The sequence below is a fragment of the Nilaparvata lugens genome, chromosome 1 (genome assembly GCF_014356525.2).
Source record: "Nilaparvata lugens isolate BPH chromosome 1, ASM1435652v1, whole genome shotgun sequence".
Taxonomy (NCBI): Eukaryota; Metazoa; Arthropoda; class Insecta; order Hemiptera; family Delphacidae; genus Nilaparvata; species Nilaparvata lugens.
This window is the reverse complement of record NC_052504.1, coordinates 40873184-40945272: the sequence shown is the minus strand read 5'-3', so window position 1 is coordinate 40945272 and position 72089 is coordinate 40873184. Positions and strand designations below refer to the sequence as shown.

Sequence of the window (72089 nt, the reverse complement as noted above, 5' to 3'; positions counted from 1 at the left end):
AGAGAATGACCTCCAACTATCAGTTGGATCAGCCAACCATGGGGGACCATGCCACCAGAGTTTGTTGTTTGCTAATTCACTAGGAGTCATGCCACGAGAAATTAAATCAGCTGGATTGTGAGATGATTTCACATAGTTCCAGACATACTGTGAGGTAGATTCTTGGAATTCACCTACTCTCAATGGAACAAAAATTAACTTTCTGTCAGGAGGAGACTGCAACCACTTGCAGACAATTTGAGAATCTGACCAGAGAAAAACACCTGAAATAGTCAAATCAAGAGAATTCAAAGCACTTACAACTTTGTTAATGAGTCGTGATAATACTAAGGCACCACAAAGTTCCAAATTTGGAATGGAGACAGGCTTGAGAGGTGCAACACGTGATTTTCCACAAAGAAGATGAGTTTGAACAACATTATTTTGGATGGTGCGTACATACACACAAGCTCCATAAGCAGTAGTGCTAGAATCAGAAAAACCATGAAGTTCAACTATGGAACATTGATCTTTTGATACTACACAACGTGGTATTGAAATGCTTGAAATTTTGGATAGTTCTTGTATGATCTGCAACCACTTCAGTAGCATGTCATTGGGCAGACTATCATCCCAATCAATTTTTGCAAGCCATAAATTTTGAAATAAGATTTTTGGAAGGATTATGATGGGACTAATGATTCCAAGTGGATCAAAATTGAAGCAATAACTGACAGAAACTCACGCTTTGTGAATGAAGTCTTTTCAGAAATTTTATCAATGTTAGAACAGATGGATAGACTATCAGAATTGGAATTCCACAGTAAACCTAGAGCTTTGGTTATTCCATTATCAGGATCTGAAATTGGTTTAACAATGGAAGTTTCTAGCAAATTGGATGGTAGTGAATTCAGTAACTCAGGGGAATTGGACATCCACTTCCTTAATTCAGAACATCCTTTATTCAAAGTGGTGAGCAATTGATGTGACAATTCCATGGCTTGTTCCAATGTAGATGCACCAGAGATTAGGTCATCAACATAAAAATTTTGATGAATGAATGATACAATGGAGAATCAGGTGTTGATTCAAGTTCAGCAAGTAAATTAAAGGTTCTAGTGCTGAGATAAGATGCACAAGCTGTCCCATAAGTAATTGTGGCCAATTGGTATTCTTGAAGAGGTTTTGAAGTATCATCTCTCCAAAAAATACGATGCAAATTACGATCAGAAGGATCTAAAAGAATTTGGCGGTACATTTTAGTTATGTCTGCGATGAAAGCAAATGGTCGCATACGAAATCGTAGGACAATGTCAAAAAGGTCTGACTGAACAACAGGACCCTTGAAGATAACATCATTGAGAGAAATTCCAGTTGATGTTTTGGCGCTAGCATCAAACACAACTCTTGTTTTGGTTGTAGTGGAGTCGGGCTTGAAGACAGCATGATGTGGAATATAATAGACTTGTTCCTCAGGGGCTGGTGGCGGTACAGGGTGCATGTGACCTAAATCTTCATATTCCTGCATAAATCCAACATATTGAGGTTTGAGCTCAGGTTCTTTAAGAAATCTTTTTTCCAATGAATGGAAACGTTTCATAGCTTGAGTCCTTGAATGACCAAGGGTGGCAAATGAATCCTTGCGAGGTAAGGACACTTGGAAACGACCATCTTCATGCCTGATGGTATTTTCTTTGTAGTGTGCTTCAACCCTAGCACACTCAGGAGAGACAGGAATAACTGAAGAGACTTCTTCCAGCTTCCAGAAGGTTTCCAACTGATTGGAGACTTCAGCTGTGGAGACAAAATTGGTAACAAATTGATTAGATGTTTTTTGAGTGACACTGATTTAGGTAATTGACAAGAGCCAAAAACAATCCAGCCAAGTTTTGTATTTTGTAGGATTGGAACATCAGGTGACACAATAATTTGATTGCCAGTCATGATTGCGGCATAAACGTCAATACCCAATAGGATATCAATTTTCTTAGATTTATGAAAATTTGGATCTGCAAGTCGAATATTGCTTGGAATCTTGTAATAGTTAAGATCAATTGTGACACGAGGAATACATGAGGCAAATTTCTCAACAACGATACATTCTTGTTGCGTTGACCAAGTATGATCAGATGATTTTATTAATACTGAGTGAACAACTGTAGATTTGGCTTGCATACTGGACACTCCATTAATCAGATTAGTTACATGACGAGAAGGAAGAGCTAATCTATCAGCCAACTCTTGAGTGATGAGTGAACAATCACTTCCTGTGTCCATTAAAGCATACATGCAATTAATTCACCATTTGTACTAACAACCAGAACCTCTGCGGTAGGTAATACTTGAACTGATGACTTATTATCAGAAATGATGGATGAAGCAGCATGTGAAACAACTGTTGTTTCTGAATTATCAGATTGTGAACTAACTGAATTTGACGCTGAAGATGAATGGGCACTAGAAACGGTGCACTCATTCTGAGACTGAATCACATTAGAAACAACATTCTTACCTCCTGAATTGCTAGTAAAGGAATCATGTAGAACAGTGTGATGTCGCTTATCACATTTTTGGCATCTCTTTGAAGAGCAGTTGTGATTGTCAGTGTAAGGATTAAGGCAATTGAAACACAACCCTTTCCTTTTGATTGCATCATAACGTTGATTGATGGGAATCTTTGAAAAATTGACACATTTGAAAATCCCATGAGATCGATCATTGCAAAATTGACAGGATACTGATGGCTGAAAATTATTCAGAGTATTATTTTGAGCAAAAGGACGAGTATTTTGCCTAACATTGGTGCATTTGAAGTAGCTTGAGTAAAAACCTTTTGATTAGTTGGTGGATTTGAGGGGCTATGAGATGAAATAGCATCCATTACCTTACATTGATTTTCAAGAAATTCCCACAGTTTATCCATAGTAGGGATTTCATTTATTTCAATGCATTTTTCCCATTCGCGCAAGATATTAGAGTCAAGTTGAGAAGTGATTTTTTGCATGTAAAGTAAATCTTTAAGTTGAACATCCAATTTGAGCGCTTCTAAAGCATTAATGTGACATTTACAGTGATCAATGAAAGCTCTAAGAGATTTGGAACAATTTTTCTTGAGTGCTGGGGGTGATTCAATACCTTTAATGTGGGTACTTGCAATTAATCTGGGGTTATTGTACCTCTGTGTAAGCAGATTCCATGCAAGCTCAAAGTTTCTATTCCCTGGAGGAATATTCTGAATGCGTGCAAGGGCTTCACCACTGAGAGCTTTGCACAAATAATACAGCTTTGTAGCTGGAGCCAAAGTTTGGTTTTCAATAACCATATTGGAAAAGGTATCACGGAATTCAAGCCATGAATCAAAGGAACCTGAAAATTCTGGTAACGGTACCATTGGTAATTGTAGACCTTGATAAATAGGCATAGTGGGTTGCAAAGGCAGAGAATTGACATTATTAGCAGTCACTGAAGCACATGGCGATTGATTTGTGTTGATTACACTATTATGATCTACAGACCCCGGTGATTTGGGAACTGGAGAGGAGTTTGGTGACTGATGTTCCATTGCTGGTGCTTGAAATGTAGCAACTTGCTGCTGTGAATCATAATTTTTCAAAATTGTATTTACATTAGCAATTAACATTAAAAATTTTTCTGTGACAATTTGATGTTCATTGTCATCAATGTCATCTGAATCAAATTCCAGGCTTATCTTTTCATAATGCTGCTCAAAGTTGAGCAATTTAGTTTTGACTGCTAGTAGTTTTTGAAAATCATTTTCATCATTGATTTTAAAATTGAAATATTCAGTATAAAGCCAAGATAGATTTTTAATGATGTCACTTCTCACAGTGAGAAGGCTGTTTCGTTTGCCTTTAGGAGGCATATTGAAAATTGGAACGATACCTCAATTGAAAATGTTCGACCTCCTCTTACACTGGATGGCTACTGGTGTTGTATCCAATTGTTGGGAACAATGACATAAGTGCTTGGTTGAATGTATCAGTATGAGCAACTCCATACAAATATTACCCTTGAACATACAGAAATAAACACTATGAATAAAAGTATAAGACAATAATCATTACACAATCGATGTAAAATAATGAATAAGAATAAATGTATTTTCTAAGCATATGTCAATATGAAATATCCGGACCGGAGACGGCCAAACTTATAATGATAAATATGCGCCTGATATCTATCAAAATAACTTTTCTGGTAGCAAAATTAATAGAGGACCAGGTAGGCTGAGTCCTGAATACAACTCGTCCTACCAAAACAATAGGTAATGCGAATAATTGCAAAATCAAGTAGTGAATAATTGTTATTTTTATTGTTGAATTAATTGTGATGTAAGTTTCAAAATACATAAGTTGAATGTGATGCCAATTTTAAGAAACAAATTGTAAAGAAACAAGATTCAAAAAAATAAAATGATTTTGTATTCAAAATTTTGAATACTATTCAATGTCCTGAAATGACAAACTCTTTGATTGCCTTTGTAGGCACAGCTCATAAGTAAGATAAATCTATATAAGTAAATGAACAATAGCAGTAAGAATGATAATGAATGAATGAAAATAGACAGATGAATGAATAAGAATGGATGATATTACAAATTTATGATGAATATACAATTACTCAACCTGAGTATCTTGAGGATGTTGAAAGCTGTCAAAGATTGTAGGCATTTGTAAGAAATGCTCCGGCAATGGAAATCATTATCACCATACCGGCCAGAGAGTGGGAGGGTATACGTAACCCTAAAGTGGAATGCTAAATTGCACAGTCGACCAAGTGAGTGGGAGGGTATATGGAACCCCAAAGTGGATGCAATTTCAACTGTCAATAGAGACTGTAGGTAGATTGTAGGTAGAATTGTAGAACAGATTCGGTAGCAGATTGATTCGAGAGATGTAGAGAGATTGATTGAGTTTCCCAAAATCCAAACTGTGGACAGAGGAAAAGAAAATACCCTACGGTAAGAAAATATGTTGACTGTAGCAACAGCACTCTGAACTACACAGAGTTCAGAGTACAAAGAGTTTGAAAACAAGAATATGAAATAAGATTTGTAGAAACATCAAGCAATCTTGATGATCTTGGATTTTTGCAGAAATGCAAATAATTGAATGCTCTTGAAACGTAATGTCTGAACAAAGACAAAATCGGAATAGCAACTTGACAAGTAGATCACTGAGAATTCAATGGGATCAAAATGCTAAATTGACATTTTTTAAAAAAGATTGAAATAGATGAACAATGTAAAATTGGAAAGAGCTTTAACTAAATTCTAAAAATTGAGTTCAGAAAAGCGTGTTCAAATGGAAAGTGAGGTTACACCTACCAGAAGTTTGAGATTCAAACACAATCCGTGAAGACATACAAGTTGTTTGATTGAATTAGGCCAATATTTATCGCAAATATGCCAATGAAACATGAAAATATTGAATATTCAGCTGGAATAAATTCAAATTCGAAAATTGAAAACAAGAGTTGGCCAATTTTTACATTTTGGAATCGAGTTGCAACAAAGAAGCAGCACACCAGCGCCACGGCAAGCCGAATGGAGCAAAACCTACCTACAACGATTTCCGCAAGTGAGAAATGCAAGAATAAAGATACAAAACACAAATATTATTCAAAAGCAAGTGAAAAAGGACAAATTTGAAATTAATCAAATAATACTAGACAACAAATTGAAATTATTACAAAGATACAAATATTGAAAACAATGCAGACTAAATCTGCCAAACGTTGGCTATACTGGCAATGCGCTAAGTTCAAAAATCAAGGATGATGCAAATTGAGTTTTAACATAGACTGTCAACTCTATCAATGTGGACAAGGAATATCAAATGTCTTCCAGGACTTCAAAAAGAAGTTCTCACATTCATGACAGCAAAATTGAAAGCTATGGAGACAATCGAGAAATTGACTATCTTGAGCTTTGGTGAGATGAGTAGATTACATTAACATGTAGTGTATGACCAAAGAGAAGACCAAATTCTTGGACCACACTCAAAAGTTCAGGTTGTGATGGCTTGGAGTCTATGTAGGAAATGGAAGCAAATAATATATTATGCATTTGATCAAAAAATGACAAAAGTTATTCTTTTTGAAGTTATTTCTGAACTGCAAAAATTGGACTTCAAAGTTGTTGGTGTAGTGAGTGACATGGGCGGAGGGAACTAAAGTCAATGGAATTCATTGAATGTGACAATTGCAAAATCATTCTTCAATCACCCATCAATCACCTCTCATCATATTTGGGTATTTAATGATATGCCACATCTTCTGAAATTGCTTGGGAAAAGCTTCCTTGATCATGGAATGAATTTTCCCAAAGGTCAAGTGTTGGAGAAAAAGAATATCAAGAGCATCATAAAAGGAGATAAACTGAAGTTAGCTCCAAAATTGACGAATTTACATTTGGAAGTTTGTGGAAATGAGACAGAAGGTCAGCTTTGCGGTTCAATTATTTACACACCATTCAGCAACTCTCCTCAAATTGAAACATCCAAATAATCCTGAATAAAGTGATTTTTTTGAATTGGTTGAGTTTAGTTTTTCAATGTGAAGAACTCTAGATTTATGAATGATCGAATAAAACCATGGCATAGTGTATATGGTGTTGAGTTGACTTATTAAGACTCAGTTACATGAACGAGAGACTGAAAATTGCTAGTGAGGAGCGAAGAAATAAGAAGAAATACATTCAGTTTGTACATTCATGCAAGTGAATACAAAATTCAAGGAACCAAAGAGCATGATATTTGATTGTAAGGTCAAGGTTAGTCTTGGAGAAAAAATGACAAATTGAATTTTGAATTTGTCTTATCATCTCGAACTTTCTCGCTAACAAAACTTGCCTACCCAAAAAATTAAGAATTTTTTAGCTTATTAACTTCTTCATATCACGTTTTTGAAATTTTGAAAAACTTCCAACTTTATTTTATTCATACAATTTGAATTAAATTCAAATTCATGTATTAAACTACATCATTAGAATCGGTGATTCATTCGCTATGAGTACAGAAAATTTCAAAGTTCTATCTCAATTGTAAGGGTGTTAAACGACGATGTATTTGAAGCTACAATGAATAAACTGTATGCTCAGTGTAGTTACTAATCACTTCTTTACTACACGTGACGTCACGCTGGCTTTCCCCCCACCACTTTGAATCTCACACCTGTGAGTGATCAACCTTCTGTCTACTCACAGTAAATAGAAGATCTAAATACCGTGTGTCTACTAAGGGCACGCCACACCAAGCTCGCTACCGCGGCGGTAGCGAAGTTTTAAAAATCGCTAGCCATGTATTCAGGTTGAGCGCGCCACACCGAGCTCGCTACCGCGGCGGTAGTACGGCGCACTACCACCTACGACCGCCTGCTAGGCGATTCAACAAAACTTCGCTGAGAGGTAGTACGGTGGACAAAGCGAGCTCAGTGTGGCGCGCTCAACCTGAATACATGGCAGGCGATTCGAAGAGGTAGCGCATGCGCACCTCTCCTCCTTGCAACACAACGCAACTAGTACGTCTCACCCCCCACTACTAGACTCACTACTCGGAGACTACCGCTAGCGGACGTTTTTCGGTGTGGCGTGCTCAGCCGAGAAAACTACCACCAGCGGTACTACCTCGGCGGTACTGGCGAGCTTGGTGTGGCGAGTCCTTTAACGTTGGGTCTAACCTATACGGGTAGACTAACTCAAAGACCTTGAAGAGATAAAGATGCATCTTTAAGGTCTTTGGGCTAACTGAAGCATGGATGAAGTCTAGGATGGTTAGTTATATACTTTTAAAATGTCAATTAAAGTATTTCAATTATTTGTGTTTCTCATATGCTAATGTTTAGAAATTATTTCATTGTTTCAAAAATACATTTTAAATCAATTATACGACTTGTGTACTCAAGTATTTTGATAGAATGAAGAAAAAAATGGCGGCTGAGAATTGTTTGGTCAGTTTTGTACAGTCACTGTCAAAAGTGAATATAAAATATTCTGGCAAATAGACAACATTGCAAAGTTAGAGAGAGATAGTGCTATCTGTTTTGTTGTATGATAGAAAAGGACAGCAACAGTATTGTCAATTGTACACTGCCATTATAATGTGGACCTCACTATATAGGTTGAACCAAGTTATTTAGATGAAAAAATTTCATCTAAATTTTCATCTAAATTTCACGGTAAATTTCTATTTACTGTGGGTTGAACCACAGAGTAGAGAACAAGGAGGATAAAGTAAAGGATAAGTATGGTAGAGAAGCACTACTGGTATATTTATTCCGAGGTTGAACAAACCACAAAGTAGAAGACTCAGAGAGAACATTCTTACCGGTTATTGTTTCGCCTAATGTGCAGTATCAATGTATACCGGTAGAAAGCGCTTGCATATGCAAATGATGATTTCTGTCTGAACTGGATTAGTGCTGTTGTAGGGGCACGTGGTGAGGAGTCATTGGCATCTTAAGCTGCGTACACATATTCGCGCTTCCAACCCACACCGAGCACGTTCCTCCCTCATACCACCCTCGTACCGCCCTCGTACCACCATCAAACCACAGTCGCTTCGCCCACGCACCCATCATGAACATTACGGAAGATGTTAGATCTTCTCGCATTCCCTGGTCGAACCACTCTTGCTCACCGGTCAATCATCAATCGCTCTGCTGGAGTGACGTTCAGTTGCAGAGCAGAGCGAAAGTCTGTACGCACCTCTACACTTCCCTCTCCAACAAACCAGTTCACACCACTCTCTCTCCCACCAGCAAAACAACTGCTGGCAGCATCTTGAGGCATGTCATTGTTTTACTAATAATACATAGACTGGACATGATTTTTTCTTATTCTAATCACCTGCTACTCTCAACTCTCCAGATCGCATGAGCACTGCGTTTCCAATGACAAACTGGATTAATTACTTTTCTTGCCCTATTACCATAGGTAAGGAAAGTATTGCTTTCCAAAAATAATTGAGGTACCCCAATTTCAAGTTTTTTCAGGCCCCCTGAGTCCAAAAACATGATTTTTGGGTGTTGGTCTGTGTGTGTGTATTTGTGTGTGTGTGTGTGTGTGTGTGTGTGTGTGTGTGTGTGTGGTGTGTGTGTGTGTGTGTGTGTGTGTGTGTGTGTGTGTGTGTGTGTGTGTGTGTGTGTGTGTGTATGTCTGTGAACATGATAACTCCATTCCTAATCAACCGATTGACTTGAAATTTTAAACTTAAGGTCCTTATACCATGAGGATCCGACAATAAGAAATTCAATAAAATTGTATGTGTGTGTGTGTGTGTGTGCGTGTGTGTGTGTGTGTATGTCTGTGAACATGATAACTCCATTCCTAATCAACCGATTGACTTGAAATTTTAAACTTAAGGTCCTTATACCATGAGGATCTGACAATAAGAAATTCAATAAAATTCAATTCAAGATGGCGGATAATTACTAAAAAACCATGTTTTTCTCGAAAACAGCTCTAACTATTTTCTTCAAATTTATACCATGGGTAGCTAGCTATTTATAAGCCCTAACAACTGGCATGAGTCTCATTTCTGGGAAAATTGCAGGAGCTCCATAATATTCTTGAGAAAAATGGAGGATAATGACTGAAAAACCATGTTTCTCATGGTTTTCTCGAAAATGATTTTATTCAAATTTATACCATGGATAGCTATTTATAAGCCCTATCAACTAACATGAGTCTCATTTCTGGGAAAATTGCTGGAGCTCTGTAATATTCTTGAGAAAAATGGTGAATAATCACTAAAAACCATGTTATTCACGGTTTTCTCAAAAACGGCTGTAACGATTTTCTTCAAATTCATACCATGGATAGCTATTTATAAGCCCTATCAACTGACATGAGTCTCATTTCTGGGAAAATTGCAGGAGCTCCATAATATTCTTGAGAAAAATGGCAGATAAAAACCATGTTATTCACAATTTTCTCAAAAATGACTTGACCGATATTTTTAAAATTCATACCCTGTATAATTATTTATCAGTTCTATCAACTGGCATGAGTCTTTCTCCTGAGAAACTAATGGGGGTACACTCCATCCTTGAGAAATGGACTTTGTAACCTCCTTCTCATGCATGAGGTAGGTAGGTAGAGCAGTTCATGAAAATAACACAGTCATAGTCAAGATATTTCATCTGTAGAACCGCTGTTTTGACAAATTTTAAAAAAATCATCAAATTTCACAATTTACACAAAGGAAAAGGTATTCTGAAAACAATTATATACACATATTGTAATGTTATTTTCCTTATAACGTGTGTCCTGCTTGGCCACAGTCGGTAGAGCAAAGATTTTGAATATATAAAGTATTTTTTATGATTCCTGAAAGAGCAATAGTCCCAATTTCTTACCAGCTCTCCTAGGAGCTCAAACAGTTCTCTGCTTTCACTGGCTGCAAACGTCGGCTGCTTCAACAGTTCACAGCTCTTGTGACTGATTTGGTGTACTCCACAAATATAGATGCATTAGAGATAGATAGATATAAGGGCTCTGATTATTGTACTAGACAATGCAGCACCGCCACTAATGCCACCCACCACCATTCGCCAAAGTGGTCAGCAATGAAAAATGATACCGAGTGGAATCAAAGGCGATACTCTATCAGAATACCTTATAGATTCTATTAATTTATGTTGCTGCAACTTAATACTATGACCTTTGAGTTTCTTCAAATCAGATGTGATGGTCCTAGATAATTTAAATAAATCTCGGGAACATATTATTTCCAAAGATTTGATAATCAATGCTGTATATCGCTGGTTTATCCAACTTATTCGGTGAAGGATACAGTTGGTTGATAATTATAATAATAGGTCAATAATAATAATAAAGTAGAATATAACAAGATTGGTCATGCATGGAGATATGATAATAAATAAAAGGTACATCATTCAATAAACACTAAAATATAATCACATGAAATATCAACGAGCAATAATAAAAAATAGAGCAACAAATATAAAAATAATATGAGAATAAATATATATTGAAAAAATATCACAGACTGCTCACTACTGATTGACTTTGCTTTTCAGCATTAAATATTACCATGTGCTTCATTAATCAGCAAACTTATACTTTCAAATTATACAGCTCAGTTATCGACTTGCTACTGCTTGTCAAATAAAATTTATAAATCTTACTTCCAAAAATATGAAAAATATAGATATTAAAAAAAATACCTCAGGGCTAGGTTTTGGCCTCTGGTGGGAATCAGATAAATCAATTTATCTTATGAACATGAGCTTCACAAAAATCTAATAAATTACTGATAAAAGATATATGAGTGAGCATATGATTACAATAAATCAAATATCAATGAATATTCCCTCTGTACATATTTGATAGTGAGTCTCATAAATGTTTCTTAAAATTATTCCCTTTACATTTAATACTTGTGCAAGTTTTTTGATATTACTTTTAATATTTAAATAACCCTTTGACGAGCTAGCTTTATTTGATTGTGATTTACTCATAGCACTGAGGGCTCCCTTAATAACTTTTCAATTGAACTCACCTGTCAATTTTCACAATTATGATGGCATTCGTTTTGATGTCCTAGACCTTTCTGGTGGGCTGCTGTTGTCCCAATGGGAATATTTAAATTTAATGACTCATGTCATACTACAACCTCACTGAGTCTTATGAAATTTATTTGTTCATTATTCAAACAAACTTTAACATTTAATGCAAAATTATTTAAAAAAAGGATCTGGTGCTCTATAAATTGGTGGCTGTTCCCGGTGACCTCTGGTAAGCAAGTGGGCTTAGTTCTACCCCTATTCTTTTCATGACTATACTTCCGTATTTTTGAATTTGCATATAATTTAAATATCCACTCTGATTGGTGCTGTCCCTAGCCTCACTACTACACAATAATATGATTCAATATAGTCCATGCTAATCTGCTAGGTTACCGCATAAAGATCAAATATTATAGTTTTAATTATTCATTTTTCATCTGTTACATGAATCTGGGTACTGTATAGTTTACAAATTCTTATAATTTATATAATAAATAATGTATATTTTTCAATTAACTTACTTTTACCGCCAGTCAGTCACTATATTTTGATTGGCATATTCTAAACTCACAAATGTATTCATGCGCTGAGTAAGATATATCCAATTTCCTTAATATTTTTTTTTATTTTATAAATTTTGTCCATGATCATATGACATAATAAATATTTTTGTATTTTCTAAAATGCTTTTTCTTTTACATTGACATGCCATTCTTGTTACTAACCTTCTGGTCACAGTTTAAGTGAATGCTATTTGTATGCAACTAAATATGCCACAGGTGTCTGGCTAATTCTCAATTTATATGGCTTGACCAATTATTTATGTTGCTGACTAATAAGTACCAAAGAGCCCAACCTCAAAAATTATTATTTTATCTTATTAAATAAATAGCAATAATATTTTCCTTTTCATTTGGCTGTTCAAAACTGTAGCCTGGATACCCATTATTATCTATTCTTGAGTTTGTTGACATCGTATCTAGTGATAGCAATACAGCTGTTTGCTTGAGACCTATAAATTCTTTCCATTTAGTGATTTTGATAACTATTCAAAAAATCTTCTTACAATATACAGTAGTCTGATTGTAGTTTCAAATATGCTGCCACCAATCGTCATTATGTTATTCCCCTAAATTATTCTCATTTGAGAATGAGGCTTACAGTACAATGAGCAAGGAAAGTTGTGTGAGTGTACCACACCAGATTTTTTATTTGTAATGTAATATTACATTTTTTCTCAATTAAAATCGAATCTTCAATTCGAGATCTATAAAACTTGATAGTAAATATCAGAGTAATCGATATGCGGACAACTTTTTAACTGAGAATTTATCATAAATAATTGTGTTGCACATTCCATGGTATCATCAAAACAGAGAAACAGAATTAACAGATCATTATAAATATAGAGGATATATATAAATTTAAAATAACAGTTTCGAAATAAAGTTTTATTGAGAACAAATGTAAAATGTAAATTCTAAACTTGTAATTTATAATTTTTTGGAATTTAATATCGGTGACGTGTTCATGACGTCAACACTGGTTTTGAGGTGGGGCTTTACTCTGTACTTGTTAGGCTCTCTCTAAAAAATGGTGGCTGGCTATGTGTTCTCTGAATATTTTTCTGTTTGAGTGAATTTTTAATGTTTTAAATTGAGTTTTGAACAGTTTTATGGTGTTCTAATTTTGTCTAAAATTGTTTTGTGTGTTTACAAGCCTATAGCCATTGTTTTTCAACTATATAAATGGATAAGTATTCAGCTTGTAATGATTTAGATGCTTAAGTGTGTAGGTATTGTTTTGTGGATTTGTGTTGTATATTGCCAAAATTCTTCTGAAGATTATAAGTTGGTTTGCTCTGAAAACTGGATTCTCATTCATAGGCGATAGATCCATTCATAGTTTATCAAGAATCTACCATTTTGGAGCCGATAACTTCCTGTAGGTAATAGGTGTGAAATGCTATCCAACCTATTTAGGAGAAATTGGTAGCATGGCAGTAATCAACAAGAACAAGGAACAATAGGAAGTGAATCAGTGGTCAGATAAACTATTATTGTCCTTTATAAAAATGTAGCATATTCCAAACTTTATTACATTATGTACTTCAATTATTTAATAGGTACATAATTGAAAAAAAATTAAATATATCTAATTTAATCCACAGTTGCGATTTTGAAGTTGATAATTGAGAAAGAGCATGGAATAATTTTAATTATGACATGTTCTTGAGGTGCTGTGTAATGCAGTTATTCTTCTATTATTGTTCTAAAATGATTACTTCAGAACTATAGCCCATCAATAAAGGTTTTTTCGATCCGAAAATTAAATAAAAGCTGAATCTTTTACCATCGATAGAACCCTCCCAGAGGGTCATTCTCCCAAAAGTCCCAAGAAATCCCCTTGGAGCTTTCCCCCCTAGCCCCCTCAAAGTTGAAAAATGCAGGTAATCACGGAAAATCAATTATCTCTGTACCCATTGATCGGAAACAGTTCTATTATATGCCATTCGATTCGTTACATTATGGACTACAATATTAGTTATATTCATTTTTTCAATAAAATTAACAGTTTTCTTGATAAAATAATATATATGTAAAAATTTAGGGGGTTTGCGATTTGATTTTTTTGTTTTCTTCGATTAACTTCAAAGCAAGTAGTTTTAAAGAAAAATGAGCCGAATAATTAATGTAGCCACTCTCATTGCAAATCCATTGATGTATATTGTTATGTATTTGCGATTCGATTTGACGCCGTGGAAGGGGAAACAGTCGACGCGGAACGGCGCGGCTGACTCTCTTAGCCATAGTAAACAGCAAACTGGAAATCAATTATCTCTGTAACCATTAATCGGAAAAAAATCTATCATATGTCATTCGATTCGTTAAATTAAGGACTACAATATTAGTCGGATTCATTTCCTCAATAAATCGAACAGTTTCCTTGATAAAATAATATAATGTAAAAATTTAGGGGTTTTTCGATTTGATTTTTTTGTTTTCTCCGATTAACTTCGAAGCAAGTAATTTTAAAGAACAATGTGACGAATAATTATTGTAGCCACATTCATTGCGAATCCATTGATGTATATTGTTATGTATTTGCGATTCAAGTTGACGCTGTGGAAGGGGAAACAGCCGACGCGGCTGACTCCCTTCACCATAGTAAACAGAATAATACTGCTGTCTACATTGCATCTCATTTACACTATGGCGCTCGAAACAATTAATTTTGTCTATTGTTTTGACATGCGCTGTATATAGATTTTCACTTTTCAATACTCTAAAAAATATTACAATTTTCTTGATTTAACCATGCTCATGATAAAAATCAGGATTTCGTTGTTTGCTCACAGAATTTATTATATTAATTTGAAGTGTGCCTTCTCCATACGAGTCAGAGGTAACACAATTTGATAACTCTAGTTTCAGATATTGATGTTTTTCAACGAAGTTTCATGATATATTATGTGTCCGACTCCTTCATCTTATCCTTATTTTGTGAAAAATGAAGATTCAAAATTTCTTTTCATAGCTTTTCTTGTGTTTTATCTTGTTTCATCACTCTTTATAATTTAAACACTTGATAATGGAATGAATATCATCAGATCACGTGAACAAAAAAAATAAAAGGGTGGGCCTACCTGAGATACTATATGATAACACTGTACTCCTGATAAGTTGAAAATTTTCAAGCTGAAAGTAGATTAATTTGTTGCACATTCGGTTCAAATATTAACAAATGTTACCAAATATTACCAATATTATCACATATAGTGAGAACGAATTACTCTGAAGCTTTCTATTCTCACTGAACATGAAGAGGCAATACCAAGCCAGAATCGCAGTTCCGTTCAAATCATTATTATCAGAGCTTTCAAATTGATGCTATGTAACTATGGATGTTATCCCCATCTCACAATTTCCCTATTTATCCTTATCCTGATTCAGAATAAAGTAGTTGATCTCTATAATCACAAAAATCAATGTACAGTACCTATAATAAATAGTAAAAATAACAAAATTTCTAGTAATAATGCAACTTTTTCTAGGTACGAATTTCAAGGCTCATAAAATGACTTTTTCTCAATCACAGGCAGAAATTCCAATGATCATCATAATAGTAATTAATGAAAATTGTTTGTATTGTACATTGTTCGACGTAAGATAAGCTACATCTTTAAGGTAATCAACGTATTTAGGATTATCATGTTTATGAATGAAAGCGAGACTGTGATAGAAGATTAGTCAAACTGAAATATAAACATTATATACAATGCATATTTCTGATCAACTATAATTACAAATGATAGTATCAAGCCGAAATGAATTGAGCAACTGAATTTCAAAGTTACTATCCACTGTTCAAATCGCACTGTGATTTCCTTTTACTTCCAAATGGATTGAATTGCCTCACTCTTCAACGTAACAATTATTGTAAAAAAACCAGTGGAATGTGAACGTCATCCAAATAGCATTTGAATTTCAATTTTCAGATCATGAAATTCATAAAAAACTAATTCTTGAGAGAATAGTGATGAATTGCAAACAGTGCAAGTAACATTGATACAAAGCGATACAATGAAAATCAACATCGATTAATTTAATACTGGACTTATCAAATTTATATTACCGTTAATTTATATTATTTATAAAGCTTATAAAATGTAAAACCAACATTTTAAATTTTCTCTACTGGAGCAAAACATCGATAGAAAATAAAGAAGAGCCCATTATAAGCACAATATACTTGTGTACTAGAATTCACTTGAACTAACTCATCACTTCAACCCTTCAATGATCACAATGAACTAGAATGGTATAAAAACCATGAAATTGATAATCAGGTACATTTTTCAAATAGCTTCACCCAACTAAATCTGTGAATGCTAAGTCATAAGAAATCATGTTCAATAGATTTAATTGAATGCTTCAAATAGAAAATGATCTATTCTTTTGGTGCCCTAATCAAAATCAATTTCAATCAACATTAATCGACATAAAGAAAAGCTTCTGCCAACCTTGTGTAATGAATGACAAGATGCGAGTGGAGGTGAAAAATCGATATGTTAACAAAAATAATAGAAGATGATGAATCATCTTTCAATTAATCTTATACGGTAGGGTACTTTGTGGTTAAATGTGAAACACTTTCATGATTTTCCTACCTTTTATGCATGCTTACTCTTCCTTAATTTGTATGTTTGCATGGCTTTCATTTTTAGAATCTACTGAATTTTAATATTGGACTGTCTGAATAATGTAGATTCAACTAGTAAGAACGGAAGATAAGCTACTTTACAGAGAGAATCATAGAAAGTTTCAACTCAATAAGCCCAATGTATAAATTTTTTTATGCCTCAGCCGTCATATATATTATATTTGGCTCAACTGAAGGTATATAATCAACCCGGCTTGGAGAATATTAACTGTAGAAAACAGCAAACACTGCACGCTATGATTTTTCAGGAAATTGCCGCTGTTAACACTATTGTAGACTAATCTATGATTTATCTCAGTTTTTGACATTCATAACTTATGATAAATTTTAGCATAGAATTATGATCATACACACATATTTTAAATATGTATTATATCATGTAATAGTATGAATATTTTATCGGTTGCAAACAATATCTTTGTCTGTCATAGAATGCATGATTTAGCACATATATAACAACAAAATGATTTTAGAGAATTAAAATGTAAAAAAATAGTTTCATCGCATGTCAAAACAATAGACAAAATTGATTGTTTCGAGTGCCATAGTGTGAATAAGATGCAACTTAGAAAGCAGTAGGCCTACTACTGTATTTTACTGTTTACTATGGTGAAGAGAGTCAGCCACGCCGTACCGCGTCAACTGTTTCCCTTTCCACAGCGTCAAATCGAATCGCAAATAAATAACAATATACATCAATGGATTCGCAATGAATGTGGCTACATTAATTATTTGTCTAATTTTCTTTAGATTATTTGCTTCGCAGTTAATCGGAGAAAACAAAAATCAAATCGAAAAACCCCTAAATTTTTACATATATATTATTTTATCAAGGAAACTGTTTGATTTATTGAGGAAATGAATACGACTAATATTTTAGTCCATAATGTAACGAATCGAATGACATATGATAGATTTTTTTCCGATTAATGGTTACAGAGATAATTGATTTCCAGTTTGCTGTTTACTATGGCTAAGAGAGTCAGCCGCGCCGTTCCGCGTCGACTGTTTCCCCTTCCACGGCGTCAAATCGAATCGCAAATACATAACAATATACATCAATGGATTTGCAATGACAGTGGCTACATTAATTATTTGGCTCATTTTCCTTTAAAACTACTTGTTTCGAAGTTAATCGAAGAAAACAAAAAAATCAAATCACAAACCCCCTAAATTTTTACATATATATTATTTTATCAAGAAAACTGTTAATTTTATTGGAAAAATGAATATAACTAATATTGTAGTCCATAATGTAACGAATCGAATGGCATATAATAGAACTGTTTCCGATCAATGGTTACAGAGATAATTGATTTCCCGTGTTTACCTGCATTTTTCATGTTTTGGGGGGGTTGGGGCGGAAAGCTCCAAGGGGATTTCTTGGGACTTTTGGGAGAATGACCCTCTGGGAGGGTTCTATCGATGGTGGGAAATTCAGCTTTTATTTAATTTTCGGATCGAAACTGCTTTTTTGGACCTTCATTGACTGGGCTATAAACTAACTCTGCTCATACACATGACAAAACAAGATTCTCCAAAAGATTAGCTTCAAGATTTACCTTTAAGGAAATACTAGTTCAAAGTTTGAATAAATCTCTCTATAGATAGCCTAGCTATCTAAAACGTATATCATATTGAAGATTACAATTTTAATTAACAACTCTGATTGATAACATGAAACAAACACAAGATGATTTGATAACCACAGTAAAATAATATTTGAGCTATACTTTCTTGTAGGAACCCTGTAGAGAAGCTTTTTTCACTTAAATTATGTAGTTCTAAATTTGTTAATCATGATACAAATTATATACTCCATGCATGTTTCTATTTAAATATTTTACAATCCACATATCCTACAAAATTACAAAAATCCTACAATTTACAATTAGCTATTGGATCACAATTTGATTTGTCATTTATTAGTGATTTATCACTTGTGATTTATCCAATGAATTAGGTTATGACGCCTTCAATGTTTATGTTTTGCCTCACCCATTGTAGTGTGGTATATTTGATATATACAGGAGCAGTTGTTAAGATCCCTATTTTGCAAATAAATTTGCAATATGTTAAGTCTGTTCGGCTCGCAAATATGCTGGGTTCAGACCACAGCTCTAGCTCAGTAGTAGATGCATGAATATTCCAAATATAATGAATCACCATAGGGTTCAATAACTGGTGATCAATAATTCTTACCGCTGTTTTCGTGAAGATATTGAAGAATACCAAAAAGATAGTTGGTGACTGATTATCAGTAACCATATATTCAATCGAGAATAATGAAGATCAACTATGGTTTTTCTAGTTGATTTTTAAAACACTTGTCATGAATATAGGTATGCACCAATTTACCCTTTTGAAATTCCTTGAAACTTACAATGGCTGAATAGTATTACTATCACCAAAGGATGATAAGTAGTAAATGCTCTGAATAAGATCAATATTAATCAATTCCTTAATTATATATGCTGCGGAATGAAAATGCTTGATACCAAGACAGCTCAAACTGTATATCACGAGATGAATTAGGAAATAATAAAAACTTCTAAGATCTTGTATGCTGACATAAAACATAAAATATATTCCCATAAAGTAATATATATATAAAATATTTCTTGATAATTACGATTTTCTTTGAATAAATAAATTCTCTAATATTCTAATAATTCTCACAGGATTTGTTAGCATTCACAGTGTTGTGAGCAGTAAAAATATATATATTAGTAATACTGATATGTAGACTTCAAGTCGGTTCAGAACTTAACAACTTGGAACCTGTTCAGTCTATAGATTTAAAAGAACATACTTCGAACAATGAATAATAATTAATGAAAATAATCATTTAAAATCTCAGGGTTTGTGTGTTTGTGCCATGCATGGAAATAAGCTTCCCACATAGGCTATATCAAATAAATCCATAAAAGAGTTCTTATAACTTATATGATAGTGGTTGACACATTGCGAATTTCTTAAATTTGAATAAAAAATTTATATAGCACTTTAATCAATTCCCCAATTCACTGACAAAGGCCTTATTATTAAATGAGCTCATTTAAGACAATTTGCACACTCACTATAATGATGTTCTTGTAGTTCTCGTAGAATAATTAATTATCTCCAATAATTAATTAGCCAGGTCCTTTCGTCTCTGCAGGGCTCGTGTATGGTCCAGATTTCTTACAAGTTTCTATCAGTATTAAAGATATATTTACGGGAATAAATTACATTTAAGAACTCTTTAACAGCACTGAGTTCACAAATAATCAAACATTAATTACATATACTTGACATTTAAAAAGGGGATTGGCTTGATGCTTTTGAAAAATTAATTGGAAAGAAGAACCCTATTCTCCATGTGCTCCTCATAGGTCGAGATCACAAGCCAGAGAGAGCAATTCTCAGAAAAATTTCATCTCTTCCTTTAACGATTTATAAGCTTTCCTCTGATTGGCTTTCTAATCCTAGTAAGACGTGATGTAATTGGTTACTTAAGATTCAGGGTTTCTCCAACTTTGTTATACAAAGATAAATAAAAGTTTATGAATAAATAAATTAAGTAATAGTCTGAGAGTATTCCAATAAATAAATCTTGATATGTGAAGCTATAATACGATATACATTTAATTTTTTATGTGAGCTTTGTGTACTCTTGGTTTTCATACTTTTTTGGATTTCAATAAATATTCGAGTAACAATAATAGTCGTTCTTATCTATTTACATAAACCTTCCCTAGTATATATAATATATATTTTGTGAGTAAAAATTATAATTCAATTCATATCAGTTGATTGAGCAATCAGCTGATTTGTTAGATATCGATTCAATAAGTTGTTGATTGATCTAAGATCGATTGATGTATTAAATCAAAACAAAGGATTCTAACCTCAAATTGTACATGCTATCTTTTTTTTTTATAATCTGCCAATAATAAACAAGCCGCTATATAATTTTATTTCTGCCAGAGAATTCTCATTACTGTTTAATTACAATTTTGCATGGTTTTCTTATCGCTTAATAGATAACATGATTACTTTTTATCATAAATTAATAATATTCGATTTTATTTGAGTGGTACCTTGACTAGGCTATCTATTCTTTCAATTTTACAATTCTACTAAAGCTCAGTTATTTACTTCAAAATTATTTCATGGTGCTAAAACACAACGTCATACCGTATGGCAAAATCGCGTCCACACGTACATTCAATGCTCGCCCGAGGCGCCTTTGAGCACGCCAAAATACCGACAGGGTTCCGGTTCGCCCACATGCCTCAGCGAACGCAAGCCCATACATGTATGCTCACCCGAGGCAAACGTGCGTGTGTACACCGTTTAAAGTTATTGCTTCCCTCATGATGGCATCATTTGTTTGGATAACTAGTTGAATTGGATTCAGTATATTAACAAAATAATCTACTTCCATATTGCCAAATCGTGACGTCATCATCGGATAGAAAACTTCCAGATTGTGTCTATTTCAGAAAGATGTAAATTATTATTCATTAGAATGGTAAACTCCCGCTTCGCTCCTGCTGAAATACACACAATCAGCTATGTAAAACAATGTAAACAAACTCCACAGAAAAGTTTTCTATCTGATGCTGACATCACGATTTGGAGATGTGGCAGTAGATGTTGGCTTCATCGACTTTCAGTATGAATATACAATGGGCCGTGTCTATTCTATAACTGGTCCAAGCTTCGAACATATTTCGAACCTCTAGCGCTCCCTTGCGTAACATCTGGCGTAACATTCATGATTTGAGCAAGTGCGGAGCGTGTTCCAGGTGCTTATATTAGTACGCACCTTAAAGGTTCGAACCCACTAGAACGTATAAGACACGGACCGTGTCAGACCATGCCAGGCACGTAAAATAACAACTATGCCCACTACACCGGATCAACAGCGGTCTATGCCAGTACATTACGCGTATGGTACGCGTATGATACGGGTATGATACGCGTATGATACGCGTATGATGCCCGGTCAGAAGTTGTTGGGAACGCGTCAGTTAGCAAGAGAATGTAGCGGTGAACTGATTACCAACGCGGTGCATACGCGGTTACAACGGGGTTTGCAGGCGTCACGTGCCATGCAAGGAGCGTTCCGTCACAGACAAAATATACTGGCTGACAAATGTTGACCTGGACGTGCATGGCCGGTGACGGAACGGTCTAATGGGTGCATTACATATCAAATGATGCAAAGAATATTTTTTTGCATGTGTCGGTACGGGCACGGTCATGGTATGATACGTTCTAGTGGGTTCGAACCTTAATACGTGAGCAGTTATCGAGCAGCCTCTAAACCGTCAAATCTCATCTCAAGCAATTTTTAATTGTATATTCTGAGACTGTCAAGATAATTGCTTTGAGAAGTGGTCCAAATAAATTTGATAGAACATTTTATGAATAGAAAAATTTTGAAACAAAATAATTTCACTCTATATAAATATTTGAATGAAATTTATGTTAAATTCACAGAGTGAGAAGTCTATTATTTTTTGACTCCCAAACAGAAAGTGACATTCCACTCTACACTTGCTGATTTGAGTTCGTTGTGTTTGCAAATCAAATCAAATGATCAACATTCAATCAACACAGACACGGAATACGGAAAAGTGCATTTTGTAATAATAATTAGGCTATTATTTTTTTATATTTAAATGAGTGATGAGAAGGATAATTTAAATATCTTCTAAGTAGAAAGAGTGTTTGCAGGACTGCGTATCGTGCTGACTTCAACATTCTTGTTGATTAAAAAGTAAAATGCCAAACATTCATTATTTATGACTTCAAAATCAAGACTGTTGAATAATACTGCATCACCGGAGTGTGTTGCAGTTCTAAGGGTAGGCTAATTATTTAAATATAATTTGTTTTTTTATTTACTATAGCTTATGCTTTATTACCTCAAGTTAAGTTGAAAGCATTATTATTAGTCATACTCATACTAGCTTAATGTGCTATAATACTGTAATTAGAGACTAGAAAGTAGGCCGTATGAAGGAAGTTTATTAAAAATGGGTCTATGTTAATAAGTTGTAGAATAATGATCACCTAGAACGTACATAAGAATGTAATCATTGACTGCGTAGGCTATGTGCAAGTGCATTTTGCAAGTCAAATCATGCGTGAGCCAAAAACAAAATTTGGAAATTGCCATTAAAACACGTTACTTCCATGTTGGTGCTCCCACTGAATGCAACTAGCAAGTGCAAAGCTTCAGTGTGTTAGTGCTTCTATTGCTCTTTCCTAGTCTTGTTTCCTATCTGCACACTTGGTCATGCATAGCCAAGCTTGCACATGCATATATATACGCGTTTGTTTAATGTAATCACACCATTAAAGTCATTCAATTTGTTTTTTTTTTTAATTTCAGTAATTTCTAAATAAATCTATAGGCCTATAGGCTACTTATGTAAAAATATACTGTACGCTCCTCCCCTCCTTCCTTTATGAGAGTGTAGTAACGTATTCATTGAATTTTGATTTGAAAATGCCTAGGCTAATTTTGATTCTAAACCTAGCTTTACCATGTTTAGCTAAATATTAGGCTATTGCCATAAGCTAATTCAATGCGCTACATCCGAGCTTGTATGTTTCATTATCTATTGAGCCCATAGCTAGCCTTTATATTCACTTTTTACTTTCGATGTCTTTACTACGGTCCGAAGATCGTGGATTTGTGTATTTTTTTGTCGATCTCCCAATCAGGGTCTTCAATAGTCGAGTAGACAGGTTGGCAGTGGGTGCAACGTGCACCGCTATCTTCTAAGGTGGTAGTATTTCTGATCTTCAATGGATTCTGTCACTAAATAGTATTGTCTTGCAGTGAGATACTTTTTCAGTTCCTTGTGGAACGTTGATCGTGAGTTTCTCAAATTGTTTAGGCTATCTGACAGAATATTGAAGAAGTATGAAACTGCTTGTATTTGTACGCGTTAAAATTTGTTGAGCCTGTGCTGCGAAAGGTCAATTTTTAGCTTAGTCCTCCTATTGTACCCATGTTGACTATTTCTCAAATTTGGGTCTGAATTTATTGCAAGGACTACAGATTCAAGTATGTAGATTGAAATCACCGTACGCAACTTTTATTCAATCAATAGTGGTCCATCTTCAATCTTCTTTCGTAGGACCATTAGCCAGCCAGATGAGCTGGTTAGGTCATCACGTCAATAAACAATTTCACACAAAAGTTTTTGACAAAAAATAAAACATAATGGCATAGATGGCCAAACACGGTGATGGCCGCTAAATGTCAACTATAGATTCCTGAAAAAATTCACTCAAGGAGTAGTATGGTCTGGCACGCAGCCAGGACTTGAGTCTTCTCTTAAACTCACTGTCACTCAAAAGACGCACAGATGGAGGTAGCATATTAAACATTTTAATAGCGATATTCGGATAACAGTTTTGAGCGTTACTTAGCCTACATCGAGGAAAATTGACTTCGAGAGCATTTCGAAGTGAGTAGGCACTCTGCAACCCCCTCAGATTCACTGTCAGATTGGTATTCCTAATACCAACGAGGGAAGCAAAGATAAACTGGCTAAAAAATGTGAGAATCCCGAGTCTGGCGAAGAGTGGCCCACAGTGCTCCAGATGACCACGGGATGACAATATCCGAACTGCCTTCTTCTGCAGCAGAAGAATACTCTCACAGTGTGAAGAGTGTCCCCACAGCAGTATTCCATAGATAATGTGGCTATGGAACAGTGAATAATAGGCCATAATCAAATATGCTCATCAATCAGCAAGCACTTCATTCTTCTCAACATGTAGATCACACGAGACATCATTATATCAAGAAACTTGGTGTAGTGCTTTGTGTTTGTTGTTTTATCAGTTATGCCGTAAACAAAGAGGATTTGCCTCTTTGGTGTAAAGTTTATATTTACCGTCTTGTTTTTGTTAATTTTTAAGTTCAGCTTCTTGAACATTTTTGTAGTTGCCTCAAGTATTTAGTTTCATGTATATGAAGCTAAATATTAAATATAAAAGTTCAGTAAAGTAGGGATTCCATTAAACAAGTTTCCTTGAATTCAAGGAAACTTGAAACTACAAAACCCAAAACTTATGTAGGTAGACTTTTGAGATTAAGAAAACTTGAATTGTAAACTTGACTGCAAGTTTGCAAAAGTAGTTCATTTTGCAAAAATCGCTGTTTCAAATGAAGTCAAGTAAACTTCATGGAAAGTTAACTAATGTTAACGACCCTTAACTCACGTTACATATTATGTAAACCAGATTTATCTATCCAGTTTGATAGTCAGCTTTATTCTGAAAAGTTCTGTAGAACAAATTATGATTTCCTCAACATTTACTTATTTATATGCAATATTGTAAAAATCTACAATTTTTTTCTTTCACCATATTTTTCATGATGACAAATATTTTTGAGATTCAAATTCAATTGAAAAAGTTATTTATTCCTCATAAAAAATTGCCCTTATGGATATTCTAATTTTTCTACACACTATTCACAAATACCTGCAAGGGTTCTCTATTGTTCTCTAATTGTAGGTTTGGCATAATGTGCTGGAAAATGCGTGTTTTCCGCTGCGAACTGTACTTTTTTCTCTTTTTCCGACGCTACAGCAGTAGTCATGAAGAAATCGATCTTATATTTTCAACTTGTTTCCTCATATGGAAAAACGCACCAGAAATCATGCATGGTTTTCTTTGGAGGGTGCTGGAAAACATATTTTATTGAAGTACAGCGTGTGAAAACATAAATATATCATTTTGAAGCTCAGAAAATGATCCAAATTCCATAGATTTAATATTTTCTTGCATCTCTTGGACAAAAAAGTTATAATATGAAGACATTTGAGAAAATGAAGAAAAATGTTTTGTTCTAGACTCAGAAAGGTTTTGGAAATTTATTACTAATGAATGTGCGTTTTAGAGAAATCTTTTATACAAGAAGAATTTTAGAGGAAGGTTTTTCAGAAATTTTCGTGCAAAAAACGGTGAGATATGTTGAACCTTTATCAGAATAAAAACGATACAACAAAACCCTGAAAATTTTGGCGGCGATTTTGTTTTCGAGATGTTTGCTTGTGGTTTCGACTTTTCATTGCGTCATCTAATGGAAATTGTGTTATCTTTTACGTTTGTCTACGGAAAATTTCCACAGAGTGCCTTTCTTAGTACATTTGCTCCCGGACTATCTTAATGTTGAAAGTAGTCGGGAAAACGTATTTTGGCCTCAACTTGAATTTGGCCAGAAACAAAGTTGAACAATTTTTTTAACAAAAATTTACGAACATGTTTTTGATAATAAAACCAAATTTTTAGTTAAAAGACAATTTTTGTTCCCAATCTATAGTTTGATTTCAAGCATGAGCTTGATAATTCAAATGCCTAGAGCAATAAATACCAGGGATTTAAATGTTACTTGGAAACACTTTTTAATTTATCTATTTCCAATTAAGTTTAAATTTTTTCTGTATGGAAAAGGATCATGTATCTTGAAAATAACAAGATAGGCTATGTCATAAAATAAAATCACTAAATCAAAAAATATATATCAATAAAGGTCCCTTACAATGATAAAAAACTAGACACAGAGGTCTATTAATTTTTCCTCCCTTATTCCCCCCTCTATTCTATACTATCCAATATGATGATAAATTTCTGTTTGACAACAGTTGATTTATCCTTATCTGTTTTCTACTCAAATTAGAAGCATTTCCCGGTTTTGCAGATTAGATAAATTCATAGAGATCAGATCAGTACTGATCTTGCTACTGTGTTGTGTGTTCAAGAGTTATTTTTACCAGAAGTAAGTTCGCGTATGCAGTTCAATAGTCTAAAGTTCATATTAGTGTTTACAAATATGAACATGGTTGCTTCCGATGATGGTAATTCAAGAAATCTTTAATTTGTAGATATTTTTTTCAATTCATAGGAACATTTCTATTGGGGGGGGGGGGGGTGATTATTATTATCATCAATTTTCATTTAATCTATAACTGCTTATAAAATTGAACTCATCGACACTGGATTTGATTGCTGAACGCGATTCGTCGACGGGAGCAGTCGAATTTCAATCATTTAACCACGACTTGAAAATTGTTCTGGGCCCGCTTTGGTTTTCTTCAAGGTTTAATTTTTATTTTGCTATTCAACTAAATAATCGTGTGAATCGAATCCAACCGTTGTGCAAATTCGGTTCCCTAACAATTTTAGCGTTTGATCAAGTTCAAAGATTTATTTTGTTTGTGCTTAATATAAATAAAGTCTATAGGTACATATTTAGTTGCAACCTATACGAGGAATATGCGGTGTAGATAAATGGTAGGAGATGAGCCAATTACAGTGATGAATAGGGTCATAGAAAGAAGCAAAGTTTCCAATTTGTCGATTAGACTCTTGCTATGACTTAGTCGAACCTTGTTACGACTTTTACTTCCTCTCAATGATCAAGATTTGTCATCTTTCCAACAACATAATTTAGAAATTAAAATAGATAGATGAGCACAGCATGTTTTATTTTGTTATGTGAATTTCATGAAATAAAGATTCAATTTTTATGAGAAATAAAAATGTTTCATCCAATGTACGTTAAAACAAAAATAAACACTTATTCGCAGTATATATTTGTGATTCATGCATTGAGTATTGCTCTTTAATTTTTAATATCACAAAATAGCCTACTTGATTGGTTTTTGATATGATTTATATTTGCAGGATCGGAGCAGACTATGACTGCATTGGATGAGAGCCTACTGAGCCTGGAGAAGCTGGATCGCACATCACCTGAACTGTGGCCTGAGCAGAGTAAGAAAATAATTATTCCTACTTGAATTCTTTATTAAGATAATAATGTAAAATAATATTTTATTATATAGATCTTCAAAGAAAATGAAAGGGGGTACTATAATAGGTAATAACACTCGAGTAACTCTGTAGAAATGAAGAATAAAATAATATATCGCTCCTATCCATCGACCTACCTCCTTGAACGATATAACTTTTATGTATTTTTGTAGATAATTTTTATGTACTTTCTAGGGCTACTCTTTAAATAAAAACATTTATAAATTATATTTCATTGTTGAAATCTGACTGTAACTGTCTAATTCCTAAGCAACGATTGTAGCCGCGCCTTATTAACTCATATAGTTATTGTCTCCATAGTCGACTCATATAGACTGAGTACAGTATAAACTAGTACAGTCGCCGCGCGGCTGGAATCGTACATTTGCCGCTTAGGATTTGGACCTTTAGTAAGTAAGTAATTGTAAGTCAATCAAAGCTCCCAAGAAATCTAAATACAACAAATGGTTTATGTCCTCCCTTATTGTTAATAGAATAGACTATAGCATGTTGTTTTTGAGAAAAAACATCTTCGTTAGCAGAAATGAATAAGGTAATTCAAACAAATAAAGTTTTATTCTCGGTTATCAAAAAGTTTGAATTTTTTGTCTATATTCTCAATCTATTTTTACTAATACATTTTGAGTTTCATTTCCGAGTGGTTCAAATTGAGCACGATGAAACCTGTAAGTTTTTAGTTTACTGCTGGGAAGTTGATCTAGGGAAACGGCGATGCGGAACATCTGAGAGGATTCTCTTACCAATGAAAAACATACACAAACATACATTTTCACATCTTTATTAGCTAAATATTAACGTTAGTTATTTCCGCTATGAACAATATGTCTTTGAGCTCATACCTTTTTCAATCTTAAGTTGAGCAATTAAAAAATACATTTGCAAATACAAAGAAATGGAAAATTTCGGGGAGCTCTCTCTCCTCAGTCAATCTTTGCTTGCTGTTGCACTACTCATTCTGATATTTTTTTAATTTGATGAAAAGGAAAATTCATGTTATTTAAATTAATTTCCAGTTCCAGGCGTGTCTGATTATATGCATTTAAATGCATTGTCGACACACCCACTACCAAAACTTTGGAACAAACCATTGGACGAGGAAGATTACGTTCTTATGACTCGTGAGTAAATAAATTAAGAAATTCATTTTTTATTATTAAAATCAAATAAAATTGAGGAATAAGCTCAACAATAACAATTTAAATTGAAAATTAATAAGAATTGAGAGAATATATATTTGTTTGTTCCATTACCAGGCCTAATTTCATTTCAATCAGGTATGATGAGTGTTATCATAAGCATTCTAGTTTGTAAGTAATGGAAAAATAATAATTAATATGCACATTATAATAGACTATCGAAAAAATCTTCAATTATTATAAAAAATGGATCAAGTAGGCCTGATAAAATTGAAATTATGAATGATAGAAGTTATTGGAAAACCTTACTGTAATCAAATTCAATCAATGTTCACTAGAGTCTGAGTCATCATCTACTACAAGCCCAGTATCTTCTACTGCTGTTGACGTTTTGATGGATGAGTAGAAAGGATGATGAACTGGAGGTACATAAGGCAGAAGGGACTGTAGATCATTGTACTTTGCGGTGTCATTGCCCTCCATTTGGATATAGCGGCTGGAGATCTGTAACTTCATTTCTCTTCCTCTTGGATAGATTGACGGAAGAAAATTGGACGTCATCACTATTTGAGTATTTGTAGAACATTACATATGGATGCCCCCTACTGATGTGAATCCACTGCATTTTCAGCCACTCAACTTTGCTCTTTTCTGCATTCACCTTACGATTGGTCACATTGTCGAGAATTGTTTTTGGAGACTTCATCATTTGTTGCTTCATCACTGTCACAGAGAAAGGATTTTTCTTTCTTGCCTGGCTGATTACTTTTACCCAATCACTTGGTACAAAGATCTCATTGAAAAAACGCTTCTGCTTTTCTATGATGCCGAAATCCTGATCACACGGTAGGTATGAATGACCAGAGACCAAGAATTTATGATGAATTTCATTGACACAGTACTGTACTGAATCAGTAATATGAGTGCAAAATGCCACCATTTTAATATTTCTATTCTGACCTCCGCACTGGTCACTGTACATTATCAGTTTGCTAGTAGACACATTATTTTTTATAAAATGCATAATACAAGAACCTATTTCTGCTGGTCCCCTGGAAGCAATAGTTTCATCCCATACATACATATGAGCATCATTAGTGGACAAATTGTGCACTCCTAGACAATAGGTCCATAATTGTCTCTTGTAGTAGGCTGTTCCTACAGAAAGTAAAGGTGTAGGTAAAGTTTTCATCAAATCAAATGCAATTACAGTCAAATCAGGATCAGTTTTTCCAGCTTCAGTATCAGCTTTCATGCCAGCTCTAGCAGACTCAGCTTTTCGCAAGTGAAGTTGTTTTTCCATTTCAATTGATGCAATATCACCATCTGCTCCTGCTGATTTCAATTTGATATCAAAGGCATCACATTTTTTGCATGTATCTGACAACGGTGAATGGAATGAAAGATTGAAATCTCTATTAAAAATCTTTTTGAAAATGAATGGACGAACTGGATTGGGGCATTCTTCTTTGTAGAGGCTGTATAATTTGGAGAGATTCAAATTTGGAGGAAGATATTTTCTAGATGGATTTTTATTGCGTGAATAATGGGATGAATAAGTGGGGAATTTTGAGATGAATTGCTTTATCTGATTTATTTTCTCTTCACTTGTTTTGAATTGACAGGGTTGTTTACCTCTCCTATCAATGGGAGGTGTACTTCCGTGAGGTTTTCCACTTAGAGCTCTTGTTAGACGACCGTCTGAGATGGCAAATGTTGCCTTGAACAAAGTCTTACAAACTTTTATTTCTATACCATTCTGGTTGGGCAGGTAATACATTCTAGTGTAATTTCTCTTATTAGAATCATTCTTAGTATAAGTTCGTTGCTTAGGGCTTACTTTGATCAAAGAGCAAATATATGACGTTTGCATGTCAAAATTTCCCATAGAATAGAATGATTTGAACAATTTTCTCCTATGTTCTGTGTCAATCAAAGTGCTGCACTCAACTTTACATGTACAGTCCATATTCTCGTTGAATTGCTTCTCAGGAATTAATTTTTTTGAAACATTATGGTACTGTTTTCCAGAATTTCTCAGTCTTTTTCTTTCATTCCGCTTCCATTTGCTTTCATCTTTGTACCTTCTTTTCCCACGTTTAGCTAATCTTACCTCATCAACCGGTTGATTATTATTCAATTCACCAGCTCCTGTTGAGTTGTCATTGTTTTGTCCGTCTCTGGATGAAGATGCTCTGTTAGTTTCCACAGCAACATTGTTCATGCAGTCATCATCGGTAGAAGATTCATCACCTGAGTTGGATGGCAAGAGGATGAGTCATAGATGTCTTCTTCCAGCTCAGACATTGAATCATCTGTAACAAGTTCAAAATAAAAAATTATTAGTTATTATCATAGGAAAAGTGGAACTCCTTTTGAGAAAAGTAAAAATCGTGGACGCGTTTCAAGCTACTCACCTTTGCATACGCGACACATAGAAATCGTGAGTGAGCTGCAAAGCAAGTATAAGTTTATTCATCATTATTTAACTTAATACTGCAGTTTCAAGAAGCATGGATAACCTCAACAATTAGAAAAGTAAAAATGCTCAAAAGTATAAAATTAATGAGTAATATGCTGCTTTGATTGAAGGTAGATGCATGACTCAACCATTTGATATACTTACCCAAGGTAGGCCTAATGTGTGTGTAATTAAAATTTTATTAAAAAACTGTACAAGCTTGTACATTAAAATAATTCATTTCTATAGAATAAAAAACTATTTTGAATTAATTTCGAAATAGTTCCAAGTTCTATGAACTTGAAATGAATACTAATATTGTAGAATGGTAGTAGAGAAAATCTAGCCAAAATATTTAGAGGTTATCTTGTTTGGAAAAATGATTCATCAATATTATGATGGAATCAATTAGTTTTCAGTCAAAATATGAAGAATAAACAAATATTTGATTATGTCAAGAAATAAAAGCACTCACCTTCAAACATTGTGATGAAATTCGAAGCAATATTATCGAAGACACAAAGCGCTGTTCAACATGACTTCTGCAATACTGGCCTATCCCACGAGCATGTGGCTTGGGCCAGTATTGCCATCATTTTCTAACGACTAAACAGTAGAGCAAAAACAAACTTGTGCTGCCATCTACGGGAAGAATGAGAAAGGTTGCTTAGGCCACTTTTACGTTTACATTTCATGTTATAGGGAATCTTTACAGCTGACTACTTGAATTTGATAATTTTGTGGGTTGGGCCACTATTGCGCTGAACGCCTCAATTTTATCTGTGGTGAGCGAAAATAGCTTAATTCTTTCTAGCAAATAACATAGATCATCTAAATTTTTACTTGACATTTATGACAGGTTTAAACTATGCCAATTGGCAAAACAATAATAATTGTCAATTAGTTTTTCTTTAGCTATGCCTAGATGATGGTTCTAGAATAAAAAGATTCAATTGATACTTTACACCAGCTATAAGTTTCAGAAGACAATATTATTGTCTTGTCAATTGGCATCGTATGAACCCGCCTACATTTTAGTTTTCAGGTATGATGATAGTTTGTGATTTATGCAATAGAGAAACAAATATTTTATTACAGTGTTTCAATAGAAAGGGACTTTCAAAATACTTTCCACTTTCATTTCATAATACTTTTTAATTACCGACGAAATTAGATTGTTTTTTTCTCCACTGAAAATACTCTGACTGTTGCATATTTTAGCCAATCCTTAATAGCGTCTTCAATTTGGGTCTCAATGCCCACAGTCGACCCACAAGATTTTTTGATAGAATCTGAAACATAAGGTAATATAAATTTTAATAAGAAATTCCATAATATGAAGGCAGATGAATTTTGCCACCACATAGGAGTTATTATTTGATACAGATGTTGCATGGTTAAAAGGGAATTGCTTTTAACAACAAGTACAGAAATTTTTCTCAAGTGCACATCTAATAATGTTATACATTTGATATTTGTTATACACATTGATATTTTGAATCACAAGGCGAGGTGATGACTGTTTTTTAGATAAAAATAGTCCATTACTATACAATAGTCAGACGAGAAAGTCACGCCAGCTGTTCGTTCAAACATTCAAAAGAACTAAGAATAAAGTAAGAATATTGAGTTTCCAAATTTTGTAGCATAGACGAATTTTAACTTGAAATACTCCTCTTTCATTAGGCCTATAGAAGTAAACAAATAAGGCTCTATATAAAAAAACGGTAGAAAATTTATTTTTTAGATTTATGAGTAAAATTCAATAGTTACTGTAGGTACATACTTAGTTTTATGAAAAAAAAACAGTTGTATCCCGATATTTCAACCATTTTTATTGGCCTACTAAATTTTGTAAACCTAGACCAAAAGGTTAAAATTATAATGAAATAATCAAAAATATCCTTGACATATATGGGTTGTAAACATGCATAAATTAATTGAAAATTTAATTTAAAATGAACAAGTTTAAGCTAAATTTCGTCACCATGGAATGACGATATTGGAAAATGTAATATTTATGAGCTGAACTCCGGACACCCGTTTTCAATTTTTGGATCACCGAGTTAATTACTGAACTTGTTAAAAGCAATCACTTTGATGTTAAGTGATTTATATTATATTAAGTTCAGTGTTATTATATTAAGTTCGATGGAATTTCTCAACACAAGCACTACCAAAACTTTGGAACAAACCATTGGACGAGGAAGATTACGTTCTTATGACTCGTGAGTAAATAAATTCAAAGTTATCTATCACCAACATATATTTTAAAATATTGTAAGTAATCATTTCTCTACATTATAACTAGTAATAAAACGTTAACAATGGGTACTTTTCGTATTGAACAGGATAAACATACCTCTTATATTTCACGTTTCAAATGGGTTATATTTAGTTGATACGGACACATATTTTTTGCTTAACTCAAAGTTCGGTTCACGCATACAAACTTACCGTCATTCTTGCATTATAATGCCAGATATGACAAATAATACTATGTGGACACACAAACTGTAAGTACTGTAAGACTCATTTGGATAGAAGATTTGACGTTTGGCGTGACTGAAACTGAAATTTTATTCACAACATGTTTTTACAATGTAATAATTAGAGAAAACAGTATCATGATGGTAAAAAGAGAAAATAACTTCAATAGCATAACAGCTGTGGTTGAAGTTCAACACTATAAATATTGTATATAATAATATGAACGAGACAGTCACTCAATTTTGATAACTAAAGAAAAAAAGAAACAAGTCTTTGCCAATTTCACACAAACAGAAATAGAGTAATAGTGAAAAAATAAAACCGGAAAAACAAACAAAATATAAAATTCCTCGAAGTACCTAACCAATTATACAGCAAATATATAACATAAAACGAATAAATAAAAAATAAATACATAAACCTCTGCCACCAGTAAAATTTTTAACAATTTAGTCAAAAACAGTCAAATTGAGCATCAGTATAGTGACAAATAAAGACAAAAGTTGAATTTAGTAATAAAATACTACATTTGGTGCAATTGAAGAAAAAATAATATTCAATAAAACCAATTGACGCGGGGAAAAAATGAAGAAAGTCCAAGCAAAATCAAAAACAGTGAAAAGTGTCTTGAAATGATGGGAAAAGAGCAACGAGAAATGTATGATAGTCTAAAGGATTAGTTGGCCTCTAGAATATTTCCTCCCCAATGTCAATCGTACATATCCACTCCTCAATTTCATTCCTGAGTTTTCCTGCTACCGCTCTTATTTTCTATTAACCTTCGGGGACGCGCGCATATTTTTGTAATACGAGGACGCGCGCGTTGTACTTTATACAACACTTGTTTCCTTCATTAAAATAGCTACTATATCAATTTATATGTGCAACTTTTACCATTATTTTCATTACAAGACTATTTTTGAATGTTAGTATGATATTTTTAGTATGTTTTGGATTTTTAATATTAGAGGGAACTAAAAAAATAATGGTTTTGTTAGAAAACTTTTAATACACATGGTAAAAACTCCGTACAGAAACATACCTTTCATTCAATGCTTGAAGTTATTTTTTATTTCTCAATTTTTGTTTGTTCAGGCCACTTCAGTTCTATTCGATTGTAAACAATCTCTCTCTTTTTTGAATTGAGGTGCTAAAGATACAATATGCTGGTTAGTGCAATATAAAATCTCATCAATCATATCAAGGCTGATAACTGATAAAAATGCTTCAACTTCATCTTTTGCATTCTTAGCCACCTTCTTTGTACCAGTGAGAATTTTTATAATATTTTTATTCTTAGTCTTGCTGGTTGTTGCTACTTCAGACGTACATCAGATTGTTTCACCATTCTTCCCAAGAAAAAACTCAATATCATCATGTTCGGGAGAATTTTCATCAACGAAATTACTGGTTTCTCATTCACTTCCATTGTCACCTTCTACTTCACTATCATCCGAAAATTCATTGTATTCTATCACTTCCTCACTGTCATCTGAAAAGTCAATGTTTTGCTCATCTTCTGAACTACTTTCATTGAGGAGTCGGTCTATTTCACTTGTTCTTAGAACATCTGACATCACGAAAATTGTCAAAACTGTTTATTATTAACAAAATTAATAATAACTCATCTGAGGCTATCGGTAAAATCACACTCACTTTCGAAAAATGGACCACTAGACTTCAAACTTTACACTAAGCTAGGACGTGCGTCATGTAAAAAGTACAACATTTCTGACACCGGTCTCTTCAACACTGAATAGGGTATGACCAGTGATTGATAGTAATGCAATATTTTGTCTATGGGCGGAGCTAGATGTCGCGGAGGAATACTTAAAGGTTACCAACCTCACGGATGTGAACTTCTCAATTAAAACGAAAAACTTTCTGACTGTTGTACTTTTTACAACGGCGCGCGTCCCGGAAGGTTAACTTAGTCGGGAGTAAATTTATCAGTCTCTGAGAGACCTAAATAAATTGTCTTCTACTCACATTTATAGCCCAGTCAATGAAGGTCCAAAAAAGCAGTTTCGATCCGAAAATTAAATAAAAGCTGAATTTCCCACCATCAATAGAACCCTCCCAGAGGGTCATTCTCCCAAAAGTCCCAAGAAATCCCCTTGGAGCTTTCCGCCCCAGCCCCCTAAAACATGAAAAATGCAGGTAAACACGGGAAATCAATTATCTCTGTAACCATTGATCGGAAACAGTTCTATTATATGCCATTCGATTCGTTACATTATGGACTACAATATTAGTTATATTCATTCTTCCAATAAAATTAACAGTTTTCTTGATAAAATAATATATATGTAAAAATTTAGGGGGTTTGTGATTTGATTTTTTTGTTTTCTTCGATTAACTTCGAAACAAGTAGTTTTAAAGGAAAATGAGCCAAATAATTCATGTAGCCACTGTCATTGCAAATCCATTGATGTATATTGTTATGTATTTGCTATTCGATTTGACGCTGTGGAAGGGGAAACAGTCGACGCGGAACGGCGCGGCTGACTCTCTTAGCCATAGTAAACAGCAAACTGGAAATCAATTATCTCTGCAACCATTAATCGGAAAAAATCTATCATATGTCATTCGATTCGTTACATTATGGACAAAAATATTAGTCGGATTCATTTCCTGAATAAATCAAACAGTTTCCTTGATAAAATAATATATATGTAAAAATTTAGGGTTTTTTCGATTTGATTTTTGTTTTCTCGGATTAACTTCGAAGCAAATAATCTAAAGAAAATTAGACAAATAATTAATGTAACATTCATTGCGAATCCATTGATGTATATTGTTATTTATTTGCGATTCGATTTGACGCTGTGGAAGGGGAAACAGTCGACGCGGTACGGCGTGGCTGACTCTCTTCACCTTAGTAAACAGTAAAATACAGTAGTAGGCCTACTGCTTTCTAAGTTGCATCTTATTCACACTATGGCGCTCGAAACAATTAATTTTGTCTATTGTTTTGACATGCGATGAAACTAATTTTTCACATTTTAATTCTCTAAATTCTCTAAAATCATTTCGTTGTTATATATGTATGTGCTAAATCATGCATTCTATGACAGACAAAGATATTGTTTGCAACCGATAAAATATTCATACTATTACATAATATAATACATATTTAAAATACAGTATGTGTGTATGATCATAATTCTATGCTAAAATTTATCATAAGTTATGAATGTCAAAAACTGAGATGAATCATAGATTACAATAGTGTTAACAGTGGCAATTTCCTGAAAAATCATAGCGTGCAGTGTTTGCTGTTTTCTACAGTTAATATTCTCCAAGCCAGGTTGATTATATACCTTCAGTTGAGCCAAATATATATGACGGCTGAGGCATAAAAAAATTTATACATTGGGCTTGTTGAGTTGAAACTTTCTATGATTCTCTCTGTAAAGTAGCTTATCTTCCGTTCTTACTAGTTGAATCTACATTATTTAGACAGTCCAATATGAAAATTCAGTAGATTCTAAAGATGAAAGCCATGCAAACATACAAATTAAGGAAGAGTAAGCATGCATAAAAGGTAGGAAAATCATGAAAGTGTTTCACATTTAACCACAAAGTACTCTACCGTATAAGATTAATTGGAAGATGATTCATTATCTTCTATTATTTTTGTTAACATATCGATTTTTCACCTCCACTCGCATCTTGTCATTCATTCATTACACAAGATTGGCAGAAGGTTTTCTTTATGTCGATTAATGTTGATTGAAATTGATTTTGATTAGGGTACCAAAAGAATAGATCATTCAAATTAAATCTGTTGAACATGATTTCTTATGACTTAGCATTCACAGATTTAGTTGGGTGAAGCTATTTGAAAAATGTACCTGATTATCAATTTTATGGTTTTTATACCATTCTAGTTCATTGTGATCATTGAAGGGTTGAAGTGATGAGTTAGTTCAAGTGAATTCTAGTACACAAGTATATTGTGCTTATAATGGGCTCTTCTTTATTTCCTATCGATGTTTTGCTCCAGTAGAGAAAATTTAAAATGTTGATTTTACATTTTATAAGCTTTATGAATAATATAAATTAACGGTAATATAAATTTGATAAGTCCAGTATTAAATTAATCGATGTTGATTTTCATTGTATCGCTTTGTATCAATGTTACTTGCACTGTTTGCAATTCATCACTATTCTCTCAAGAATTAGTTTTTTATGAATTTCATGATCTGAAAATTGAAATTCAAATGCTATTTGGATGACGTTCACATTCCACTGGAATTTTTTTACAATAATTTTTACGTTGAAGAGTGAGGCAATTCAATCAATTTGGAAGTAAAAGGAAATCACAGTGCGATTTGAACAGTGGATAGTAACATTGAAATTCAGTTGCTCAATTCATTTCGGCTTGATACTATCATTTGTAATTATAGTTGATCAGAAATATGCATTGTATATAATGTTTATATTTCAGTTTGACTAATCTTCTATCACAGTCTCGCTTTCATTCATTAACATGATAATCCTAAATACGTTGATTACCTTAAAGATGTAGCTTATCTTACGTCGAACAATGTACAATACAAACAATTTTCATTAAATTATTATTATGATGATCATTGGAATTTCTGCCTGTGATTGAGAAAAGTCATTTCATGAGCCTTGAAATTCGTACCTAGAAAAAGTTGCATTATTACAAGAATTTTTTTTATTTTTACTATTTATTATAGGTACTGTACATTGATTTTTGTGATTATAGAGATCAACTACTTTATTCTGAATCAGGATAAGGATAAATAGGGAAATTGTGAGATGGGGATAACATCCATAGTTACATAGCATCAATTTGAAAGCTCTGATAATAATGATTTGAACGGAACGGAACTGCGATTCTCGCTTGGTATTGCCTCTTCATGTTCAGTGAGAATAGAAAGCTTCAGAGTAATTCGTTCTCACTATATGTGATAATATTGGTAATATTTGATAACATTTGTTAATATTTGAACCGAATGTGCAACAAATTAATCTACTTTCAGCTTGAAAATTTTCAACTTATCAGGAGTACAGTGTACTCCTATATAGTATCTCAGGTAGGCCCACCTTTTTATTTTTTTTTGTTTACGTGATCTGATGATATTCATTCCATTATCAAGTGTTTAAATTATAAAGAGTGATGAAACAAGATGAAACACAAGAAAAGCTATGAAAAGAAATTTTGAATCTTCATTTTTCACAAAATAAGGATAAGATGAAGGAGTCGGACACATAATATATCATGAAACTTCGTTGAAAAACATCAATATCTGAAACTAGAGTTATCAAATTGTGTTACCTCTGACTCGTATGGAGAAGGCACACTTCAAATTAATATAATAAATTCTGTGAGCAAACAACGAAATCCTGATTTTTATCATGAGCATGGTTAAATCAAAAAAATTGTAATATTTTTTAGAGTATTGAAAAGTGAAAATCTATATACAGCGCAAGTCAAAACAATATACAAAATTAATTGTTTCGAGCGCCATAGTGTAAATGAGATGCAATGTATACAGCAGTATTATTCTGTTTACTATGGTGAAGGGAGTCAGCCGCGTCGGCTGTTTCCCCTTCCACAGCGTCAACTTGAATCGCAAATACATAACAATATACATCAATGGATTCGCAATGAATGTGGCTACAATAATTATTCGTCAGATTGTTCTTTAAAATTACTTGCTTCGATGTTAATCGGAGAAAAAAAATCAAGTCGAAAAACCCCTAAACTTTTACATTATATTATTTTATCAAGGGAACTGTTCGATTTATTGAGGAAATGAATCCGACTAATATTGTAGTCCTTAATTTAACGAATCGAATGACATATGATAGATTTTTTTCCGATTAATGGTTACAGAGATAATTGATTTCCAGTTTGCTGTTTACTATGGCTAAGAGAGTCAGCCGCGCCGTTCCGCGTCGACTGTTTCCCCTTCCACGGCGTCAAATCGAATCGCAAATACATAACAATATACATCAATGGATTTGCAATGACAGTGGCTACATTAATTATTCGGCTCATTTTTCTTTAAAACTACTTGCTTTGAAGTTAATCGAAGAAAACAAAAAAATCAAATCACAAACCCCCTAAATTTTTACATATACAGGGTGTTTCAGAAGTAGTGTCGAGAATTTTAGGGTATTGTACCTGGATGCTAGGAGACTACAAATGTCATATTTGAAGTGTCCAAAATCATCGGTTATCCTTATAGCTGCCATTTTGTTTTTTTTCACTTAAAAATTTTTATCTCAGAACGAAATGTTGTATTGATCTGAAATTTGGCATGAATATTTATGCCATAAAGACTCAACTATAAAAAATGAAAAAAAAATTTTCGTTGAAATTTTTCAAAATGGCGGCCATTTTATTTTTGATGGCGAATATCTCGAAAACCGTTCCATTTTACAGAAAATTTACAAGAGACAAAAAAGTAGCAAATGTTTTCACGATTCCCCATGATACCTAATTTATTAAGATTGGTCGAAGAATAACAGAGAATTAATTTTTTTCGTACTGCATGCATGACCACTTTCACCATTTAACGATCAATATTAATTTTTTAATTCCAGATGTATTAAGATGAAGCTTTGAAACTCGGTATGGCTCCATATGGCAAACAGATGATTTTACAATGGTTTTCAGATGATAATGTTTGTCTTGTAAAAGTATTGTTTGTTTTCATTAAAAGTAAAGAACCAGATGTAGTGCTTCATATTTCTTAGTCTCACGTTTCCTAGGTCTTATTTCTATCTTAAATTTCCAGTTTCAATATTTTCTTACGTTGCTTCTACACAAATATTTAATTATTGTAATGGAATTTAGTTCGCTGGAGTACACCGATATTCACTTCATGTATGGAGCAGCTCTTGGCAATGCGACCGAAGCAAGAAGAATGTATGCAGCTGCATTTCCAAACCGCCGTCTCCCCTCCCTTCCGACAAGGTGTTCACAAGAACTCACAATCGGCTGAGAGAGTTGGTTCATTTGAACGGAACAGGGTAATTGCTGGTAGGCCTCGAGCAGTTCGAAATGTTGCTTTTGAAGAGGAAGTATTGCAGAAATTCGATTTCAATCATAGAACGAGTACGAGAGCAGTTGCAAGCAAATCAATTCAAGTGCTTCTTCTGTGTGGCGTGTACTAAACAAGGAAAGACTTCACCCCTTCCGCTTTCAAAAAGTTCACTCATTGTTGAACGCGACTATGAGCCAAGAGTAAACTGGCCCGTTGGTTTCTTCAGCAAGACATTATCCAACCAAATTTTCTAGAAAATGTGTTATTTACCGATGAGTCCAGCTTTACAAGAGAAGGAATCTTCAACTCTCGCAACAGTCACGTCTGGGCCTTAGACAATCCTCATGAGGTCAAAGTGCGTGGTTATCAGCATAGATTTTCGCTGAATGTTTGGACGGGTATCTTAGGTATCGCGTGATTGGACCATACATTCTTCCTAATCGTCTGAATTCTCACACGTACATTACTTTTTTAAGAGACATACTACCAGAACTTTTGGAAGATGTGCCTCTTGCAAACAGATATAATATTTGGTTTCAACATGATGGTGCCCCTGCTCATTCGGAAATGTTGTTACGGACTTTCTGAACATGACCTATCGTCAGCGGTGGATTGGGCGGGGTGGACCAGTACCGTGGCCCGCACGTTCACCTGACCTCAACCCTTTAGATTTTTTTTTCTGGGGCCATATGAAAGACCTTGTTTACAGCACGCCAGTAGAAAACGAAGACCTTGTGGCAAGTGTGGTTGCTGCAGCAGGTGCCATTCAAGATGATGAAAATGCTTTTATAGCAGTTCGACGGTCCATGATTGAAAGGTGCAGACTGTGTAATCAAGTTGAAGGACGGCATTTTGAGCAATTGCTGCATTAGTATCAGTGAACCGATTTGAGTGAAATTAATATTTTTCTCTGTTATTCTTCGACCAATCTTAATAAATTAGGTATCATTGGAATTGTGAAAAAATTTGCTAACTTTTTTGTCTCTTGTAAATTTTCTGTAAAATGGACGGTTTTCGAGATATTCGCCATCAAAAATTTAAAATGGCCGCCATTTTGAAAAATTTCAACGAAAAATTTTTTTTTTATTTTTTATAGTTGAGTCTTTATAGCATAAATATTCATGCCAAATTTCAGATCAATACAACATTCGTTCTGAGATAAAAATTTTTAAGTGAAAAAAACAAAATGGCAGCTATATGATAACCGCTGAGTTTTGGACACTTCAAATATGACATTTGTAGTCTCCTAGCATCCAGGTACAATACCCTAAAATTCTCGACACTACTTCTGAAACACCCTGTATATTATTTTATCAAGAAAACTGTTAGTTTTATAGTTTTATTGGAAGAATGAATATAACTAATATTGTAGTCCATAATGTAACGAATCGATTGGTATATAATAGAACTGTTTCCGATCAATGGTTACAGAGATAATTGATTTTCCGTGATTACCTGCATTTTTCAACTTTGAGGGTGGCTAGGGGGGAAAGTTCCAAGGGGATTTCTTGGGACTTTTGGGAGAATAACCCTCTGGGAGGGTTCTATCGATGGTAAAAGATTCAGCTTTTATTTAATTTTCGGATCGAAAAAACCTTTATTGACTGGGCTATTAAGTCCATTCTATCTTGCTGAAATATGTCTCTAGTAGGACGTAATTTCAAGTTGGAACCGGTTACACGCCTATTAAATTTATGCTTATTGTTTTTTATGTAAAATATCAGGTTTTTTATGTAGAGCTGTCGAACGGTCAACACTTTAAAATCATTGAATAGATCACATACATGTGGGATAACGTCTGGGTTTGCCTAGCATAGTTTTAATTATATATTTTTGAATTATGATTAGATTTTTGAAATGTGTATTCAACGCCCCACCCCAAGCCCGTATAACATATTGTATAACCGATAGTGCATATTAGAAGTAAATTTGTTTTGTAATTTCCAAGCTATCCAGTTGTCTAATTTGACAAAATTTATATATTAGGTATTTCAGTTTCTGACTAAAATCAGTTTTGACAAACCAGGAAAGACTGATGGACTTTTCCATTGTGGCCATGCAAGACTGATCTAAGTTTGTACATGTGGAGAAATCGATCAAACTTTTCCATCGCTTCTAGTTTAGGCGGTGAATACTCAAAAAAAGGAGGTGTACATGACATGAAATATGTAACAATTCTTGACTTGGGGGACAGAAGTAGTTCAGAGTAGTTAGGAGGTAAACATACTGTAAGTCCACCAACCTGTGGGCGAGTAAACGGTGGAAGAGGGGTAGAAGGTATCACTTTTTTGTTTCCCCTCTGTGTCTTGAGAATTGTTTCTCATAGAAACAATTCTATGCTCCAAATACAAATAAACATGCTCCAAATACAAAATTGAAACTCATTAAATCAAATACAAATAAACATGCTCCAAATACAAAATTGAAACTCATTAAATCTACAACTGTGACCCCTTACAGATTTTTCATAGGTTAGATGGTTCCCGAGATAAAGCCGCTAAAAACTGACAAGTTCCAACCCCCCCCACCACATTTTTTCTCTGTAAAAAAGAAAGCTGTAGACCAATGAATTATTTTATAACTAATAACTTTTGCTGGCCAGGTTAGCCGAGCCGACTATGGCGTTGCACCATTCAATCTGCTAGTGCTACCAGGTCGTGGGTTCGAATCGAATCTCGCCGGTAGGCATGGAAGTTTGATGTCATCAAATCAGCCACATACTTTCCATTACCCATGCACAAGCTAAAAGCTGATGTGAGCATCATCCTCAATTAAAAAACAAATAATTCTTTCCTTGATTAATAATTCTTTTATAATTTTAGTAATTTATCCCGTGGGGGGTCTTGCAGATATAGGCTACAACATTTCTAAGTTTTTAAAGAGATGTGTTGGCAACAGCCATTGTATAGAAGATTAAAAGAATCAAAGATAATTTACATTAATCTGAAGACATTGACGTAAGTTCTAAGAAGTTGAATTACTAAAAATATTATATTACAATAATATCATAATAGTCGAGTCACCAGGTACTTTTTGCTGGCAAAAACTCAGAACATGCTAATTTTTTCGTGCAATAATTCTGGTCTATTGGAAATCGTAAATACAAAAGTTGACCCTCAAGCCCTGGAACTTTTTACAGTGTACCCCAAAAACCTCGGATTTACGGTGTTTTCCTGTTTTCTCATCTAGAAAAAATATAGAGAGCGAATGTTTCTTTCTGGATACTGGACTATATGAGTTTCTCGTGAAACTGGCTATTATGGTTCCCAATCTCATTTATTTTCAAAAAGTATTTTATTTTCCCAATTTCATTTATTTTCAAAAAGTAAAAGTAAAAGTATTCCTAAAAAGTATTTTCCATTACCGATTGGTTATCATTCTCCGGACGAGCTGAATTTATTTTATTTTTCTATTGCTTTAAAGCACCTGTGTGCTTTTGATAAACGACCCTCACCACCTTTTCCTTGCTCTGAAAAGTGATAACACGCACAGTCTCAAATCACTCGGGCTCGGGCCAGTTGAGTTGTTGAGTATCAAGTGCAAGTGCAGAATCAAGTAATAAGATAAATTAAGTGAAGATGTCGTAAAATGTGTGTTTGTGTTGCAGAACTGTCCACCCTTTCACATGGTGCTCTAATAGCCGAGGTAAAAAAGTTGCACGATGCTGCTTATAAGTTGGGTCTGGAAGAAGCGAAGGAGATGACAAAAGGCAAATATTTGAACGTTCTTTCTAAAAAAAAGTATAATAGTAATCTAAACTGAGTTTCGTATTTAATCACTTGAAACTGACTGTCTTGTACTATGTATCAGTGTAAATAGTTTATTAAATAGAAACAAATACTTAAGTCAAGAGTTTCATTTCAAATGTCTCTTTCAAACCTTCACTTAGTATATGAATAAACACATTTGGTATCAAAGAGATACAGTAATGAATAATTTCTAAATCAAACAACTTTTTTCCATGTAACGTAACGTAATGTGATCGTCTATGATCTATACCGCTTATGTCAGTTTTTCTTGAAATGTTTCTCTTCATTTCAGTATTGAAAATTGTGTTATTCGACTGTCAATATTTTAAAAACTACTCCTCTATAGTGAGGTCCACGTTATAATGGCAGTGTAGGATTGACAGTACTGTTGCTGTACTTTTCTATCATACAACAAAACAGATAGCACTATCTCTAGCTTCGCGATGTTGTCTGTTTTCCAGAATTTTTTTCTTTACTTTTGACAGTGACTGTACAAAAGTAGACAAAGAATTCTCAGCCGCCATCTTTTTTCTTCATTCTATCAAAATACTTTAGTACACAAGTCGTATAATTGATTTTAAAATGTATTTTTGAATCAATTAAATCATTTTTAGACATTACCGTATGAGAAACACAAATTAAAATACCTGAAATGACATTTTAAAAGTAGATAACTAACCATCCTAGACTTCATCCTTGCTTCAGTTAGCCTACACATATAGGTTAGACCTACTCGTACCGGTATAAATAATATTGAAAGGTTACTTCAGAATTATTTCCATTGAAATTACTCATTTTTAATAGGATTTCTATTTTTCTCATTTTTAAAAGAAATTGGAATAGAATACCCACCAAATAACTTAATTTCTGTTGTTTTGAGATTCAGATTGGTGTATCACAGCTTTTTAGAATAGCCGCCATTTCAGGTTTGTATAAAAATAAAATCTGATCTCAGTTATGGAAGCAAATTTTTGAATCAAATTATGAAAAAATATATATTCTTGATTGATTTGACATTAAATTGATTATTTTATCAAGGAAATTATACTTATTATTAGATCAAATTGAATGGGATGAATTGAGTAACAGCTGTTTACAGTCAGTGGCAAAATGGAGAGACTTGGCAACGTTTTTCTCTTATCTTTCTTCACTGCCATTATAACGTGGACCTCACTAGCTAGAAGATGTGATTGATGCCAGTATAGTCCACCACCACTAAACCTCAGACTGGCTCAATCTGCTAGAATCATGAAAACGGCTACTAGGTAGTCCGCACCAAACACACCACAACTACAGTTACTGGGTAGAAGGTTCTTGGAGGTGAACGGTTGACGCCGACAACTTGTCTCCTCTCTAAGGAGGTGACATGCTGACAGGGGGACTAGTTGACGCGAGCGAGCAGGTGATACTCTGTTGTGCATGGCATCGACAGGATGTCACTTAAGATTCCAGTGGGAGCCATGCAAAAGAGAAAAAACATGCAATACAAGAAAAAACATGCAATTAGACTAGAATTGTACGGAATTCTATTCTCTTCAAGCTTCTTTGTCTGAAATTCAAATTCAATCATTCCGTTTGATTGGAGAGTGGCTTGAACTATGTAAAGAGGATGGATTTGTTGAAATCTTCAGCTTCTCAAAACCCATGTAACTAAATACAAGACAAATCATTCCAAAAAAAGCAATAAACTGTACAATATACAATGCAATAATGAAATTCTTTTACACAATGGAACATTAGGAGCAGCTTCCCCAAAAGAGTAAGCTCAAGCTTGGGAGACGAGATTAGCTGGACAGTTAAGATTATATTACATTGATAAAGTATGACCTAAAATAAACCATTATGAATGTTTTAAATGAAATTGAGCTACAACTTTTATATAGAACCTCTTTTTTCGAAAAACGAAAACAAGATATAAAATTATGAGGCGAAAATTCTCTGCCTTTTTATGGGAATGACTTCCTAATCGATGGATATATGATAAAATTTGATAGGACATTAATTATAATAGGATATCACCTGCTATTTAAAGGGCCCTACACACCTACGGATTTGGCTCGGCTCGGGAGAAATCCGTGAGTGTGCAGGCGATTTTATTGCGAGCCGAGCCAAATCCGTCCAGGGCTACTGGCGCGGCTCGGCTCGGGCGAAATCCGTGCGTGTGTAGGCTCTCCCGGCCGGGCGCGTGTAGTTACCAAAAATCGAGATAGCAAAATTTTGATTTCAGATTCGGATTCAGCGCCCTTGAATGAGTAGAATGGTTCGCGGGAACTCTAAAATAGTCGAAAATAAAAACTCTGTGAGCACTTTAATGTTATTAATGAAGAATTCTATTTCTATGAAGAATTTGGTTGAACTTGTAGCAAGAAAGTACTAGTACTGTAAAATAATAATACCAGTGTTTCCCAAAAATTTTTATAAGCTTTAGAATAAACATATTTCAATTATTTATTCAATATAAATGTACTTATTTTTATATTATTTTTGTCTACTTGTGTGAAATTTTAATGAGGAAGCTGAAATTGAATCACTATTTTTTGTCTCTATTTTTACAGGATAATATCGAGTATGACAACCTTTTTCAATCAATGAACTATCATAGTATTTTGAATACTATATTACACAAGATGTAAAAAGTTTTATACTGTACTTATTGGGAGCTGGTTGAGGCTTTACAGTATTGAGTATAAAGGTTCAATTCTCTATCTACTGCTACGCTGTGTGAATTAAGAGTTGGTGTGTGTCTGTGTGAGAAATAGAGAGTGATTGATTTTATTGATAGTGTGTTAGGTCTCGAACGACCCATTGCACAAAAACAGCATTACAAAATATAAATCCAGATAATTAAACAAAATAGACAATTGTATCATGAACAAAATAGTATTAATGCAATTATATATAAGTCCCCTTATTTTTCTCTATTATATATATATATATATATATATATATACATAAACAATGAACTAAAGTAAGAGAAAACAATAACTTAGAAAATTTACAAGAAAATATATATAATATAATAACTATATTTAATTTTTTATTATATTATAATTATTTATAATTATATATAAATATAACAAAAATAAAAAAAGAGAAAACTCGAACTCCTTTCGAATTTGAGTACGTAAAGGTGGTTATGCAGAAAGGAAGAAGAGAAAAGTGAATACAGTTGAGAATTTTCAGTCCAAATCCATAGATTATTCCGGTAGAAGAAAGGGAAGAAGGGAGAAGAAAGAAAAGAAAAGGAAGAGAGAAAGAAGGAAGAAAGAGAGGAATCACACATACACACACACACACATATATACACTATATAGACTTGAATTACGGGTTAGGGAGCATTCCAGCCGAGTCCACCACCTCTGATCCACCGCAAGACAGCCGCGCCGAACCGGCGACGTCCCTCAACTAGCTTCAGCTCAGCAGGCATGGAATTCCATAAACTACAGGCTGTCACAAGGAACGACTTATTGAACATAACAGTCCTATGTGTTGGGACAGCCAGTAGATGGGATCCATGCCGCGTTCCTCCACGGCCAAAATCACCCAAGTAACGGTACTCCACTGCCAGATACTTAGGTGTTTTGGTTTTCAATATCTTATGCAGGAAGCACAAAGCATGATGTGATCTACTCTCACGCAGCTTCATGAGTTCAAGTCTGTTAAAGTATTCGGTCACATGGTCGTCACGTCTCAGGTTGAAGATAAAGCGAACACAATAATTATGTGCACGCTGCATCCTCTGCAAAAGTTGAACTGTCATGTCAAGAGTCACAATGTCACAGTAGTTGAAGATTGGGAAATCAGAGTCTTGACCAGCATAACCTTTGTAGGAAAGGGAATGAAGTCAGAGATCCTCTTCAATGTCATGATCCCCCCAATGACCCTGTTACAAGTCTGAGTCACATGGCTGGTCCAGTCAAGAGTCCTTGTCATTGTCAGTCCCAAATTTTTCACGTCAGAACTGTATTCCAATTGTATGTTATTCAATGTTATGTATGGTCCGTTAGATATGTCAATTGTGTTTAAAAGAGAGAGAGAGAGAGAAAGAGAGAGTGTGTGTGTAGAGAGACAGATAACATAACAATAAGGAGGAAATGGAAGTGAAAATGATCAGAGTTAATCCATATTCAACTCTTTTCATATTCATAGTTGATTTTCTGATTTCATATTTGGATTCATCTTTTCAAAGTTCAAAATTAAAATAAAAGTTTTAAAAATGTTCATGTTTAGACCTAAACTCTTGAGTGTTCAAACACTTCTAGAAACCTTTCCCTTTGTGAGCAAAAAATTATTATCTTATTAACCTAGTATGTTTATACTATGATAATAGAAAGCTATATTAAAAACAGCCATAACTCCCTTGTTTTCGGGTATTTTCGAAAATGGGACTTACGCACTATTGAATTTGGGGTCGCTGAATTCAAATCTGAAATCAAAATTCCTCTATTTCCATTATTGGACGATTTAGATTTTGGTGGTTTGGATAGCGTTTTGTTAGTAGGGCAGGCCGGGCTCGCGTTGCTTACTACTAGTGTGTAGTGATTTTGCTCCGAGTCGTTCAAGGACACGAGCCAACACAGGCCAAATCCGTAGGTGTATAGGGCCCTTTAGAAGGTGATATGCTGACGGGGTGACCACTTGACGCAAGAGAGCAAGGTGATACTCAATCGTGTACGATCCCGACAGGATGGAACCTACTATTCTAGTAGGTGACATGCTGACGGGTGGACAAGTTGATGGTAGCGATATATATTCTCGCTAGGGGATAACCTGTCGTCTTTGCTCCAAATGTCGAGGTGACAAGTAGACGGGGTGACACCCTGTCACGTACCCCAGTTACTATATAAAATACATCACAACTTTTTTCCCGCCGGCGCCATTAAGATTCCAAATATTCGAATTTTATAATGGAGCTTGTATGGAAGTAAAATCGCTTGCCCTTACTTATTAAAGCATAAATCTTCGTGATTACTAACCTAGATATAATCTCTTTCAAGTTTTGTTATATTCCAAATATAGTTTTGGAAATTGAAATAGAAAATAGTAGATAATTGCGAGTAAAAATGAAAGGTAGGTAAGCAATGTATCCTGAAAGCTCAATCTCCAAAAAAATACTAATAAACTTGGTGGATTCACAGAGATCGGCAGCCTTGATTGTGGGTTGATTTGGTTTGTGCTTTCCTCCCCTTCCCTCTCTCCCAAAGAGGCAAGATAACCTCTCTCCCTCACCCATCCTTCATCCTTCCCGTTTATCTTTCCACCCACCACTTCAAGAAGCGTTGTCGAGAAGTCAACATCTTCGTTCCGTGTCTCCGTTTCCGTGGCGTTCAAGCTAAACGCAATTACCTCGTTTCGTTTCGTGATATATGTGCAATATCATATAGGCCTACGCATAAAGACAGGATATCGTCAGCAGTAACTTCTACACACGAGATACAGTCCACTTCCTCGCCAGTTCCAAGGTTAGTGCAAATTAAAGACTTACTTTTGGGGTTGTCGACGTTTTCGTGAATTAAATCTTAACTGTACCCCAATCCATAGGTTTGGGGACAGGACGGGATTACCACATGGTCCGACCAGGCCTAGGATATGTTCTATTTCCAAGAGATTTATTTTTCAATTTGAATTTCAATTCGTTAATAGTAGAGTTACTTGTTGATACATGCACTGATATCCATGTTAAATCCAGCTACAAAGCTCCTTTACAAATCTTCTTGTTTATCTAATCAGTTACTTAGTTACAATGGCAAGCCCACAAGCCTTGCTTACTATTCGTTTGAAGAAGAAAGAAACTTTGTTTAGCCGTGTTCAACAAGCTTATGACTTGTTGAAGGACATCAATGATCCTAAAATTCAATCTCAATTTTTGATAAGAAGCATATCTATTGAAAATACTGTGAAAGAATATTCTGCACTCTTAGATGAAATCAATGAATTATCTATTCAAGTTGAACCTACTAAAGAACCTGAATATCAATCACTTACCGTTATTGATAATTTATCCTGTGCAATAATAAATGCTCGTGATAAATTGAATCAAATTAAAAATGAGAAACCAAAGGAGAAAAGTGAACCCTCAACTTCAACCTCTCATTCTCCCCGTTTGAACATGATATTACCTCCAACTGAAATAAAACCGTTTGATGGCTCTGATATTTCAGACTGGCCTAGATTCAAAAATATCTTTTCATCATTGATTGTGGATGATAAATATTATTCTCCTGTTCATAAATCCCATATTTTGCATAATTTGTTGAAAGGCGAAGCAGCCAGAGTAGTAAAATCTTTTCAGATAAGTAGTGATTTTGATTTGGCATGGAAAACTCTATGCAAGCGTTATGAGAGTGATAGGGTGCTAGCTAACTACTACGTAAATGAGATTTTGAAAACTAGTTCTATCCCATTTAAACCTTCGTTACAATCGCTTCAAGATTTTCTTGTTAAAGTAGGTGATAGTATTACCACTCTGAAATCGTTGAAAGTTCCTGATTTGGCTGATTATATCTTGTACTCATTAGCTATTCGTCAATTAGACAAAATATCACGTGAATCGTTTGAGCTCGAGGTAGCTGATAAGAGCTTTCCTTCTTGTCAACAGTTGATTGATTTCGTGAATAAGAGAGTTAGATCTTATCAATTATCTGCATCTGATGTGCCGTCTGTTAATGAACAAAAATCTATCGAAAAGCCGAAAAATAAGTCTTTTCAGAAAAAGGTTGTCTTATCTACTCAGGCTAATAACAGCGTTCGAAATAAAAGCAGCTCAGTTACTTGTGAATTGAATGATAGTGCTGAAACAAAATGCTCATTTTGCAACTCAATGAATCATTCGTTATTCAAATGTCCTGCTTTCTTGAAAAGAGATCCAAAAGCTAGGAATGAATTTATTAAATCATTGAGAGTCTGTTTCAATTGTTTCTCCAAATTTCACGCTGTAAACCAATGCAAGTCTAGATCGTTGTGTTATTGTGGTCGTATGCATAATAAATTACTTCATTATCCTCGTAGTAGTGATAATAGCCGTTCGAATTCTCCTGTTCGTTATCAGAAGTCTACTGATAACATCTTTAAAGTTGCTTTGAAATCGAAATCCGTTGATTCGATCACTCAAACTGATAGCACTATGAATGATGTTGAGAATTCAAATTCTTCTAAGCATTGTGGTATCACTGATAATGTTATTGATATGTCATCAATTGTTAGTTTAATTCCTAAAACGAGTGTTGTTCTAGGTACTGCTCAAGCAGTTATTAAAAATTCATCTGGTTCGTTTATTGGTGTTCGTTTAATGATTGATTCTGGTAGTACTGCTAATTTCATCACAAAAGATCTTGTTATGAAACTTGGTTTATCTGTTCATGATTGTCAACAAAATTTCTCTGGTTTGAATTCCTCGAGTGTAGGGAATTCTTCTGGTGTTGTGAAATGTTTGTTGAAACCTATGGGCTCAAATCACCCTCGTTTAGAAGCTGAGGCTTACGTGATTGATAAAATAGTTGGTTCATTGCCTCCTATTTATCTCAGTTCGAAAGTGCAAAATGAGTTGAAAAAATTCAACCTTGCTGATCCTGTGTTCTATGAACAACGTTCCGTTGATCTTCTATTGGGATGCCAGTCAGGGGTGCCCAGCCCCCCCAAGGGCAATGGCGCAAGCCTCCCCCCAATCCAAGTGTAATGCCCCCCCCCCCCAAAGTACCCCAATTCCCAACCCTTTAGTTTTCAACATTAGTCAGTGTATGACAATAAAATTCACATCTTACATTCTAATCTTCTAAATGAAATTATTTACCTTTGTCTTGTGAGGAGTTCTTTCTGTTTTCATAATATTGTAAAAATATATACCATCGTTCCTTATCTCTTTTAAAATAGAAATAAAGTATCTTTTTGATATCATTTTTGAGACTAGCAGTGCACCCGTTCTTGTTCGGGAGGACTAGAAAGTACTAAATTACATCAGGAAAAACTACATGACAAATATTTTAATAGGATATTGAAAGATAAGTAAGGGAGGCTTTGCTTTTTAAATGTTATGGTTACTTATAAAAAGTTGAATAATAATATAATTGATAATTCTTTATTGCAAAAGAATATTGCATAGCAATTTTGGTACCTACCTAAACATTCATACAAATTTGGAACGATTTTATTCATACAATATATAATGTCGGCAAGCTTAGGTATTCTAAATCCTATAATATAAAACGAGCCAATTCTGTTGAGATGTTTTGATGTTTAAATGTTTAGATGTTTATGTATGTATTTCACCGGATCTCGAAAACGGCTCTAACGATTCTCACGAAATTTAGAACATAGTAGGTTTATAATATAAAAATTCGATTGCACTAGGTTTCATCCCTGGGGAAACTCGCTGAAGGACATTGAAATAATTTATCAATTTCAATCCTGATTAATTCCAGTAGAACCAATCAGATAAGCTATCTTCTTGATATGGTCTTCTGTGATTTGTTTCGTGAAATTAATCAGGATTAATTTAACATGCTTTTGTGAGAGAAATTTTTGCTTTCCTCTGGGAATCAATCTCAATCCACTGTGATTAGATAGAACCTTTCTGTATGAACTATGAATATTTATTATAATTTCTTCTTTCGTAATAATTTTTATATGCTTTTGTAGGTACTCCAGAGCGGAGCTCGGTGCCCCGATATTTATCATAAATTGGAACAGGTTGTCACTGATGTTGTGTTGTTGGTAGTATTTACTTTTTAACATTACAGGAGTAAATAACACAAGTCGAAATCTTTAAATGGTTTGGTTTTTGGAATAAAGATATCATCTGAACAAGTACATTTTGTAAATTCTATTTATTAATGCCAAATATCGGGGCACCGAGCTTTGCTCGTTATTTATTCATTGATAAACAGAACTCAATTCTTTAAATGATTGGGGAAGGACTAACAGGCACAGCCCAAAACTGTTTCTTCCCCGAATTTTGATTTATACACTATAAAATTTATAGTTGGAATATTTAATATAAAAGTAGGATACACTTGAATTCAAGTGAAATTTTTAGTCCAAATATTTGAAAACATAAAACTTCTAATTTGGATTGTTTACATACCAAATAGAATAACAAAATAACACTCACTAATCACTTAGAACTGTAAAATAATGATTAACTTTGAATATTAAGATATATACCATCTCATGTCAAAAAATCAGATTACTGTATTTTGATCGAGTCAATTAAAATTTCTAGATTTCTCGCGAGATACGATAAGCTAATTGATTACACAGCTGATACACAGCGTCTCCCACATAGGCACACGCATCTTCTGTTATCGACAGACGACGAAATCATCATCTATTTTTCCAAGGATGAATTATCCTTTTCATGTCCTTCAGGGAGTTATCTCAGGGATGAGACCTAGTGCAATCGAATTTTGATATCATAAACCTACTATATTCTGAATTTCGTGAAAATCGTTAGAGCCGTTTCCGAGATCCGTTGAACATAAATAACCATATAACCAGATAGCCAGATATAAAAATAGAAAAATATAAACAGATATACAGAAATTGCTCGCTTAGTATAATAGGATAACAACTTATAGTCCAGTCAAATGGTCGTTTTTCAGGAACCAGCCCCGAAAGAATTTTTTTCTATGGTTCTATATGTATTTTGGGGCGCTGAATTCTAATCTGAAATTTGCTGACACGCAAGAGGGCGACTTCACCCCCAAAATTTTGGACTTTTTTAAGTTTTCCATTTAATCTCGAGAACCTTGAATTTTTCGAGAAAAAGCATTCTCTATATAACATTAAAGATAGTTAAATTTCCAATGAATTGAGTGGTAGCGCAGGACTACTTCTTGGATTTTTTATCTGAAGTGTTCCAAAAGATACGCAACTCTAAATGTGCGAGAAATTTGTGATATTTCCCCCATTTTCACAGTCTCGCATATGCAACGGTGCGTATCTTGTGGAACACATCAGATAAAAAATCCAAAAAGTAGTCGATGTTGTGATGAATTTTCTCCTCTTTTCACTCCCGTTAAAAAGTTACAGCCAATTGAATGATTAGGTATTTTTATTTTCTAATTTTTCTTGCGATTTTACTGTTATTAAAGAGTCTCTAAAATGAGTACAATACATGATAGAAACTTGCGATTGGTCTTAAATGAGAGAAAATTTCATGCTCTATAGGCTGAAATTTAAATTTTTTTTGCCTTAAATTGATCTTGAATTATTGTTTATATCGAAAAACTGTCAAGACTGTGAAAATAAGAAAAATATCGCAAATTTCTTGATTTTTGAAACAAACGTATCTTACTTCACGATTATATTTTTACAAAAATCATTCACCTCCCATAAAAGAGGAGATTCTTTTCTTCAAATCAAGACCAAGTATCATTTTGAGTTACCGAGACACACAGTTTTGAATATAGAAATCGGTCATTTTTCTATGCATTGAAATATGGGCTGAAATACACTAAAGGAGGAATTTCCTATTCTTATAACAAATTTTAGTGACATGATACATGATTTTTAACCGCCTTGACGTGCTGATATGAACGAGCTGTAGTACGAGGAGATGTGATCATTCAGTCAAAATTCATAAGTGATTAAAGTTTTGATCCTGGACGTATCCTTATGTGTGCCCCCCACTAGGAAATACTGAAATCTTACGAGTGATTCTCATAGAACATAACCCTCGTAAGGTGATTTCAGCCGAAATGTGTTTCTTTTTTGTTAGGAAGGCCATGAAAAGGTATTATAATGAAAATTTGAATTTTGGCTGTAAGACATGATTTTTTATTTTTGGGTGTATTCCCCCTCCCACCTCTACTAAATTCAAAAATAGGTACCTAAGGAATTCGGTTCAGAATTAATATTGTTAATTCACGTGACGTGTGGATTTCTATCATTATTAGAAAAAGATCCTAGTTGTATAGGGTAGAAGTGGTGGGTTTGCATAATTTTGGAAACCCCTTAAAAAAATACCCCTTTTTTGAAAACTCTTAGCTCCGGAATCAAAAATCGTAGAGTCCTGCGCGACCACTCAATTTATTGAAAATTTTATTATGTTTTATATTTTAAATATAAATTTAATTATCTTCAATGTTATATAGAGAATGCTTTTTCTCGAAAAATTCAAGGTTCTCGAGATTAAATGGAAAACTTAAAAAGTCCAAAATTTTGGGGGTGAAGCCACCCTCTGGCGTGTCAGCAAATTTCAGATTAGAATTCAGAGCCCCAAAATACATATAGAACCGTCGCGAAAAATTCTTTCGGGCTGTTTCCTGAAAAACAACTATTTGACTGGACTATTATACAAAACAGAAAAAAGTAATAAAGCATTACACTAATTACTTGATTACTGTGTGGTAAATAGGGTGTAAATTTGAAAGATTGAAATTTGCTTCATTTGATATTTTTCACAAATTTTTGACAAGAGAAGTTTTTTCTCCTGTCAAATTCACTAGAGTTTGCGATGTTGTTTATAATTGCATTCCCATTCCAGAGACAATAATATCATCATGAAACGCCTTCGAGATTAAAATAATTATTAGATTGAGATGTACATTACAATTTAACTTATCATTGTGCTTTTAAGAAAATTAAGTTGCAACAGCAAGGAAACTCAAAGGACCATTGTAAATTAATTAAGCAAAGGAAATCAGAATAATAGTGGATGTTGAAGTTATAATTTATTTTTGTCAAAGATTTACCTTCAAACTCATAGGCTTAGAATTACTAAAATTCCTGCATACAAAATATTATCAATTGTATTTTTTATGCTGTATATTGAGTTACACTTAGTAAAATATAACATTGTAAAGGTGGGAAAAAGTATTAAAATTAACTACATTAGGATAATATTTCTATTTAATACCTTGATTTTTTAGCCATGATTCAAAATGTTTACATAAAATATAAAAAAATCATGCCCCCCCCAAAAATGTTGATGGCGCAAATTGCGCACCCCATGTGGGCACCCCTGATGCCAGTTATTCAACAAAATATTACGTCATCATAGTCAAGTCTCATCTAGTGAAAAGTGTTCGTTTTGCGTGATTCCTACCGTGTTTGGTAATATTATTTTGGGTGAATTTCCTAATCATTCCGGTCTTCTTAATCAGTCATTGACTGCATTAATGACGTGTCCCACCTCTGAGAACTCGTTGAATAATTTGGTTCATAAGTTTTGGGAAAGTGAAGAAATTCCTAATCATAAATTTCCTAGTCCCGATGATGAGTTTTGTGAGAAACATTTTGCTGAAACTCACATGCATGATACTGAAGGAAGATATGTTGTTCGTCTCCCTTTCAAAGTTGACACTAATCAACTCAAGTTTCATGAATCTCATGATGTTGCTTTAAATCGTTTTCTGTCGTTGGAGCGTCGTATGCTGCGTGATGCTCGTTTGAAATCTGATTGCGTATCATTTATGGAAGAGTATCTTCTTTTGGATCATATGGAAGTTGCTAAAAAACCAGGTAAATATTTTATTCCTTATTTTTGTGTATTCAATCCGTCATCACCTACAACAAAGGTTCGTGTTGTATTTGATGGGTCTGCTAAAAAGAGTCACATTTCGTTGAATCAAGTTCTTCATTCAGGTCCAAAATTGTTAAATGACATATGTGATGTGTTAACTAGATTCAGACTTCACTCATTCGTATTCACGTGTGATGTTACGAAAATGTATCGTGCTATCCTCGTTGATGAAGAAGATCGTTCTTTCCTTCACATATTGTTTCGTAAAGATCCTTCCGATGATATTGTCGTTTATGAGCTCAAAACAATCACATATGGTTTGAAACCGTCTGGTTTTCTTGCTCAACGTGCTCTCATTCAACTGGCGAAAGATGAAGGAGATAAATTTCCGTTGGCAGCAGCAGCTATTCGTGATGATATATATCATGACGATTTTCTCACAGGTGCTAATTCGTTGGAAGAAATCTGTGAAATAAAATCACAACTTTGTAATCTTCTAAACTGTGCTCATATCAAGTTGAATAAATGGAGCAGTAATTCTCCTGAGTTCTTGGATTTGATTCGTTCTGAAAACACTCAAGTACCACTTCATATCAGTGATGAGCCTAATTCAAATGTGAAAGTTCTTGGCGTAATGTGGAACCCAACTACTGATTGTTTTCATATTAAAGTTTCCGTTCCAGAGTTTCAAAAGAAAAACTCTAAGCGCACTGTTCTGTCCGTTATTGCGCGTCTGTATGACCCTCTCGGTTTTATAGCTCCAGTAATATTCAAAATGAAATGTTTTTTACAAGAGTTGTGGAAGTTGGACATCGATTGGGATACGCCGATTCCTGTTGAATACAACGAATGCTGGAACGAGCTGATGAGAGAGCTTCCTGCTCTAAGTTCAATTTCAATTCCTCGATGCGTTTATGGTGATGCTTTTTCTTGTCAAATACTTGGGTTTTCCGACGCATCGCAGAAAGGAATCTGTGCATGTATCTTCTTGAGAGCTGTGTCGTCAGAATCTACGGTGAAATGCTTCCTGTTGATAGCTAAAACTAAAGTTGCGTCGTTGAAAACTCTGTCTATTCCTCGATTAGAGCTTCAAGCTGCGTTGTTGCTTTCGCGATTGTATGTTTCAGTCCTTCCTTCACTGGAAAAAATCAATCTTCAATCTACGTTTCTGTTCAGTGATTCAACTATTGTTTTATCTTGGTTGCATATACCTCCTTACAAGTTGCAAACGTTTGTTGCAAATCGTGTTGTGAGAATATTAGAGTTGACTAATATTTCTGATTGGAATCACATTGCTACTTATTGCTGACGTTGGATCAAGAGGCATTTCTCCCCAAAACTTGTGCAATTTGCAAGATTGGTTCAATGCTCCAACGTGGTGTTCTAATTCGTTGTCATGTTGGCCGTTGTCATCTATGACTTACCCTGCTACTGAAATTCTGCCTGATGTGAAACAAAATAAAGGTGTTGTTTTGAATATCACTGAAGAGACTGCTGTTATTCAGATAACACGTTTCTCCTCATACATGAGATTGTTACGTTCCTGTGCTTATGTTTTACGTTTCGTGAATAACTGTGAAGCATCAATTAGTGGTGTCTGTCGTAAATCAGGCGCACTTAGTGTTCAAGAGTTGAAATGTGCACAAATTTATTGTGTTAAAATTGTTCCAAAGTGTCATTTCAATCGTGAACTCGACCTATTGAAAGAGGGTAAACCCTGTGATAAGAGTTTCCAAAAATTGTCTGTATTCTTGGATTGTGATGGTGTGATTCGTGTTGGTGGCAGATTGGTAAATAGTGCTTTAGGATATGAAGCCAAGCATCCTTGTTTGATACATAAAGATAGTAATCTTACTAAACTCCTCATTGAGTATTATCATATTTCTCATCTTCATGCTGGACCAAGAATAGTGCGTGCTCTTATTCAGCGTTATTTTTGGATTGTTGGAGCACACAGTGTTATCAGAAATGTGATTTTCAATTGTACTCGTTGCCGTTTATTCAATGCAACTCCTGTTGCTCCTGTCATGGGTGATCTTCCCAGCTCTCGTGTTGTTCCCAGTGTTCCCTTTCTGAAGGCTGCGGTCGATCTAGCTGGTCCTTTCACTGTCAAAGAGAGTATTCGGCCCAAAGCTCGTACGTACAAGGCATACTTTGCACTGTTTGTCTGTCTGGCAACAGAAGCTTGTCACATTGAGGTGCTTACAAGTCTTTCATTCGAAGAGTTTATTAACACTTAATATTTAAAATATGTGAAATATGATAAAATTCTCATTCTCTATTATCATAGAGAAAATTACCCCAATAATATTGTTCACTATCAGTGTGAAATTATTACAAGATGCAAGAACATTATGTGTTGTGAGAGGTGGCATATTAATATCCATATTGAAAACTATTATAGTCAGTGCATACCTTATAGATTGCAGCATTGAACTTATGGACATTATACTTATACATTTGTGGATACTCGCCGTCGCCGTCGCCGTCTCACCTTCGCTCCAAGTCAAGTTATCCACATTTAAAAATCATAAAATTCACAAATCACAAAAATAAAAGAAATGAGTGCATTAAATAGCGTATGGAAGATACACAAACACAACACATACAAAGGTCATCAGTCTCAAATGCCTACATATTATCTGTATATTTCCAATGTCTTTGAGATGTGTAGTTTTTGCTAGTCCATTTAGCGCTAACCAACGTGCACCTTTTGGAGGCGAATTAGCGTTACACATATTTATTTGAGTAATTAGTGCATTAAAACAGATCAAACTTTTCTATTCAAACTCTTGAATATGTGAGTAGATCTTACTAGAAGAATATACTAACACTTGAAAACGTGAAATTTGATAGTTTAGAATTCTTACAGATCTTCTTTGTACTCATTTAGCCTACTCCATTTTTGTACGATTTATTGGTATTTTTGAATGTGGATAAATTTGAAACTGATACATCGATGTGCGGTTCTTGCCATTCATTTTATCTTGAAATTATTTTTCGAAATTATGTAAAAAATTGATTTATAAATAAATACAAGGTTGAGCAATGAAGTATGGAGATGATGCTTTTTTTCGGGATCAAAGAGGAAGAAAATTGAATCATTTATTACATACGGAAACTAACTCTTAAAAAATGGTGTCCAGTTTTAGACCTTCTAAAAAATTTGTAGTGGGTTGATACTAAAATGTAAAAAAATTCCATCAGGAATCTGACAGAAAAAAAAACTAAAGTGTTAAATATGGTATAAACACTTGTTGAAACAAAATTTGATACCTTTTTTTTGTGTAGTTGAGAAGTTGATATTGTGGTAATTATTCATATTGAATGAAAAAGACTAATACATTGTCAAAAACCAAAGATTTATTGATACTTGGACTGGTTTCGGTTATTACACCATTGTCAATCTCTGATAAACTAAAACTAAATACAAGAGCAGCTGAATTTATACTAGTAGGCGAGTACTGATATTGGTCAAGGGCATGAACGCCTGCCATTGGCCCAGCTAGACAGTCTCCTCCCACTCAACGGTGTGACAAAATGGCGGCTTAAGCAACAGAATCGCCATAATAACAAAATTTACTTTCAGTACAAAATAAGAACCAAGAAAACAACATGCAGAAAATCAACATTATCCTTAACTATGAACTTGTGATTATTTGTTATCAAATGTTCTGCAAAGTTAGATTCCCTATTTTGTTTATTCCAATCTCAGATGTGATTCATAACTTATTAAAAATGAAATGAAAATTAAATTAGAATTAGAGTCTTTTACATCAGAGATTGGAATAAACAAAATGGGGAATCTAACTTTGCAGAACATTTGATATCAAATAATCACAAGTTCACAGTTAAGGAGAATGCTGATTTTCTGAATGTTAATAACAAAGGCAAATCATTGAATACTCTAGAGGCTTTAGAAATAACAAGAGTAATTAAGGAAAATTCCCAGTATAGTTTAAATGACCAGATTCATTTCAACCAATACAACACTACGAATTTAGTTTTATCATAAAATTGTAAGCATACATTAGTCAATAGTGTTTCCTTTTACATATTTGTTTTATTATCTTTCACACTTGTTTTCTTGGTTCTTATTTTGTACTGAAAGTAAATTTTGTTATCATGGCGATTCTGTTGCTTAAGCCGCCATTTTGTCACACCGTTGAGTAGGAGGAGACTGTCTAGCTGGGCCAATGGCAGGCGTTCATGCCCTTGACAAATAGCAGTACATCCATCTTTTTGAAATAGTCTTCTCTGATTTAGTTCACGTGAAGTTAATCAGGATTAAAATTTAACCGGCTTTTGTGCAACTGGGCCTTTGTTAGGGAAATTTTTGCATTCCTCTGGGAATTAATCTCAATTTACTGTGATTAGATAGAACATTTCTGTATGAATGTTATTATAATTTCTTCTTTCGTAATAATTTTTTTATGCTTTTGGTCACCGATATTCATGTATTACATTACCACATTTTTATTTAAAAAAATCAAGTTGAATTCAACTCTAAAACGGATCCAAAAGTTTTGATGCCACAGAAAAGTATTTTCATTTGTTCGATTTTAGGATCCTCATTTGGTTAGGAAACGAACCTATTGACAAATTATCCTTTTAACAGAAATTGAACTGTTTCCATAATTTTCACAAACTCTGTATACTTTAATTTAGAAAAAATAGAATAAAGAGAAGGAAATGTGTGAATAAAATTAATACAACTAAATTTAATAAATAGTTTTATAATATGAGCAATGACAATATTGTATCCATGTCATGTTTACGTTGATTCGAACAGTTTTGTTTCTTGAAATGAATGTTTTCGTTTGTATTCCGGCAAATGAGATGGCACAGTAAAAATTATAATTTTTGTTTACAATATCTTATTCATTCTAATATAAAATAACAGTAGTTGAATTGGCTTTTCATCTGTCCTATTTTTGTTTTGTTAAAGAAAACGTACAGAGATACAATATAATACAATAAGTTGATTTCCACTCATCACATAATTTTATTGATGTGTTTTGAAGCTGTGCTGTGGGTTTGAATAGACACAACTTACAACCTTGATTTATTCATTAATTATAAGTACAGTGTATTTGTATATTTGTGGATGTACATAACCATTCTGTCATCATTCACTCTCATCCGTCATTAATATAATATTATATAACAATATAACATATAACAGTTAAAAGATCATCATCTTTTTGTTTAATTTGATAGTTAGGTGGGTGAGGAGACAGTTACATCATTTTATTATTATAATGTTATCATCGTAATCATAATTATTATATTCATTATATTATAATGATATACCGTATATTATATTTACACAGGTTTTTGTACAAATTATATTGTTTCTCGTCATCATTTCATTAATTTTTTAAAAATTATTTTGGACTGAATTTCCTAGATAATAATATATAGCCCCTATTGTCAGAACCCATATGACATTTGTAAACACATATTACTGTATACCTACTTCATAAAATCATTTGAAAAATGAATTAACAGTAGGCCTATGCCAAGAAAAAAATTGACTCATCGTGAATTTGATTTGTGTTTGTTTTCAATCCATTCTTACCATGCCCCTTGAAACAAACAAACCTCGTGTGTAGGCTAATATGAAAATCTATGATAAAGGTTTTTTGTGTACTTTCTCTTTATTTGTTATAACCTTAGATAAATGAATTATTGTTATTTTGATTATGAATGTGAAAAATTTAGTTTTTGACAACAACATCATAACTTAGCTTTTTAAGAGGTTTTTTAAATTTTGAAATGCTGATTGACCCATCTGTATCAAGTTCAGTTAATAAAAAGTCAAATTAGAATGCTCTTGCAAATTAAATTCTGTAGTTTTGTGAGTAGCTCTCACTTTGATTTACTTCTTTCGAATATGCACTACCACTAATTAGGGGAAAAGTGGGAGGGTTGAGACATAAGGAGACTTGAAAAAGTGATGTATCTCTGGATCAATATTTAGGAAGCAATCAATGCAATATCTACAAGTGTAATTATAGGGTACATATCTCTATAGACTGACCATTGTTTGTATTGGACTGTCACCAACGATTCACAAAGGCTTGTAGAATGCTGTTAATGATATAGTTTTCTTGTAGATTCAGGATAAAAATTTGATTAATGGGATTAAAAAAATGATTTACCCAAGGGAGGAGGGGTCTTGAGACACAGGCTCCCTCTGGATTTGCTTATACTGTCTCATTCCTCCCTGTAATTTTGCCATTAATGAATTGATCAATATTCATCTTCCCTTTGCTTTATTCGAAGAAGTATGCAGAATTAACCACTATTTCAGTCATGGAGAACAATGAGAATAGTTATCCTGAAGGTCGTTTATGATGTTACTGAGAAAGAAAGAAGTTACTGCGGTAAAATATATATGATCAATGACTTCTTCCTCACGTAATCTTAAATAATCGTTAATTATTCCACCAGCTAAAAGTGTAGATTGAAGGCTACCAATGTCCATTGCTTTTTGTTATTTTTATAAAGGACTAAGTTCACATAAAGTCTTATTTTGATGGATTATTATAAATGTGAGGCATTGTAGTCAAGTGTTTTTAATTCCTTTAAATAATTTCTCAGTTTTGATAGTTTTTTTTTGTAATTTCAATTAGTATTTTAAGCCTCCTTTCATCTGTCTCAATCCTTTCCCACCAAGGGAGCTGTGAGACAGAAAACATCAGGATGATATTGAATAGAAAAAAATTATATGAATGAGCAGGGAATGCTCGAAATATGGCTGTTGCGGTTGTAAACATATTCTCTTGAAAAATACATTGATGTACATAAGAAACTTAGTGATCTTTCAAATTTATCCTATGAAAAGAGGTATTCCATTCATGAAAAGCAATAAGTTAGTGCTATTTTGCATGAATACTGAACCCTTGGAGTTTGTAGGGAACAGCAGTGGTGGATTGTTCTTTTAGATATGTATTATGAATGGACCTCATATAATTATCATCATCTCCAGATCAGATATGTAAATCAAAAATATTATTCAACATCAGCTCTATTGTTTATCCAGAAAATTTCCTTTACCATAGTTTTCTTTACCGGTATAGTTCAAAACATAGTGAATTTATAGTTTTGTTCTCCAAGCTTAAATATTATCTACTTTTAATATGAGCAGTTTATACGGTTCTCTCCCAATTTCAAAATATAAAGAACAAATTCTATGTATCCAATAAAATGTATATAATTTTTTGTTTATTTGCCAATCACCCTGTTTTCACTATTTCATTTATTTCATTACAAAACATTCAGATTAGTAAACATATATTGATATAGCTGTTATTTATTTGCCTTATTTCATACGGTACACATATACTCATGCGGTACAAGACAAGATTCACTTTTCACGCACATTTATTATTTACAATTCTCTCTTATTGCATATTATTACAATAGTAACAAGTAAATCAACACTGTACATTATAGTTGCAATAATATCTGTTTATACACAAATATCCAATCATTTATCACTAACATTCAAACTCATTTAGAATTGATCATGTGTTATATTGTTAGCTGAAAATGATACTTTGATCTGAAAATTCTCTCAAAAACATTTAGTTTATGCTTCATTCCTACTGATATCCACAATCTATTATGCTTCTCAGTTATTATTGATATTATTATTACATTATTCAACATGAAAAATAAAGGGCAAGGAAAGGAAATTTATCTAGGAGAAACATAAAAACTCAGCAATTAATTTTTCAGAAGCCTCGAGCCATAAGAGAATGATCCGAATTTGCAATTAAAATTGCTTTTCCTTATAATATTGTTTATGAAGATGAATCTCATAATATGCTATTCAGTTCCTGTTGGGCAAAAACTGAAAACTCATTCTATGAAATTCAACTTGGAAAAATGTGTTTTCTGAAGTTGAATGATACGGTATATAAGTTATGTTTCAAAAAAATAGTTACGTTATGGAATAACAGTTGATTATAATGGAAAAATTTCAATGTTGGTGATACATCGCTTATTGGATTCCAGCTTCTCATTATTTTTCCTTTTAATAAATAACGAAAAAATTATACCTACTGAAAATTCTTATTGATTTGTATAATATAAATCATTAATCCTATTCACAATTTCAGGAAACTTTATCTCATTACAGTGAGGGCTCTGAAATGTTATTAATTGAATCCTCTTCTAGTGGAATAATATTGACTCTTCGTCGTAAGTTCTAGAGTAGATTGACCTATTCGAATGACTCAACTCGCAATTCAATATTTATCGAGTTTGAGGATTTTCAAAGACGTTGTTTGTAACTGTGTTAGGCTTGTTGATTTCAACGATTCCAGAAAGATAATTCAACTCATATTAATACCATCAACACTAATAAAAACTGATCACTTTATAGATGCCTTTGAGTTTTGTAGATCATAACTTAATGTGTAATTTTTTAATATTGCTTTCAATGTACCCTGTTTGTTCCATAGCAGAAAACTAGTCATGGAATTGAAGGTTTTGAAAATAATGAATTAATGAATCTTAGAGATTCTTACTTTTAGTTGATAAAAATGTTGATTTCAATGAAAATCATTTCACAATAATATTTGTAGCAATTCATGCAGAAATATGAAAAAAGTACCTATATCTTGATTTTCTTATGACTTATTTCAATAGACTTACATCGAGAAATCAAACTTTTAGTTCCTTTCAAATGAAGGATTGAAGTAATTTTGTTCCAACTGTATTGAACTGAATATTTAAAGATTGTGATACCGTAGTGTAAATAATATTGAAACATGTAATTAGAGTAATCATGCAAACATGTAATCACTCACCCAACACTATAAGTCAAGTTAAACAACCTAAATTCAAGCATGTTTTGGCATATTTTACAGTGGATGATTCCTTTCACACCAAAACTGTATTATTAGATAGCTTACCCTTACAAACTCTCATGTTCTGGCTCCTGATATAAAATGTTTAATATTATTATAATAGAGGGTTCGTCCAAACTGAGGCATTAATTAAAATGGGATGTATAAGTAATCGGTGTAATATTATATGGAAACTCATAATAATAACATTTTGGATTTACAATAAAAACCTTGACGAATTATTTCTCAATAAACTGGATTTAATAAACTTTTAGAGATTTCAAGAGCGTAAAAAACATTCATTTGATAATAGGGGAAAAAACACAATTCAAATTTGTATCACGACTCTAAGATTGTATTTTTTCTCCTGATGATGATTTTCAACCAGATGGATCGCAAATGATTGAAAGAAATAAGTCAATTTATTGTGAGTTGGACTTATTCTAAAGAAGTTTCAAAATCTTCCAAAAATATGAGATGGAAACCACTTTAAATACTTTAAATTATAAAAAGTACTTTGTCAATATTGAAAACATATTCAACTTTCCCATAACAAATTTTTATAGACATTTGATTATTTATGAAATTAACAAAATATGTTTTCAAACGTAACAAATATCTTCACTCTTTACATTTATAAGTGGATATTGACAATGATATTATTAATAATTATTTACAGAAACACATAAAATTACATAGATTTCTACATTAACCTATCTTATCGTTGTTTCAACATTAGGCTCAGGAAGGATTTGCTTATATATTTGTGCATGATACATTTTTGGGATAGTTGGAAGATTTTCAGGAGGTGGATGGGTAATTATATAATTCGGTTAATTTGAAACCTATTCGTTTTCACTCGATATGATCTGAGACTGAGTACATGTAGCTTATATCAACCAAACACATAACATTTATTATTTCTTATTATCATTGAGCCCGCATTGATAAAAAATAACGAATCTTCTCAAATTTTCTCCTTCCTTGAAATCCATTGGAATGAGTTATTCATAAATTTCCTTCCATATTCAGTACGGTACAATACAATCAACTTATCACAACAAATGAGTTTAATAATGATTTAATTGATACCAGTATATATTCTCTCCAACTCCACAATCCATTATCCACAATCCAGGCTAAGGGCAGTAATTTATGCTATTTAATATCAAACTTTCGAGTCATTTCTTATGAGCTAAACATTAAATTGATTAGATTTAATCATAAGATTCAAACAATATTAATGGACGAAGAGCCTAGTACCGTATCAAACAGAGTGTAGGATACATAAATGTCTTGAATATGAGATTGGTACCTTACTCAGTACTGCGAACAGATGAGTTATTCAAGGTGGCATGGAAGAGTGAATGCTTTCTTAAGATTGAAGCATTTGAAGCTATATAGTGATCATAATTTTATTGATTAAACTACCGACAATGATGCACATCAATTATTTAAATCCAATAAGGAATTTGATGATAACTCCAAAAATTAAAATGAGATTCTTGGGCATTAGGTGAGCAAATTATCAATCAACTGAATTACAAACATTCAGCAACAACATTTCAATTATCATAAATACGTGGTGTTAGTGATTCTGCTTATACAAATACATTTATCAACAATCTTAATAGAAGTAATTTACAACAAAATAACAGTTAGGTACAGGAATGGGTACGGGCACAATTCACTAATGAGCCATTCAACTTTTATTTCATAGATACATGTTTATCACACCACTACAAGTACATTAATTCACAACAATAAAGTCTGTTAAGCCGATCATATAGTACAATACATGCCATAACATTTTCTCTCCTAATTAAAATACATTTTATAATGATTTCTGTTTGGCATGTACATTCAGCTATAACAAGGCAATGTTGATGCATCGGCTACCTTATTCAATTGTCTATTTTATAATTAACTAAATTACATTTTCCTTCCACATTCTTCTTCATTTGCAGGAATCAGTCAATCCGTATGACTTGAAAACTCCTGGCGCGCTAGTCAATCATTTCATTGTAGTATAATTTCACTCAGTAACATTAATTTCCTATCCAATTACCAGTATAATAGTATTATTATTCCATTTATCCATTCATGAGTTATTTTATTTATTAAAAAATTGATTCGACTATTATTGGAAACTTTGCACCAGTAAAACAATCTTTTTAGTCTCTATTATATTACCTTAAGTATAGTATCTCTAAAATAATATCACCAGGGGAATGACTTTTCATTGAATTTATCTTATTTAGTGCCACAAGTACATTTGTCTCTAGAATTGGATTAGATAGAACAAATGAAAATGTAAAATTATATAAAATTATTTGATCGTACGATATCAAGATTCAAAAAACCAATATATGCAGTTTCAACATCAGTCTAATTTCGTGACGGATTCCGTTAGTTTCTAAACTCCTTTGGTTTATGATGGAAATCTCGACACAAACATCTCTGAATAATATCAACTGAAACACCTGACTGACAAACCGCATAGAGTTGAGTACATGACACGATTTCTATTGAATTAATAAAATAGTTGAAGCACAAAACTGCCTATGAACATTTTTATGTAAGAGTACCTATTTTAACAGAATACATGCCATCAAACTGGTAAAGCAGGTTTTCGATTTCTTCCTCAACATAACAACTGAACGGAAATTGTTTACTCCAGTAGAAGCCGATAGGGGATTGAATATTACTAAGGATGCAATAGAAAATAAGAATTTATCCTGATTTATTAATATTGATTGATTGATAAAGACTAAGTTTTGAGAATTTGAGAATGCAGGCTGCAGTCTACAGAGGAATCACTCTAAGACACTGTGAAAAGTAGAAACAGGGAGCTTCAGCTAGAAAGCTGAGATATACTGGTATTAACTGATGAGAGAATATTTCATAGAATATTTAAAAGGTATCAATTCTACGTGTTCTAAGCTGGACAATTCGTATAACGAATTAACCTCAGCCATAAGAATTATGCGAGAAAAATTTAATAATAAATGCAAATCATGGCAATTCTTGAGAGCGAAACTTCTGGCTAAAACAAGCTGTTTCTTTTCCAAATCTTGATGAAATAAGATTGTACGATGGACATTGTCTAGAGACAAGATGTAAATCATAATTCACGATCAACAGAGAAACAACTGGCTCAACCTAAAACTGATTCTATGAGGAGTTTCAATGAAAACACATAAATAGACATTGTCTAGAGACAAGATGTAAATGCGGCTTTAAGCCGACACGTGATGGTGATGTGATGGATCATCGTCGGCATCATCCCCCTGTTATTTGAGCAGGCATCAGACACTGTCGACACTGGCAAAGCGCTGTCCGAGTTCGTCGCAGACGTGCTGCTGGCGCTGCGAGTGCGAGTGCGAGGAGGCGGGCGAGGTGGGCAGGTGGAGGCGGGTGGAGGCGGAGGTGCCGCCCCCCAGGTGGCGGTGGTGGCGGAGGTGGCGCAAGTGACGTCGCTTGTGACGGCGGTGGCACAACACACACACCACCAGCAGCACGAACAGACCACTGCTGACGCCTGCTATCACACTGCTCCACATCCAGTCCATCGGTGCCTCCACTAGGCCTGCAACGTCAACGCCAACGCCAACACCATCCTCTATTATCAACACCTTATCTCACAGTTTTTAGTTATACATTAGGCTTGCAACTGACAACAACCTACTCCGCTAAATACAACTCATGAGTTTGAAATCGCTTCCTGGTGTTCGGAACCCATCTAAATCAGTAGCTCTACTCTTTCATCATTACCCGTCTCATTACCTACGCACCAGCCATGAACTCATGTTGGGCATCACCCGCAACAAAAATTTTATTCTAGAATTTTATAGGTTGATATAATATTTATATTTATCAAACAAACAATTGTGTATAATCTCTTTTCTGTTTAGGGCTACTTGTAATATAAATAGAAATACAAATCTCAGTAATAAAATCTCTGTGATAAAATAATTCAAAAAGGGTACTGAGATTTGTATTTCTATTTTAATTGTGTACCTAAAATTATAATTAAGTAATTTGCTCATTTTATTTTTCTAGTGTTCACAAATTAAAAATAGGTTGGATTATCCAATAATAGGCTACATTATAAGCGATATGATATGATTCAATTATTTTTGGAGATATGAGCGCATGAATTTTAAATTTCTGGGGCAGATCATTTCAAATTCAGTAAGAGATAAATTCATGAAACTCTAAGGATGAGTCATGGTATTGTTGATAGAATAAAACAAATATTTCCTAAAAATATCAATTATTGAGAAAAATATTCAATTTAATAAAATTGACCGAAAATAACTTTTAGTTGAGTTATTTTTTGTAAATTGAATAACTTTCTTAAGAATTGACATTTTCAGAAAAATTTCTCTTATCCAATCAACAATCAATAATTCATCCTTAGAATTTCTTGAATTTATCTCTTAACAAATTTGAAATGATCTGTCCAAAAATTTAAACTTTATGCGCTCAATCTCAAAAATTAATGAACTGAAAATTTTTTCTTTAGAAATCTTTTCATTTTGATACTCATGAAAACCCCAATTAGTTGATACAATGGTGAATATGAATAATACCACCCAATTTTCCGACTATAATTTGTTTCTCAAAAATGAACACAATTAATTAATACACACACATTCATTGTTACGTAGCATAAATAGATCCTATAATTAATTATCTGGATGATCCAGCCGGCAGGTCCAGGGGGCGGAGCCCCCTGGCTAGACGGATAAGGCGAGCGAAGCGAGCCTGCCAGCTTGTATCTTTTTAATCCGTAGAGCTAATAATGGATATTGTGGGACGAATAATTATTACTATTTATTGTTTTATATTCATTGTTATTGTTATAATTTCATTGTTGTATCTCATTGTATTTTCGTGTGTTGTGAATAAATTAAATTGTATAGTCTAAATACGGCAACTGGAATAATTTTAAGTCGACGACTTAAATGAACTAATAACATATTGAAAAACTCAATTGATTATCCAAGCTCTGAGATTTTAGTCCGTAATAACTGAAATGTATATTTAAGTGTAGTGTGAAAACATGTGAATTTTAACATTTTATTCAGAAGTTGAGCACTACTCATGATTAATTCTGTGTGACACTTTATTGATATGCAATAATTACAGCAATACTTGCCTTGAATATTGCATTGTTATCTCATACTCAGCTTCTTGCTTCTTAGCATCTGATCTCGTGTGAACCAGGATTACACACACACCTTTGGTAGGACATATAATATTGCTCGATAATAATATACTAAAATTACATCAGCTTTAATGTAATCATTCTCTATTTCCCTAAATTTTTAATTACTACTGTAACAACTCAAAGTACAAACTTATTAAACTCGAATGATATTATTGTTCACCAACGAATTGGATCCACTGTGGATGAATGGGTGCAACTGACCTTATTCTTAATGAGTTAGTTTCTGAGATGAACTGCCACTTGTCAGCGGCCGGCTTCTCACCGCACAGCTCCAGTGGCGGCCCATCCTCAGTGTGCCACAGCCGAACCACTGCCGCCGGACAACCTCGACCTAAACAACACAACATATTAACACATCATAAACCGGCCAATACATTTGACAATTATATTGAATTTGATACACGATGCAGGAATATCAGTCTAACTAGTCAGAGCCAGTATAGCAGTTGATTAGGTACCGCTTAGGTACTTGGCTTTAATTGGTTGCCACTTCAATACTTTATCAAGTGTTTCAGCTCAAGCGCTACCAAAAAATAGTCACGAGATGACAATTTCATTCCTGGTGGATGAAATTTAGTGCTCCAAGAATAGTGAGTCGAATAGGAGGATAGTTATGGTGGATGAGTGCTTCTAGAATACTAGTAAATTGCAGGTGGTTCTAAGTGTTATCCATTCAATATTTATCAAACTCTTATCACATGCTGCATTTTGGTATTGGTTGCATTATCCCACTCATCCATTATTTAGCCTATTCTAAAAATTAGAATATTAATTATTAATATTTGAGGATTAAAATTCCATCAACTACCTCTATGATTGAGAATAATTGGGTTTTACTCACAGTTTTCCTCATCTGATGGGTCATCAGCTCCACAGTTATTGACCCTGTTACAACGCAGCTTGTCAGCTATGCAGAAATTACTCTTTGTACACCGAAATTCGTCGCAAGCTGAATTGTAACCTAGCATCTCAGTCCAAACCGCATGAAAACCTTGAGCACCTACAGACTTGTCTGCAGAAATGAAACTGAAAATGAAATAAAAACCATTTATTTAATTTTTT

At 33.7% G+C, this 72089-nt stretch overlaps 4 protein-coding genes across 6 annotated transcripts in view; 1 reads left to right on the top strand and 3 right to left on the bottom strand.

Annotated features, from left to right (window-relative positions):
* Positions 1 to 1095: 1095 nt before the first annotated feature.
* Positions 1096 to 2766, bottom strand: LOC120352639. The gene is made up of 2 exons (XM_039434049.1): positions 2492 to 2766; positions 1096 to 1773 (listed from the first exon to the last, which is right to left on the bottom strand). The coding sequence occupies exons 1-2, from the start codon at positions 2696 to 2698 to the stop codon at positions 1576 to 1578; spliced, it is 405 nt and encodes a 134-aa protein (XP_039289983.1). The 5' UTR covers positions 2699 to 2766; the 3' UTR covers positions 1096 to 1575.
* LOC120350784 lies at positions 2735 to 5515 on the bottom strand. The gene is made up of 2 exons (XM_039425628.1): positions 5327 to 5515; positions 2735 to 4009 (listed from the first exon to the last, which is right to left on the bottom strand). The coding sequence occupies exon 2, from the start codon at positions 3860 to 3862 to the stop codon at positions 2735 to 2737; it is 1128 nt and encodes a 375-aa protein (XP_039281562.1). The 5' UTR covers positions 3863 to 4009; positions 5327 to 5515.
* A 16766-nt stretch (positions 5516 to 22281) lies between these two features.
* Positions 22282 to 44566, top strand: LOC111056409 (protein lin-52 homolog). Of its 3 annotated transcripts, none has more exons than XM_022343773.2 (4): positions 22282 to 22610; positions 27457 to 27546; positions 28620 to 28724; positions 44329 to 44566. In XM_022343773.2, exons 2-4 carry the CDS (start codon positions 27471 to 27473, stop codon positions 44481 to 44483), a joined length of 336 nt encoding a protein of 111 aa, XP_022199465.1. In that variant the 5' UTR covers positions 22282 to 22610; positions 27457 to 27470; the 3' UTR covers positions 44484 to 44566. The 3 variants fall into 3 exon arrangements, with proteins under 3 accessions (XP_022199465.1, XP_022199464.1, XP_039289972.1); XM_022343772.2 differs by lacking the exon at positions 22282 to 22610 and adding an exon at positions 26478 to 26627 and having other exon boundaries at positions 44329 to 44559; XM_039434038.1 differs by lacking the exon at positions 22282 to 22610 and adding an exon at positions 26507 to 26869.
* A 17080-nt stretch (positions 44567 to 61646) lies between these two features.
* The window catches only part of LOC111056408 (tolloid-like protein 2), a 313249-nt gene continuing 302806 nt past the window's right edge, over positions 61647 to 72089 (bottom strand). The window contains exons 16-17 of the mRNA XM_039434020.1: positions 71869 to 72053; positions 61647 to 69380 (exon numbers count right to left, since the gene is read on the bottom strand). Of these exons, the coding sequence (XP_039289954.1) occupies positions 69100 to 69380; positions 71869 to 72053 (466 nt within the window). The 3' untranslated portion in view covers positions 61647 to 69099. The remainder of the gene's footprint in view (positions 69381 to 71868; positions 72054 to 72089) is intronic.

Bases quoted from the DNA above. Each gene is read 5' to 3' on its own strand.
- LOC120352639 (XM_039434049.1), bottom strand. From the start codon at position 2,698: ATGATCGATCTCATGGGATTTTCAAATGTGTCAATTTTTCAAAGATTC. The intron at 1,774-2,491 runs GTAAGAATGTTG...TTGTCTCCACAG, and splicing joins CTTTACTAGCAATTCAGGAG to CTGAAGTCTCCAATCAGTTG.
- LOC120350784 (XM_039425628.1), bottom strand. From the start codon at position 3,862: ATGCCTCCTAAAGGCAAACGAAACAGCCTTCTCACTGTGAGAAGTGAC.
- LOC111056409 (XM_022343772.2), top strand. From the start codon at position 26,561: ATGCAGTTCAATAGTCTAAAGTTCATATTAGTGTTTACAAATATGAAC. The intron at 26,628-27,456 runs GTAATTCAAGAA...TTATATTTGCAG, and splicing joins CATGGTTGCTTCCGATGATG to GATCGGAGCAGACTATGACT. The intron at 28,725-44,328 runs GTGAGTAAATAA...TTTGTGTTGCAG, and splicing joins AGATTACGTTCTTATGACTC to AACTGTCCACCCTTTCACAT.